This window comes from Felis catus, chromosome B2 (genome assembly GCF_018350175.1).
Source record: "Felis catus isolate Fca126 chromosome B2, F.catus_Fca126_mat1.0, whole genome shotgun sequence".
In the NCBI taxonomy this organism is placed as follows: Eukaryota; Metazoa; Chordata; class Mammalia; order Carnivora; family Felidae; genus Felis; species Felis catus.
This window is the reverse complement of record NC_058372.1, coordinates 132,628,167-132,700,255: the sequence shown is the minus strand read 5'-3', so window position 1 is coordinate 132,700,255 and position 72,089 is coordinate 132,628,167. Positions and strand designations below refer to the sequence as shown.

General features: G+C 43.6%; 1 protein-coding gene across 5 annotated transcripts; it reads right to left on the bottom strand.

Annotated features, from left to right (window-relative positions):
• Window positions 1-13,463: 13,463 nt before the first annotated feature.
• On the bottom strand, window positions 13,464-71,269 carry SAMD5 (sterile alpha motif domain containing 5). 5 transcript variants are annotated; one of them, XM_023254488.2, is made up of 3 exons: window positions 70,041-71,269; window positions 20,793-20,911; window positions 13,464-18,269 (listed from the first exon to the last, which is right to left on the bottom strand). In XM_023254488.2, exons 1-2 carry the CDS (start codon window positions 70,494-70,496, stop codon window positions 20,813-20,815), a joined length of 555 nt encoding a protein of 184 aa, XP_023110256.1. In that variant the 5' UTR covers window positions 70,497-71,269; the 3' UTR covers window positions 13,464-18,269; window positions 20,793-20,812. The 5 variants fall into 5 exon arrangements, with proteins under 5 accessions (XP_023110256.1, XP_023110255.1, XP_023110254.1 ...); XM_023254487.2 differs by having other exon boundaries at window positions 20,797-20,911; XM_023254486.2 differs by having other exon boundaries at window positions 20,801-20,911.
• Between the last annotated feature and the right edge of the window lie 820 nt (window positions 71,270-72,089).

Below are 72,089 nucleotides of genomic sequence, written 5' to 3'. Positions count from 1 at the left end.
CCACACCAACTTCTCAAGCACAGCTGATCTGGATTGGGACTCTTCTTATGAGCATATTTGGATTGGCTGTATTAGCTCTATAAAGGTCACTGTAGGAAAATACAGAACTTGAGACGTAAAACCAGTTTTGGCAAAACCAGCCCCAAGGACCTGTCTCAAACCGTCTGCTGAGCCCGTGAACTTACCTGCGGGCACACTAGTCCTTTCCACCTTAAACTGAAAGTTGTCCCTCCCTCTGACTCGGGTTGATGTCTCCCCTCCACCTGTTCTTGGACCCCAATCGCCCCTTCTCAGGAGCCCCATCTCTGGAGGATCTGCTCACTCTCTTTCTTGCATCAGATCTTCAACCACGCTCCGTGGACTCCTCAGCTGGATCCAAATCTAACCCGGGGTGCCTGGTGGCTCAGTCGATTAAGCATCCGACTCTCGATTTTGGCCCAGGTCATGATCTCACAGGTCATGGGTTCGAGCCCCATCTCAGACTCCACACCCCTCCTCTGCTTGCACTCTCTCTCTCAAAAATAAATAAAGAAGTTTTTAAGACAAAGTCTCACCTACTTTCAAAATAAAATCCACAAACCTCTCCACTCGTCTCTCACCTTGTCTAGCTCTAGCCACTCCCGCTTGCTCCCCTCCAGAGCCATCATTTTCCAAGAGGTTGGCTACACTTGCTGTCTCTTATCCTCACCTCCCACCCAGCCCTCAAAGCCATGTCACTTCTTCTTCCCAGAGTCTGTGCTTTCCACGTCATGAGGCTTAATCTAATGGATCCTCTTCATTCTTACCTTGGCCCTTCTGCCGTGTGTGACACTGTCGAATATTCTTTTTCATAGAATTTTCCCTTCTTTTGGTTTTCGTGAATGTTTTCTCTTGGATTTTTCCTCTTACCTGGTTCCAAGCTCCTGTTCCTCACTCATCGCACAAATGTTGATGCAACGGCTATGTTCTGTCACTCAACCTTTCCTCTTTTCCCTCTGCACACTATCCCTGGACCATCTTATCCATCCCTGTGGCTTTAGTTAGTACATGACAATTAACCCCAACTATTTATCTCCAGAACAGATCATTCGCCAAAGGTGCAGACTTATGGCCCACTTCCAACCACCCAGCTCACCATAATGACCTCAGACTCAATGCGTCCAAAATGGAGTTCATCCCCTTTCTGGCCCTGCAAACAGATTCCATCTCTGGTGTCCCGTTCGTGAATGAATGCACCATTTGTAGAAGTGTCTGCAAAGTCATACATGGTCCCTCCCTCTCCTTCACCCCCACATCCGTTAATGAGGAGTCCGTGACAGGGACCCATATTATTTTTCAGGGTACGCTTTTTGTCTAAACAGAGCTATTTCTTGTCTCTTGCAATTCTTATCCTCGGGCAGCCTGTTTGGAGAGTGGGAAAAGAACCTGGTCTTTTCCTTGACTAGAGAATGGCACGAGGTAGATGAAAAGAAAGAGCCACAGTGGAGCTTCACCCCTGAGGTGGCATCTCTTTCTTGCCTGTCCTATGACTGCAAAGCCATATGCAGACCAGGCATGACCAGTATGCCATTTTCCTGCTCCTAGATCTAGGTGAGTATTAAAAAAAGAAAAAAAAAATCATAGGTTTGCTGCAAAAAAATAATTCCAGGTACTTTAAAATGTAGAGAAAATGCAAGAATTTGCCCAATATATGATTGTCAAAGAAAAAGAATACAAAATTAGATATTTTTATGAACATCCAGACCTGTACTAATATATTACCACTAGCTACAACAATCTATTTAAATCAAAATTAATTTAATTAAATGTGATTTATTCATTTCTTGGGGTGCCTGGGGGACTCGGTTGGTTAAGCATACAACTTCGGCTCAGGTCACGATCTCATGCTTCGTGGGTTTGAGCCCCATGTCAGGTTCTGTTCTGACAGAGCCTGGAGTCTGCTTTGAATTCTGTCTCCCTCGCTCTCTGCCCTTCCCTCACTCACACTCTGTCTGTCTGTGTCTCTCTAAAAAATAAACATTAAAAATTTTTTTTTAATAAATTAAAATTGCATCCCTCAGTTGCATGAGCCATATCTCAAATGCTCAACAGTCACATATGTAATGGCTACTATATTGGACAGTGCAGAATAAAACATTTCCACCACTGCAGACAGTGCTACGTGATGGTACTGGTCTAGACTAATATAATTAGAGAAATAAGAATGCTACATAGGGGCGCCTGGGTGGCTCAGTCGGTTAAGCGTCCGGCTTCAGCTCAGGTCACCATCTCACAGTCCATGAGTTCGAGCCCCGTGTCGGGCTCTGTGCTGCTATCAGTCCAGAGACTGGAGCTGCTTCTGATTCTGGGTCTCCCCCTCTCTCCGCCCCTCCCCCATTCACGCTCTGTCTCTGTCTCTCAAAAAATGAATCAACATTAAAAAAAAATTGAAAAAAATAAAGAATGCTACCTAAAGTAAAGGGGGGTAGGATATAATGAGAAGAGAAGGCCAGCGGTGGATTCGCAGTGAAAACAGCTGCACCCTTGGCCTTTATGGTCTCAGGAGAGGCGCTCACCACAAGGAGGAGGTCTTGGGGGATGCCCAGGGAAGGACTGCCCATGGATGCACAGAATGACAGCGTTCAGAAAAGCTTGAATGAGACTAGTCCAGATATTACCACCCACTGGTTCGTCCTCAGACAATTTCACTGCCCTCCCCCAAGGCCCAAGCAATGGGTGTCACTGCTGGGGTCAGGCACTCAGAAGAATGGCTGCTGGTTCTGAGGTACCAAGACTCTGCTAACAAGTCCACCTGAAGGGGCGGTTTGTGCGTGATTGGCGATTGTGTGCATTCGGCTCTTCCGTCATAACCAGAATGTCGTGTATTTGCATTTTGACGTGCCTCATTGAGTGAACAAGAAAGCAGTAGCCACCACCAAATAGCTACACCTATATTTCATTACAAATGCAGTCTCCACGATGGCAGGATTTAGGCCTAGTTCCTCCTAGCACTCAGAACAGTGCCTGGCACACGGAAGGAGTCAGTACACATTTGTCACATGGAAAATACTTCGGGCATGCAAATACCATCAGTCATATACCTCAATAAAAAAAAAAAAAATTAACAATACCCAGCCTATAAAATAAAGTAAATCCTCTTAGTAAATTTGAGAATCGGAGACCTGCTCCCAAGCTCTGAGAGATGTATCTTCCCTCTTACTCACCTACTCATCCTGGACTCCAGAGCCACTGGCCAACGTCCATTCTTCCACAAAACAACCATGCAATTCTATCCCTTTAGGTGTTTGCTCATGCGGCTCCCCCATCTGGAAATCCCTCCCTCCTTCAATAGTCACAGTCCGGTCCACCTTTGAAGGAAGGTGACGACTCACCTACATGATACACATCTTCTCTTTACTTCTGCCGTTGGCTACTAGGAGTTTATCTGGCACCGTCATCGCGTTTTCATGGAGCTTGCGTTGAGTTCTCCGCACATCGTCTCCTCCTCCACAAGGTAAATCCTTTGTTCATTCCTCCTTGGGTGCCCTCGGAGCCCAGCACGGTACCTGCCGGGCACACCGCCCAACAATTTCTTCTCTAACGGGAGCATTTAGGAATTGGTTGGGCCTCCGTCCATCACACAGTCTTAATAGCGTATTGGTCAAACGTGAAAATGAATTATGACGACAAACGCAACCAATTATTGGTCACTTACTGTATGCAAAGCACGGCACAAATAGTTCATATAGTCCCCACAGAGGCTAGGTAACTTGCCCAAGGCCACGTGATTTAGGTGGCAGAAAGCAACTCAAATCCCTGTCCCACCCCTTCTTTTCCACACCTGCTTGATCATCTGTAGTAAGTATGGCCTCATTTACTTGTTTTCACTTTGTTAACATTATTCTGGATGCTATTATACATAGCATGTATAGATATGAGTGATTATTACCCACAAATAACTTTCAATCTCTGCCATATGCTTTCCTATGATTATTAACTCCCAAATTTTTAGAAACATTTTTACTACAAAATGTGAGCTCCAACCTGTTAATATTTTCTCATTTGCCAACCAACATTACCATCAAGGGAAACATCGGATTAATTTTTTTTCTACAACTAGGTAATTCCTCAGAATCATTTTTGAATCATGCAAAGAATAAACTCACCCGTTATTGTACAGATATATTTATTCTCATATAAATTTTTAGAACTGATATGATTTCAAAGCTTCCTCAGGATCTCCAATGGCCCAGAGCAAGTTACCCTCCTAACTTAAAGAGCATTCTTTGGGAAACAAGGTGGAAATGGACACACTACATTTGTTGCTCAGTATTATTTCCCATTTACGAAGCCACATAAATTATAAATAGACACGGAATAGTCTACTAAAAACACAACTAAATAGCATAGTATCAAAATAATTAAACCTAATAATTGAACCTAACTATTAATTCGAGTCAAAAGATCCAAAGGAAAGATTAAAAAAACTTGGGGCTCCTGGCTGACTCAATCAGTAGAGCATGAGACCCTCGATCTTGGGGTTTTAAGTTCGAGCTCCATGTTGGGTGTAAGATTACTTAAAAATAAAACACTTGGGGGGGGCGCCTGGGTGGCTCGGTCGGCTAAGTGTCCGACTTCAGCTCAGGTCATGATCTCACCATTTGTGGGTTCGAGCCTGCATCGGACTCTGAGCCTGGAGCCTGGTTCGGATTCTGTGTCTCAGTCTCTCTTCTCCCCTCCCCTGCTTGCGCTCGCTCTCTCAAAAATAGATAAATAAAATAAAATAAAATAAAATAAAATAAAATAAAATAAAATAAATAAATTTTTAACGTTTATTTATTTTTGAGAGAGAAAGAGAGAGAGAGGGAGAGCAAGAAGCATGAGGGGGCGTGGGGTAGAGAGACAGAGACAGAGGATCTGAAGCAGGCTCTGCACTGATAGCACAGAGCTCGACGCGGGGCTCGAACTCACACACCGTGATCTCATGACCTGAGCTGAAGACAGATGCTGGGCCACTCAGGCGCCACAAAAAATCTTCTTAAAAAATTATAAAACAGTGGGGTTATAAACATCTGACAGGCACTAAACTAAATGTGTGGTACTTTCTTGGCCTTTCTTACTCTCTCAGTTGTATATGAATTCACTCCACGAAGCAGGCTTTGTACAAGTGTTTCAACTTCTCCCGGTGGTAAGACACAGTCAGAGGCTCTGCCTCCTTCCTGATACTGCATTCAACAGACCTATTATCTTTGTAGATTGGACCTTTGTAACAGGGCACTCGATGCCAGAATACATCCCTCATTGGCTTATTTTTTTCTAATTATCAGTTGAAATTACACTAGAGTTTATGATACAAAAACACTACACACGAGATTTACATACACACATATATATTCAGTCGTTACATGCTTGTTTTGTTAACTCATTCATCAAAATTACATACAGCCTGGCTATTTTCTTTACTGAAAATGGCTACTTTGGTTTATATCAATGTTGTCTCTGGGGATTTTAAGCGTAAGTACAGATTTAATTTTTCATTCAAAAATCACTTTTGTGCCAATTCTTTCCTCACACCTCCCAAATGTAGGAAACTGCCAAGATTTTCAGAAAATATATTTACTCATTCTTGGAATGTACTTGGAAGGAGATTAAAGTATGGAAAAATAAAAGCAGATAAATAGGATTTGTGGGCTAAAAGAGATATATTTAGTTCATTTTGTTGTCAAGTTCAAGAAAGAGAGGAAAAATAGGAAGGACGGAGGGAGGGAGGGAGGGAGGGAGGGAGGGAGGGAGGGACGGTCGTAGGGAAGTAGGGATGGAAGGAAGAAAGGAGGGAAGGAAGAGAGGGAGGGAGGGAGGAAGAAAGGAAGAAAGAAAAGAAGGAGGGAGGGAAGGAAAGAGGGGGGAAGGAAGGAAGGAAGGAAGGAAGGAAGGAAGGAAGGAAGGAAGGAAGAAAGAGTTCCATAATTTGAGGCAGCAATTCTAATGTTTCTCAATACTATACCCTAATCAATTACATCCATCAAATTATTACAGAAACTTGTCTTAACATGTATATAAATATTACCCTATTTTGTATTCGGTGGAGGCAATGAAATAATTTTCCAACGGGAGTATTTCTCATGCAGACACTGGAATTTTATTCAGATAAGACTATTGGAAGTTATGGTTTGTTATGTATCCAACTGGATAGTTATGATTCTTTAAAATACAGAAGATATTATGTAGTCTCACCCAGAGGCCCACTAAAAAAAATATCTGGCCACTAAATTCCTTCAGTTTAGTCATCATGGAGAATATTTCCAGGGAGTAGAAAGTACCAAGCATTGGTATAAAGCTGCCTACTCATTTTTCTAATTAAAAACAAGCCAAAAAAAAAAAAAAACCCACCACCAACAACAACAAACAACCCAACAACTTTTAAACACTGTCACTTAAGACAAAACAGGGAGAATCAATCTGTGTAACCGAAATGGATTGGAGGTCGGGGCAGGGGGGACCTTTAAAAATTCCAAAATGCTCATTTTCCTCTCAGAATCCATAAGGCGATTTCAAATGGCAATTTCACACTCTAGGGAATGGGAGAAGAAAAGGCAATTTAAATCAGTGTGATAAAAATTAGTTTCCATTTCAAGCACCTGATAATATGCAATATGTTGTATCCATAATATGACTGGTGCCCACTGGAAGTCTTCCTCTCACAAATTCTAAGGACATCTAGGATAGTAGAGGTGAAGTGAACTTCCTAAGTTATTTAGCTCTGAGCCTTAGTTCCTGACCTGTAGAATGGAACAGGAACAGTAACTACTTTATTGGGTTATTATGAGGCTTCAACGGAATTTGTATAGAACTTGATCTGCCTTGTGAGTGTACTTGTGGGGTTTTTTTTTGTTTGTTTGTCGGTGTTTGGTTTTTGTTGTTTTCATAAGGTCACCTAGTAGGGAGTTTAGAGTTTCTTTCCTCCTGGTCTCAAGGCCCCGCCCTCTTTCCACTATACCGCACATACGCTGAGCACAAAGAACGGGAGCCCAAACTCCCGGACACATTTAGAAACTCCAAACACTTTCACAGGATTCCAATATTTAAAGGCCAAATAATAAAGTTTTAGCTGTCACGTGGAATTCTAATTACAAGAGAGAGTTTCTCTTACCCTAAAGCATGAGTGAGAACAAACCCCTACTTCCAACAGTAGGCACGTATACTGGTGCTCTATCATCAGCCATCATTATTAAAAATTGAAAGACCCAACACACACACACACAACACACACACACACACACGGAATATTACACAGCCAGAAAAAAGGAGATCTTGCCATTTGCCACAATAGGGATAGACCTAGAGGGTGTTATCCTAAAGGAAATAAGTCATACCGAGAAAGACAAATACCATATGATTTCACTCATAGGTAGCATCTAAACAAACAAAACAAATGAATAGCAGATAAAAGGCAGACTCGGGCCTATAAATACAGAGAACAAACCGGTGATTGCCAGAGGGAAGGGGGTACAGGGATGGGCAAAATGGCTGGAGGAGAGTGGGAGATACAGGCTCCCAATGATGGAACAAATAAGTCACAGGAATAAAGGCACAGCGTGAAGAATAGAGTCAATGATACCATAATACCATTGTATGGCGACAGATAGTAGCCACACCCGGTGGCCAGTACGGCACACATAAGAGAAACTGAATCACTACGTTGAATCCCCTGAAACTATAGTAACATCATGTGTCAACTATACTCAAAGATTACACTTTTTTTTTTAATTAAAACACCCAAATAAATTATTATCATTCCCTGGGGGCAAGGTGCTAAATTCTATTAAATAATTGTTAAACCATTGTTTAAAGACTTCCCACAAGCCAGCGATGTCCATGTAACACAGACTTCAGTAAGCCAAGTATTACCAATATGTAATATGTGTCTGTGGGATAAATCACGTCAGAGACGCGCTGGAGAACAACGCTAGCACGGGCTCAACTACAAAAAGAAACAGAAGACGTTCTTATTCTGGGTCCAAGTCATTCGAATTTGGTTTGAGACAAAATTACTGCTACGTAATTATCAACAAAGTAGGAGGGCAGAAGGTAAAATGAGATGGGCAGGCAAAATCCCCTTGTAACTTGAGAGACCAGCGTATTTCATGGACTTGAATGCACACGTTTTCCCAAACGCGTATGAAACCAGGGTGGACAACGATACGTGGAGAACTACAGTCGATTTTGACCAGCAGCGAGTGAGGTCGTGGCCACGTATGCACGTGTGCAAATGTGGCTGCCATTCCTGGGGACGTGACTGCCAAGCCACAAGCCCACACCGTTTCGGCTGACCAACCATTTCATGACCATTTGAGGAAAGAATCGGTTCCTGTCTGAAAACCTGCAGAAAACCTCCGGTAAGATCAACAAAAGTGCCCGCATCCGAACTCATAGACTGATTTGGATGAGATCCAGAAGTGACAAGGCGCTCGGGGCGGCTACATCGACAGGGCTCCTGCTGGCCAGATGGTGACACCATGGGGACAACAGGAGCAGGGACTGGAGGGACCTGAGTCGAAAGTGATTCAGAAGACTGTCTAAAAAAAACCTCATAGGATTACCTCACATTTACTTAGTGATCTTTTATGTTTATGTATGCCTGAGTGATAAATCATAAACATCTGTGTGTAAATATATCTAAGCTAGCTCTTTCGAGAAGTTGAAAACAAAAATCCTGATTGAGGGGCGTCTGGGTGGCTCAGTCGGTTGTGCGTCCGACTCTTGACTTCAGCTCAGGTCATGACCTCACGATTCTTGGAATGGAGCCTGAGTCAGGCTGTGCGCTGACAGCCTGCATCCTGCTTGGGATGCTCTCCCTTTCTCTCTACCCCTCCCCTGCTCGCGATCTCTCTCTCTCTCTCTCTGTCTGCCTCTCAAAATAAATAAATAAACATTTTTTTAAAACAAAGAAGAACAAAATCCTAATTGAAAACCATGCCGTGTAAGAGTTGGGCTGGAGGACTTCCTCTTGCTCAAGGGCACACGCTGGTGGTCTTGCCCTCTTGGGTCTCTCAGACTTGACGAAATGCAACGTATTTCCTACCTTCTTCACCTAGTCTGCTGACCTCCCAAACACCCTCTTGTAGGACAAACCCTGCCCTTGTCAATCTGCCCTCTCCTACTTCTTAATTTCTGATCCTCACGTTTCGTCTCATGTTAAATTTGGCCCCATAAAACATAAATACAGGTTAAGAGGACAGGCTTAAGCTTACACTGTTGAGATTCAAATTCCAGTGTTCCCAATTAATGGCTGTGTGGCCATTAATTCACAAAATCCGTCTTTACCTCAGCTCCCTCATCTGTAGAATGGGAATAATGATGGTATCTACCTCACAGGGTGACTGTAAAGGTTAAAGGAGAAAATACATGTAAAGTGCCTTGAACTGTCCTGGGCACACGTTAAATGTCCTTTTTTTTTTTTTTTTAATTTTTTTTCAATGTTTTTATTTATTTTTGGGACAGAGAGAGACAGAGCATGAACAGGGGAGGGGCAGAGAGAGAGGGAGACACAGAATCGGAAACAGGCTCCAGGCTCCAAGCCATCAGCCCAGAGCCTGACGCGGGGCTCGAACTCACGGACTGCGAGATCGTGACCTGGCTGAAGTCGGACGCTTAACCGACTGCGCCACCCAGGCGCCCCTAAATGTCCTTTTAAGTGTTGGCAGTTCTACTTTTTTTGAGAGAGAGAGAGAAAGAGAGTGCACGCGTATTCAAGTGGGAAAGGGGCAGAGAATTCGCAGGGGGCTCCGTGCTGACAGCAGAGACCCCCAGGCAGGGCTCAAACTCGAGAACCACGAGCCTGTGACCTGAGCCGAAGCTGGACGCTTAACCCACTGAGGTGTCCCCGCCATTGTATTGTTTAATGTGGTTGTTTTGTCATCAATTCTGGAATGCGAGCTCTTTTTCTGACTTCTCTTGAAAACAATTCAAGCTCACGAGTCGGAAACCTCTCCCCTCTGGCCCAGGCCTCCCCTTCCCACCTGCCAAAGACACTGCCTCGCTGACTGTGGGGAGGACTCCTACTTCTCCAACACCAGACCCTCTGTGGGTTCTCTTCCTCGTTAGCGTGTTCACCTTCCACAGGACCTCTTTGAGGGGGTGTTATCAACCTCACTTTTCTGGTGGTGCAACGGACTGGCAAGGACTCAGTAACCTAAGGTCACTGAGCCACGTGCCAGGGGTTGCGATTTGCAGCCCGGGTCTTGTGAGTCCAGAACATTCATGCTCTTGCCTGCTACCTGATGCATGCACATCCACGGGGCCAAAGAAAGACAAGGCATGTTACCACTGTATACTTGCCGGTTTCTGCTTACATGGTAAGCAGTCATGACAATACTCAGCAGCTCTGTGGGATTCAAACCCAGATCCGAACATCCTGGACCAACACTTCTTAATTTCTTCACCTTTTTTTTTTTTTTTTTTTTTTTTTTTAGCCTTCGTATGGGTTAGAAAGGAGAAGTAACCTTTAAGAAGAAATAACTATTTCCAGGGACAGAATCATGCGTTCACATATTTACGTTAAATATAGCTAGAAGGGGAGCGTGTCCAAAATGCAATCTAAGAGAGAAGTTAATGTTTATGTAGGGAACGTATCAGGATATGTTCGCATTTTGTCTAGCAGCATACCATACGCTCGCGTGGATGCCATGAATACATTAAACATAGTTTGATTATTTTTAATTGCAGGAATTGATTGCTATTTTATTAGCTTCAATTGCAGGAATAGATGATACCCCTCTCACAATTCAGATTAAAACAAAAATAGGGCCAAAAGAAAATTGTAATTCAAATAAGCGTGTCATTTTAGTATTTTCATGTGCCTTCACAAATTGCCATATTTAATACCTGCTGGCACAAGAAAACCTAAATGAATCTGTAAAATTTTATTTTTAATGTTTTATTTTATATTAGAGAGAGAGAGACAGAACACGAGCAGGGGAGGGGCAGAGAGAGATGGAGACAGAATCTGAAGCAGGCTCCAGGCTCCGAGCTGTCAGCACAAAGCCCGATGCGGGGCTCGAACCCACAAGCAGTGAGATCATGACCTGAGCCGAAGTCGGACACGCAACCGACTGAGCCACCCAGGTGCCCTTGTAAAATTTTATTTTATAAATTATTTGCATTTATAGTTTTATCCAAAAGACAACAGGGAAGTCAGAGGCCCTGAAGAACAACAAAATCCCACCCCAAGGTGAACTTCTGATAAAGAGAAGCTTGGTTTCCAGGGTTTTGAGGTGAAAGGCAAGCTCTCCTCTAAACACAAAGGCCACAGGTTTCCTCCCTGTTCTCAGAAACCAGGAAACGCCCTGCTAGAACCAACTGGCACAACTTCAGGGTTCGGTCTCCTTAGGCTTTAGTCCTTCACTCATATGTCAATGTCACTGAGCACCTGCAGTGTCCCCCAAAATACACAGGAACTACGGAAGTATGGGGCACACTAGTGGGGACAAATCAAATGAGCGCAGAGCCTCGTGCAAGCCACGGGAAAAACCAGACCGTGTCACTCCATGACTTTTCTGCTGAAGAACGTGAAGTTGTGCAGATACTGTCGCCTAAGCCCTCCGTGGCTGTGTCTACGTGATGCTGGGCCCTGGACACATTTACAGACCAGAGAGCAGCGAAGGTATAAAAAGTACGGGACTAGACAGCTACTCACCAGGAAAACCAAAGCTGCATTGAGGGCTTCCGATGTATAGGTCAGGATTTAGAAAAAATGAAACGTATCTTCTTCACCCGAAATGGCTATTTTTGTAGATGTGGTTACGTAGACTAATTTCCAAAATGAAGCGGACGTTAAATTGATTGAGCTCAACGGATGTAAAAGAATGCATGCTGAAGATCTACAGTTCACCATCGGTGCTCATTATTCAACCAAGAAACAGATGAGATTCCACAGACATCCTGTTACTGGTACATGGAGAGATTTGAAAGTGGAGGAAGTTGGCCAAAAAAGTGTCCATAATTACACGAATACACTCTGTCCTCGGGGTAACTCTAGGAGGGGAAAAAAGGTAAATTTTTCATTTAAAATTGTTCAAGGGTACTCTGTTAAATTAAAAAATCCTCAGTGGAGCAGCATATGGCCTGGAATGAGACTAGAAGGTATTCATTTTCCAGTTTCAGATGAAAGACGTTAAAAGCTGCCTTATGTGAAGCGATTTTATTAATGATATAAACCATCCCATGTTTTTTTTACCAAACACTCCTTACTTGGGATTTCTATTTCATGCATGCAACTCCCCATTAAAAAAAATACATTCTAGTGCTGGCTGCCAATATCATGGACTTTTCTAAATATGCTTGATAGACCAAGGAAGACTCGAAGCCTAAGATTTTAGAGCTGAAAGATGAGGCTTTCACAATGTGATGCTGGCCCCTGCAGAGCCCTGGGGCTGCTTGGACTTTTAGGATATGAGTAAAAGTGTTCTGAGGCTATGTCTCAAAAACTACGGAGCTAAGTTGAAATTAAGGCCAGTCTAGAGAGATGGGTCTGTTTTGAAGATGCCACGGATCCCTTTAGATAGACTTTCCAGACTCTGAGACAAAAAGCCAGGATTTAGAGGGTCTGGGAGAACAAACGTCAGGCCACAAACTCCGGGCTCGCCAGTGTCTGAACCAGATTATGTTATCCTAGGATGCTTTGCACTTCTAACATTCTAATTGTTACATATTTCTTCCTAATAGTTACCCTGCGTCTTGCTTGCTTTAAATTTATATTCTGCTCACCTTGAATTCAGTGGGAATAAAAACAGTCCTTCATCATCACCAAACATACCACACGTGGTGCCATTTATAAAGAACCCACAATGCTACTACTGACTTATATATATATGTGTGTGTGTGTGTGTGTGTGTGTGTGTGTGTGTGTGTGTGTGTAATTGATGTTTTGGGCCTGCTTATCATGTGCTAATTATCGTGCTAAGGTCTATATTTATTTATTCCATTTGCTCAAGATCCTGAAGCCAGAAGGCAGTGAGGCCAGGATCTGAGTCTGGTAGACTCTAGATCTAATGATCCCTGAGATGCCGCTTGTCTGTGGATGCATCACAACCTGTGGGTGATGGATATTCAAGGCTGTGGGAGCCTGCCACCTAATAGATCCCGCCACCCCACCTCCTACTCTGGTGAAGCACAATTACTGGCACAAAATCGCATGCTATCACCCTCGGGAGTACTTTTTTAGTTGGAAGTGGGGAGGAGGGGGAGGAGAAAGGCACGACATACGCGTCTATAACAATCACACAAATGCATCCAAGCACACATCGTAACGATTTATTTGCATTTTGCATGGTGTGTGGGGAGCCTGGCTTTCTCCTGTCTTTCAAGTTGGAACTCTGATTTCCCATGCTACCCATAATGCTACATTACTGTAAACATTTATATATCGTCAATTTAAACAACACACATACTCTACGCCATTCACCGAAATGTAAACGATTACAAAAGAGGCCAAGGCGGAACCGCTGTGAAAGCCATAACATTTATTGAAGAGCGGACATATGTTTGCAAATCACAGCGCTGCACGGGCACACAATCCACGGTTCATGATGCTGTTCCAATTAAGCTTTTAATAGAGCCTTCTCATATAATCCGTTTTAAAGACAATTAATGAAAGGGGAAAAAAGGTGTCAGTTGCAATTACATTTGCAAAAACCAAACTGCAGCTTTTATTTAGAATGAATCTGTGCTCAGCTATGTAGATGTACACATGTGGATTATTTGGACCTATGCACGCATTTCTGGATGGGCAGAACTTCTCAATGAGTAATGGCTGTAGTAACCCAAAAAGTATCTCAGAATATTGTCAGTCTTAGAGACTAGGGCAACAACTGCAATAGAATTTCTACCATTTGCCCCAATTAACACACCACTTTGCCCTGAAGATGTTCAAGTCAGCATTTTATTGTTGGAATAATAAAGAGAAATTCATCTGACAAAGGGCATGATACAGAATACATCTATAGAAGACACTTCTCATCTTAATGTTGACAAGTGGATGTCCTTCCTTTTGTATCAGTGAAAGAAATTTTGGTCAAATTGTCAAAAAAAAAAAAAACCCCAAAAAAACAAAAAAACCCACCAGCTCCTAATGTGGAATTTAACCTCCCATTTTCGTCTAAAAGTTATCTTTTAACAACAACGACAATTAAAAAATAAAACTTCATTTCCAGGAATTTAAAAAATTGAAAGAAAAACATCAAAGTTGATAATTAAAAATAAAAATTTATATTATTCATTTTTCTGACTACTACCGTTTTGTTTTGTTTTTTATGTGTACCTTTCATGGAAATATCTGTCACAGTGATCACGGAATAGAAATTTGATTTTATATCCTAGAGGTTAATAATATGATGTTAACGACAATTTTCTAATCAAAGAATCTGATAGTGTAAAACATCTGATGTAGGAATATCTAACTGATGACCACTGAGATTGCGAAGAATCTAGAAACTTCAGAAAGAGAAAACCTTCCTGATTTGATTGGCTCTGTGCTGTACTACTTACTTTGTTTAATACAGCATCTGTTATTAAAGATGCTTTGGTCAAAGCACAAGTTGTCAACTGACTTCTAAGCATTGCCTATTACTTGGCCCCTGGTCTGAACAGAGAACTGGCAATTCAAGGTCAGGCTCATTTCCTGTCTATGTCTCTGGATATAATATTCTATTGTTTATTCCCTATTTTACTTTGAAATTCAGAAACCTTCTACCTGCCTGACCCTGATGTTTTGATACCTAATTTAATATTACATGTAAGAATTTATATAAACCAAATATTTTGTCTAAAAATGTAATTTTCTTTAACCTCTCTTTTTGTTATTCTTCAATGCCCAGGCAAGGAACCTGTTTACAGCAGTCAGACTCTTTCCAGAGAATAATCCAGATAGGCTCAGCTCAGTTTTCTGGCGGGTGCTTCCTAGTCACTGGTATATCTGGTTTCTCCTCACATAGAAAAGTTTGTTGATCTGCCATCATCTGCCAGGTACCTTGCTGGATTTATCCCAGAAGAATCTACGGGGAAATGCCCATTTGCACTCCTAATTTGTAAATCACAGTCACAAAATCAGATACACTACTCACTAACCTATACACCAAATTTATAAATCTAAAGCTGTAAAAAAAGAAGAAAGTTGAAGAAATACCTTCCTATGTGTCTATGGGACTATTTCCTCAGCCTTGAAAAGTGCTGGCCTTACACATTTGCTCGCTGTTTTTAAAAAATCACATTCTTTTCATTCAATCAATAAACATTTACTGAATTCCTACTGTGAGTGGCCACTGTAACTTTTCTATCCTTTCTAAAAGAAAGCAAAGGGGCCTTGTTCAGTGGGTCTAAGGCAGTAATAAGGACATGTCAATTTAGGCTGGAGATTTCTAGTCAGTTTGAAGGTAATTTCTTTCATATAAGAGGAAATCACAGAGTAAAAAATGGAAGAGAGGAAGGCACTCAGTACCTATTTGTCAAGCACTGGGCCAGGAACTCTGTGGATGTTTGGTGCAGAATGCTAATAAGCCTCTTAGGAATTATGGAAGGTATTTATTTTTCCTATTTTATGGACAAGGATAAAAAGCTGTTGATTAGTTCAATAATCGTTCAAGACCATTCCTCGTGCTACACTATAGTTTATGTTCTAAATTGATTCACCACCTGAGAAGGCAATCAGCATGATTCCAAAATTTGAACTAAGAGCCAAGGAGCTCCAAAGTAAAAACTCAAGGCTTACTGTTTTTGTTGTTGATTTCACAACACAAGATGCTGTAAACTTCTCTGGACTAAGAAACTGCTTGAGTACAGCTGTTCTAATTTGCTTAAATTCCTGTAGTGGGAGGGAGCCCTTCACATTATGCATTACCTAAATCAAGAAAAGGCTGATTCCTCACCCCACAAAATTTTGTTGTAAGATGAACTGAACAGGAATTTTGCTATAATCCTCCAAATTCATAATATCCTCAATATTATGAAAGAAAAGTCTCTAACTAATATCTTTTGATGTTCTAGGAAATACAAATCAAGGTACTCCTGTAGTTCTGTTAACATATCTGTCCCTTACTTACCTAATCTTAAAATATTAAAGATATCATAAATGTTAGATAAAAGAGAAAATGCTACGAAATAATTATTCATCCTAAGAGTAATTATCTCCAGGTATAATTCATGGTAAGACTCCTTCCTTTCTCTTATATTTTAACGCTTACCTGATCTTCATTTAATGCAAAAGAATTAATGAGCTGCCTTTAATATTTCCCTACTTAAAGTTTTCTTCCTCTGGCTTTAGGTGAGAAGTCTTACAAGTCCATTGGCTAGTTAACCATTCTAGATTGTGACTCTTAATTTAGGTAGAGAATCATTATTTTCAGATTCCAACAGCAGACACAAAGAGATTTAAATGTAGCAAGATAACTGAAGTTAGACATAACACAAATAGAAAATAAAACTTTAAAGGACCAGAGTCCCCCCCCCCTTTTTTTTTTCCGGTTGCCATAGATTGTATCATAATGCCCATGGTGAGCAGAGTTTTCAGAAATTGGGTCCTTTCTAGCAACAGGTCAAAGAATGCATGTAAATGTACATCTGTGAAATAAATCTACCACCGATGCTGCACCTGGAAATGAGGTCGTGAAGAGGAAGCCATTTGTTATCACAATAAATTATATCTGTAATCTATACAGACCTCCCACGCCTTAAAAAAAACAAAACAAAACAAAATCTAGCTTGGAAATTTTAAAGACTCTGGTTCCCTTAGAAAAAATGACGAAAAGGTTGACTGGAGTATGGTCCTTACTTATCTGCAAGCAACATAGAGTTTAAAGGACAATTTATACATGCTTTTGAGCTTAATCTCCTTGCGTTGCATTTGAGACTGATTTTACAGTGTCTAAATTAATCTCTAGAAGTAGATAAACTATGTAAACCTTAGATTTTTAAAGCAGTACTGTGATAAAAATGCCCTTGGAGACCTTAACTGCTCACCTAGGGACCAGTATGCACCAGGAAGAAAATGAATGTTAATTGCTTTTCCTTTGAGAGTCTCCTACTCTTAAGAATCACAATGCTACGTAAACTTACATATTGTGTCTATTTCCAAGTAGTGTGGGAAAGATTCTGTAATGCAGGACTGCTCAGGGGCTCTCAGAAGCTGCCTGCCCTGGGAGCCTGCGGTGTATCTGTGTCTTCTTTGATAACTTCCTTTCAATTATTTTTGATCCCATCAACATGGCTGTGTTTTCTAAGCAGGAAATAAAACTACTGACATCCAAAGGCAAGAAGAGTAAGAATCAGGAATATTCCAGATTTGTCTTCATTTCCTTCCCCTACTTCCTTCTACTCTCCTTTCTGGCTGTGGTTATGCGGCCAGTGGTTAGGTCTACCTCCCTGCCCCCCACAGGCCTGACATCAGCAACTTGGGGAGTGAGGTGGGATTGGACACAACACTGGCCTTGGCAGCCCCCAGGGAGTGAGGGAAACTAGCTATCAAGTTACAGAGCTGGCTCTAGCCGGGCTTCTGGGAGGGCAAGACACTGTTACTGGTCTAAACTTTAGCCAGGTTAAATTTAAAACTAGAAGTTAGAAAAATTGATCTTCCCTGGGTGATGTTCCTTAATTCATCAGCTTTATGATTCTACCTATATATGAAATGACTATACAAAGCACCTTAAAATAAGAATTCCATCACCAAACTATTCTATATTGAATTCTATAAAAAAAAAAATCTCAACCCACGAAAACATGGTCCTATATGAAGCGAGAAGAAGATGTATGTTAAAATATAAAATGAAAGCTCCTAATTCTCAAGTTAAAGGCTAATGTGGAAACGACGTAATGGCGAGCTAATGCCAGAAACCTGCTCTGTGTCTTATATTACACTTACAATCAGTTATCACCCAAATGCCTCAGCCAACCTCATTTATTTCCCCCCAAGAATTCGGCGAATCGACAGGAGAGTTCCCAAAGTATGCACAAGACCTTATCTCAAAACTGAACTCAGTTCTTCTTTATGTGATGTTTCACTGCCTCATTTCTAGCTGTTGTAAGTTAGTTACCCAGTATACTAAGTTGATTATTCCAGAATTTTTCCAAGCAAAAAGTTAAGCTGATGAGTATTTCCAGGGTCATCATCCATGTCCCTTTTTTGAAAGAAGGTTCTAAATATGCCCTTTTCCAGTCTTCAGGCACCTCATCAGTCCTCCACGAGTTCTCAAAAATGATATCTAGCGGTTCTGTGATGACTTCGGCCAATTCATTAAGTACTCTAGGATGCCGGCCATGGGGACCTGTGGATTTGAACATATCGGGGTTATTTAGGTTCTCCTTTACCCATTCTTCCCCTAGTCCATCATGGATTTCTGCTCCTAGTTTTAAGTAAACTCCACACCCAGTGTGGGACTCGAACTCACGACCCTCAGCTCAAGAGTCACATGCTGTACCGACTGCTGCTCCTATGTTTAAGTCACAATTGTCCTTTCTGGTTATCAAATGGACTTTTAAAACAATAGTTTTTTTTTTTTTTTTTTAATGTTTACTTTTTGAGAGAGAGAGAGAGAGAGAGAGAGAGAGAGAGAGAGAGAGAGAAAGTAAGTGGGGGAGGGGCAGACAGAGGGAGACACAGAATCTGAAGCTGACTCCAGGCTCTGAGCTGTCAGCACAAAGCCCGACGCAGGGCTCGAACTCACGAACCATGAGATCATGACCTGAGCTGAAGTTGGACGCTTAACTTACTGAGCCCCCCAGGTGCCCATGAAAAAACAGCTTTAAGTCTCTGGTTTTTTTTTAACCTATCAATTTTCTCCTTGAAGCTACTAAATGAAAAATGTAATTTTTTTCAGGCCCAAGTCTTATTTGTCTTGTTTAAAAACGTTGTTCTTTTTTTTCCCCCCTTTTATGTTTCTTGTAAGAACAGGCAAGTAAAGCAAAAAAAAAATAAATGAAAGTATATCTTGCAACAGTTTGTCTCCTGACCTCACCTCGCTCCCTACTACGCGGGAGCGTCCTTAGTAGCAGAAGTAACAGCAACACTTGGAGACATTCTAAAGGCCACCAATCTCGGGCTCAGAGGGCGCATACCTATTCAACTTGTACCTGCAACTGCTAACTCAAAATGCACCTTCTGAAATAGAAAAAAGATTCACAGTCATCCTTAGAATCGTTTGTAGGCACACACAGTCACTTTTTCACGTAGGCATTTCAAAAGCGTAGTCGTACACGAGCTGGAAAGAGATGGAGAAGCATTTCTTAGGAAGCAGCCCCCTCTCGTAGAAATTGCCTGCTGTCGTGCGGTCATCTGTGCGGACGTTCTGGGATTGCTGTTACACTAATTATCACCGAGCTGTGATAGGCGTTGACAGTTTTAACCCCTTCTTTGTCACCGAGAGTCCTCAGAAACCGAAAGCCAGCGACAGATTATGGCTTCCTGCCCATATGTCGCCGCATGCCCCAAATCCCCTGATGGATCTGGAATACATGCAGGGGAGGAAGAAAGAGAGTGCAGAGGGGAAGGATGAGGACACGTGAGTCTTCCAACGCGATGTCTGATGTGACAGGCAGACCGTGCCGCTTGGATTCGACTGCTAACTTGTTTCATTTTGTTTTCTAACTGGAACAGCTTTTGAAAAAGGTTGAATCAGTTGTGCGGTCTTTTGTTTTGCCTTTCTAGTCTCCACCTCTCCAGCCTCACCCCTCGTTTTAGCTCTTAAAAGAGCTGTGTTAAGTGCCAAAAAAAAAAAAAAAAAAACGTATTCTAGACATCGCTAAAAGACTCTTTTAAAGAATAATTCTGCACATTTCTCTAGGGTACAACAATTTGTTTTAGCATGTGCCATTTTCACCCCTGCTCAAATAGCCACCTGCTGATGGCAATATGTTAACTAATATGTCATTATTAATTAGTGTGGGTAATATCATCCACCAACTGCATCTAAATGGAGAGAAAGTCTTACTATCCGTGCTCAGAAAGTTTCTTTCTCTGGGGAATCAAGCTCTTTCCAGGCCCTTTTTTTTTCTATATTACTAAGTAATAATATCATACTACTAATTTACATATTCAAACAGTCACTCCAATAAATTCACATCTAAGCCAACGCCTCTATCAAGATCACTTCCTGCTAGGAACTGTGGAAAAATCATGTTCAATCTATCTTGACAAACTATTTTTGCAGGGCGGTGGGGGGGGGGGGGGGACAAGGGGAAGTTCCGTAGAGGAGGGTAGTCACCCTAATATAAAGACGGCAAGACTGTTTGGTGTAACGTTGTCATAGGTGAATGAATGGAAAGGCATTCCACCAAAAACTGTCTTGCCTATGCAGTGCAAGAGACTGCATTTCAAACAGAAAAGGCAGAAGAAAGAGCTTCAGGTTACAGCGTTAGGCGTCAGACATTTCTCAGATGGCAGGAAGACCCCAGCTAGGATCGGGGCAGAGTCACAAAGGGAGGGATAAGGCAACACCCATGGTGAGGACATTCTTCCTACAAGGAAAGAGTCTCTGATGTCTGCCCAAGCTAGATATAGTTCCGTCTGAAGTCAGAAAGATGGCCTCACCTACCTTGAAAGGTCATTTTTATTCTAGGAACCTACGAAAGTAAGGAAAATGCCTTTGGACAGGTTATCACCAGCAAATGCAGACACCTTCCATATTATTAAACGCCTTAAAGACGTGGGGCGTGAAATCATTCACAAACCCAGCACCGAGCTGACAGCCTCTGAAACCTCGTGTGTGCCTTTGCTTCAACAAAAACAAATCACGTTCATTAAACACGCCCCGCCTTGCAATTTGCTTTGTTTTATTTATTTATTTACTTACTTACTTACTTGCTGGCTTGTTTATTTATTGTTCTTTGGGGGAGAAAGCAGGAGGCAGACAAACAGGATTTCCGCAGTTGGGTCAATGGAGAGTTTCAAGATGTGAGCAGTCGCAGAGAGCTGTAATGAGCCCAGCACATGTTGGTTCACGATTGCAAGGAAACGTCACTAATTTCTCTGTTACAAACGCGGCTTCACGCTCTGGCAGCTGACATGCACCGTGACGTCCCTGATCCGGCTCCTGATAGAGCCCACTCTTCGTGTGGAATAGGAGCGAACAGATTTTGAAAATTCTGCCCGGCTTGCAGGGGATACCTGCTGGAAAGGAGTCTTCTGGGCACCGCCAGTCCAGCCTTATTTCGCACGGCTGCTCTCCCCGCCACACGTTTTTCATATTTCCTTTCCCCCCTAAATTATCTGGCAGATGCCTACCAAGAAAGAAGCTCTTTCTTCACTCCGAGAGAAATAATAATCTGTTTATATGTATTTATAGGCTTCTTTGGATATTAGGTTGACAAAAAAAATCATGCATGGCATCGCTTCAAATCTGGTCCTTTCTCAAAAACCATGAAAAGCCAAGCCTTGGAACAATAAATAGCAGGCTGTATTTTTGGTGCTATCAATGCTCCTGAAGTGTTGCTATTTTTAAAGGTGGAGTTTATGAAAAATGAATGCAGCAGTTTGTAATGTGCCAGATTATATCTATTTCTAGGGAAACACTGCTAGAAAAGAAAAGAAGAGAAAACAAGAGAAGAGAAGAGAAGAGAAGAGAAGAGAAGAGAAGAGAAGAGAAGAGAAGAGAAAGAAAAGAAAAGAAAAGAAAAGAAAAGAAAAGAAAAGAAAAGAAAAGAAAAGAAAAGAAAAGAAAAAAGAAAAGAAAAGAAAAGAAAAGAAAAAAGGGTTCTTCCCCAGCTGGCCTAATTCTCCCCTAACCTGCCTTTGAAATCACTCTCAATAATAGTTATGGCCACACAAACCTAATTCTTGGGCTGAACGGTGACTTTTCAGTTTTATATGTTCTAGGCTATTATGGGGAGTGGGAGGGGCGGAGGGAAAGTCTTTCACTTCACAGATATTTGGCAATTCTCCTAATCGACGTTAGAGTTCCAATCCGAGAAACAGGGAGGGGCGGCGAAAGTTATTTAATGAATAAAGAAACTATTGTGCTGTAGTTAAAAATTAGATTTATGAGACTACATTTTTTTCTCGGTTGATTATTCTGATTTTTAAGTGATTTCAAGTCTGTTACTCTTTTTAGCTTGTGATTTACCCCCCTAATTAAAGGCAATCAGAGTTACACGGAGGGTGCCCGATTTAGAAGTTATTTCTCTGTTGTGTTATTATTCTAGAGGCTATAACTCCACTGCAGATACAGAGCCAACAGGCAGAAAATATCCACATTTGGGTGCTGGGATAAAGACATAAAACTGGAGAGTGAATATTAATAGCCCATGCAGTTTCCTTACAATGGGGGTGGGGAAAACACTCTCAGGAAAAAGTTAAGATTGATGGTACAAATGCCACGTTCTCTCCTTCTGGACGACACAAGGGGCACAGAGCTGAATGTGGTCTGGTGGTCCGGTGACAAGATAAAAGCTTTTTTTACCTCATGACTTTCTCAAGCTAAGTTTACCAACATTCAGTCACATCACAATGCCTATCGTATGGAACGAAGGATGGTTGGAATTTGCTTAGAGAGACGGGGCTTAAATACAGCTTGTTTTTGTTTTTTTTATTTTTATTTTTTTATGTTTATTTAGTTTTGAGAGAGAGAGAGAGGGAATATGAGCGGGGAGGGGCAGAGAGAGAGGGAGACACAGAATCCAAAGCAGACTCTGGGCTCCGAGCTGTCAGCAGAGATCCCGATGTGGGGCTCGAACTCATGAACCATGAGATCAAGACCTGAACCGAAGTCAGACGCTTAACCGACGGAGCCACCCAGGAGCCCCTTCAGCTTCGTTTCAACTGTAAACTTCTCCAAGGGCAGAAACCACATTTCATTCTCTTTATGTCTCCAGTGGAAGCATACATATAACGTCACACACACAACTATCACTGACCGATGGGACCCCCACAGTGTAACGTTTACGTATCATTCCTCAGTAAGCTAAGTTCCTACTGGAAAATATTAGTCAGGCAGTCAACTGAGAGTATCTATTTCCAACAGAGAAAACATTTTCAGTATATGTCCACTCCACCAGTATGCATCGTGATGGTCACCTTTCCGTTCCTCGAAAGGCCTGGGTCCCCTCGGCTGCTGCACTAGGAAAGGCCAAGGCTGCCTCCCAGACCCCAGGAAGCTGGAGGATGCATACTTAACGTCACATAATTAGCTGGCATACATGTCCTTTCACTGCTAGATTTCCCAGGGGATTCTACAGATTAAAAAAAATAATAATAACTGACTTCAGAGTGACCTACGTATATTTTCTTTTTTTGACTTTAAACACAAACACCCAATGGGGCTCCTGGGTGGCTCAGTTGGTTGGGCGTCCGACTTCGGCTCAGGTCATGATCTCACAATCCGTGGGTTCGAGCCCCGCATTGGGCTCTGTGCTGACAGCTCGGGGCCTGGAGCCTCCTTCGGATTCTGTGTCTCCCTCTCTCTCTCTGCCCCTCCCCTGCTCATACTCCGTCTCTGTCTCAAAAATAAATAAAAACATTAAAAAATTAAAATAAATAAATAAATAAACACAAACACCCAAATGCTCTGCAAACTGTTCTGCGCCACTGTCCCACCTGTCTTCACCTGTGGTGCTTCTGAAAGGGCGGGCCTAAGCCAGCCGACTCCATCTTGTTCTGTGTCCTTCACCTTGACCACACCTCCTCCCCTTGAGTAAACCCTCCCTCACCTGCCTAACAGGACTCGGACCCTTCCCCAGGACCCTTCCCCAGCCAATCGGCTGAGGCCATAGCCATTACCTCACCAACTGCCCCCAGGCCCCAATAAAACCTTTGTCCTTTTGAAACTCGCTCTCTTTCCCTGGTATCTCACCGCTGCGTCGGTGCAGGTAGGGGATTGAGCTCGAGCTAGCTCGAATAAAGGCTCTTTGCTTTTGCATCGGACTTGGCTCCCTAGTGGTCTTTGGGGATCACGAATTCTGGGCATAACACCTTCCTCGCTAAGTACTCCTTTGCCATCTATTCCCAGGAAAAACTCAAGTTGGATGTAAGAAACCGCGCTGCCTCTCACTACCTCCTCTTGACTCCCACGGGTTCTAAACTTCACGCAGGACTTATCCGCCGGTTTTTCGGCAAATGGAAAACATACTGGAGAGGCTGGAAATGTTCTTACCCGCTCATTATTCAGAAAACTCTCAGGAACAAATGCAGAGGTTAAAGGACAAAAGTGTCTTTGTTTACACTACCCTCAGGGCATCTACCGATTTGACCATTTTTTTCCAACAGAACAGCTACATAAATTCCCGATTTCTTAAAAGCACTTTGTTACACTCCTCACCGAATATTCTGGATGTGCTAAACACCCACACATAGAGAACCCATAGAGTTGTGGTCTGAAAGCTCCGGGAGACCAGGTTCCAAGGCCCCAACCTCCTCACTGCCCGGGGTCAGAGCCACATCTTACCTGTACCAGGAAGATGTTATCAGGATTAGCTACTGGGAATTCCGTATTGTTCTTTCAATAATTTTATAATAATTAATAGCTATCACAACATGAAGCTGGGGCTAGGTCAGCGCACTGTGAAGAAGTTGGATAGTCGAGCTGAGGAAAATGGTAGCTGGAGGGGACAGTGGTTTTAAGAACCAAGATGGATGGGGCGCCTGGGTGGCGCAGTCGGTTAAGCGTCCGACTTCAGCCAGGTCACGATCTCGCGGTCCGTGAGTTCGAGCCCCGCGTCGGGCTCTGGGCTGATGGCTCAGAGCCTGGAGCCTGTTTCCGATTCTGTGTCTCCCTCTCTCTCTGCCCCTCCCCCGTTCATGCTCTGTCTCTCTCTGTCCCAAAAATAAATAAACGTTGAAAAAAAAATTAAAAAAAAAAAAGAACCAAGATGGAGCTTGGACATATTTACAGACTGAATGGAAGGATTCCATGGAGGGAGACCAAACGCCAGAAAACAAAGGGATAATTATGGATCGTAATTATTACTTGGGACAGGAGTAGATATCCAGGGGAGGGATTCGTTTTAGAGGGGAGAGGGCTAATTCCTCATCAGAAATAGAGGAAAAGAACAAATGGGCAAGAATAAGAATATTCTTAATTCTTATTGGAATAAGATACGGATACTGTGCCCACGAAGGACAGAAATGGATGGAGCTCACGTGCATCGGGGTGCTAGCTCTCGGTGAGGACCAAGCCAAGGCTATCTGCAGGGGAGAAGGGAGGTGCGAGGGGCAAGGGCAGGGTTTTAAGGAGGGGGGAGGAATCTGAAACAGCTACCGAGGGAACAGTGGCAGGAGCTCAGCATGACAGCGGCAGTAGGGTGGACTCAGCTGGACTGGACTGATGGGATTATAGAAAAATGGGCTTCAAGGTCTCCAAATACCACCCAAAGCCATGATCAAGGCACAGGCCTAGAAATGAGCGATACAAACCCTGAACAAAAATAATGATACATGCTGGAGCGCTAAATACCAGTGTTCTGTCCCCCAGGGCAGCTCTTAAAACATACCTGGTGGGTCCTGTTGATGACGGTCTTAGTCCATTCGGGCTGATACAACAGAATACCAGAGACTGGGTGGTTTATAAACAACAAAGGCTGGGAAGGCCAACCTCAAGGGGCCTACAGATTCGGTGGTGAAGGCTCTCTTCTTGGTTCACAGACACCATCTTCTCGCTGAAGGGGTGAGGGAGCTTTCTGGGGGACCTTTTATAAAGGCGCCGACCCCGTCACCGATGCCTCATCCTCAGGACCCAATCACCTCCCAAAGGCCCCACCTCCAAATAGCATTCTAGGCATTAGGTTTCAACCTACGAATCTTGGAGAACACAGACTCAGTCTGCAGGAATGTTTGTCTCTAACCAGACTCAAGGCTGCCCACTGAAGGGTTCTCCTCTCTCTCTCTCTCTCTCTCTCTCTCTCATCTACCTAGCCACTGTAAAATCATCCATTATTATGTACCAATGGTCTCTGAAGACACCATTAGCACTAATCTGCTAACTCTTACTATGATTATCATCGATATGATTGCCCTTAATGGTATGTTTACAGTGAATACTGTAATTATTATTACCTGCCTATCCTAGCAACAGTAAACAACTGCTAATATTTATTAAGTGACCTTCCTCTGTGCCAGGCACTGTGCTGAGAACATCGTGTATTTACGCGAAATCTCCATCACTTGTCACCAGAAGCCAATGTGATGCCTATCACAGACCCAGTTTTATAGATGAGGAATCTGAGGCTTTGAAGTGTAGGTAACCTGGCTGGGTTAAAGGGCTAATCAGTGGCAGAGGGGGTCTGTCCAACAGCAGAGCCTCCTCTTACAAAAGGACGTCTGCACCCTATCATTTTTTTTTTAACATTTTTATTCATTTTTTGTGAGACAGAGAGAGACAGGGTGTGAGCAGGGGACAGGCAGAGACAGAGGGTGACATAGAATCCAGAGCAAGCTCCAGGCTCTGAGCTGTCAGCACAGAGCCCGACCGAGGGCTCGAAGCCATGAACCATAGAATCATGACCTGAGCCAAAGTCGGATGCTCAACTGACTGAGCCACCCAGGTGCCCTAAGGAGGTCTGCACCCCATCGTTTGTGATTGGGAATGTATAATAAATGGTGTTCCCCAAAGTGCCTATCACTTAGAATGTGAACTTAGAGATACGGCCTTTGCAGAAGGTTCAGGATCTCAAGATAAAATCATCCTGGATTTAGGGCCCACCCTAACCCTAAATCCAGTCACTGGTGTGCTTGTAAGAGGAGAACAGTACACAGAGAGACATAGACAGAGGAGAAGCCCATGTGAAGACAGAGGCAGAGAACAGAGAGAGAGGCAGCCATAAGCCAAGTGATGCCAGGAGTCGCCTGACGCCGGAAGGAGTGAGGAAGGATTCTCTCCTGGAGGCTTTGGGGGGAGCACGCCCTCTCCCCCAAGACCTGATGTTGGACTTCTGGATTCCAGAACCACGAGAGAATAAATTTCCGTTGGTTTAAGCCACTCAGCTTTTGGCACTTTGTCATAGAAGGCCTCGGAAACTAATTCAGAGCCGTCTCACAGAAAGATATAATTTCTCAAATGCTCTTAGGAATATTTTTAATCACTTCATTGTTTTAGGCAGTGCATGCAAATGTGATTTTAGGCAAACGGTATTTTTATTCAGAATATTACATGCTGAGCATGATGCTTACTTAGATATTATATGCAATGTCATTCATAATATATAAGGGAAATTTTGCTTCTTCACATTAAATAAATGATGCAAACTATTTAAATTAATTATATAAGAAAAATACGACTTATGAAAAATACATTAAAGACGATACACTGTGTTTATACATGAACTCCGTGTATATTAAAAAGCCGACTGAGATTTAACCACTTGCTACAGCATCAAAAATAGAAAATAATCAGAATTTGAAATGACTGCTTTTCTTTTGCTTAATGTCCACTGGTTTATTATTTGTTTGAATATTTATGATTTGCTTTAAATTGCAGGACAAGAGAAGGGTTCAGTGGCTATTTGCAAGCATTTTTCTACAGATAACAAACCATGTATGTGGATACTTGGATTTCCAATGAGTTAAAATTGCACATAATTGCCCACATTTTTCTGTTTTAATATCAGTTATTGATGAATGAGAATTTAATGTGCAAGGTAAGCATATGTGAGCTCTATGAGGTTTTCATTTTAAAGAGGACAATATTTAAATAATTTTCAATATTTTCATTACAAAATACATTTAAAGGTCTATAATGAAACAGTCACTATTCCCAACCTGGAAAACTTTTTTTTTTTTTCAACGTTTTTTATTTATTTTTGGGACAGAGCGAGACAGAGCATGAACGGGGGAGGGGCAGAGAGAGAGGGAGACACAGAATCGGAAACAGGCTCCAGGCTCCGAGTCATCAGCCCAGAGCCCGACGCGGGGCTCGAACCCACGGACCGTGAGATCGTGACCTGGCTGAAGTCGGACGCTTAACCGACTGCGCCACCCAGGCGCCCCTGGAAAACTTTTTTTTGATTTCTCTGACAGCTCAGAACGCTCCAGCCGGAAAACACTGCAATTCTCTATTAGCAGTCACCAAACATTTGGTTCCAGGATCCATTTGTATTTAAAAAAAAAAAAAAATTGAGGATTCCAAAGAGCTTTTGTTTATGTGGGTTATAACTATTGATATTTACACTATTTGAAATCACAACTGAGCAATGTTTGAAATATTTAATTCATTTAAAAATAAAAATAGTAAATGCATTACATGTTAACCTAAGTAAGATTTTTATGAAAAAAAAACATTTTCCCCCCAAATTAAGAAGCATGGCGTTAATTTTCATTTTTGGATATTTATTTAATGGCTGGTTCGACAGACTACTGGATTCTCACCTCATCCACATTTGATCTGTGACAATATGTTCTTTTAGGTGAAGTATCTAAACAAAATCTAGCCTCACACAGATATGTCATTAGAAAAAGACTAAAAAAAAAAAAAACAAATAAAAAGGAAAATTATTTTCATAGTTTTATTTTTTATTTTCAAAAAATTTAATGTTTATTTACTTTTGAGAGAGAGAGACAGAGTACGAGCAGGGGAGAGGCAGAGAGAGAGGGAGACACAATCTGAAGTAGGCGCCAGGCTCTGAGCCATCAGCACAGAGCCTGAAGCGGGGCTCGAACCCACAGGCTGTGAGATCATGACCTGAGCTGACGTAGGACGCTTAACCGACTGAGCCACCCAGACACCCCTGGTCTGTTTTCTACTAATGGACCTCTTTCCATATATGACTTGGTAACATCATGCATTGGTCATTTGGAAACTGGGGGATTCATGGGTTATGCAGCTCTTCCAAACAATACACATCATTATTCGATATCAAAAAAGTAATGTATTTGTTAATGTCACTGCCCATTTCATCAAAAAAGCCTTCGACATGGGAAAATTGTCAATCTCACTGTGACAGATGTAAGTTTTCCAAAATGTAATTTTATTTGAATATTCAGATTTTAGCATTAACCATAAATATCCTTCACTCACGTTCAAAAAGTTATCTGCTAAAAAAAAAAAACCAAAAACCAAAAACCAAAAAAAACCCAAAAAGTTATCTGCTAAACACCCAAGTCTAAATAACCACAGTTTGTTTCTCAGTCACTCTTTCAACTGAAAGTGATGTTCCACGAATAAAGCAGCCAATTCAGCAGGTAACTCAAACAAGAAGAGACTTGGTTTGCAGAGTCAAGGTTCACACACACTTCCATTTGCAAAGGAAGTCTTTATGGGTATGTAGGAAAAAGAAAATAAATTTCTCCCTACCCTCTAGGTTCTTGGCTGAACTCACCCCCCTCCCATAATAAAAGAGAGACTAAAAAGAGAAAAACAAATTTAATACCGTACAGAAGCCAATTTGACAATACGTTATATTAAAAAATAAATAAAGATAATATTGTGTGCATGAAGGCCCCAAAGATATGAGACCCAAAGAAGTGACAAAAACAGTCAGGTCTTATACCTTTTCGGCAAAGAAACGATAAATGTGTAAAGAATTGACAAGGCAAAGAAGTTGAGGCTTAGGGTAGTAACTTAGTAAAGAAATATCAAGGTTTGTTTACAAAGGCTCTTGGCCTTGAACTCCCTAGCTCTGATGGTAAGGATGACTCCTTTCCTCCTGGATCAGGGGCCACCATTCACATGGAGATTTATTTTCTGCTCTCAGAGAGACAAAGGACAGTCAGAGCATCCTTCCTGCATCAGCTGTTTCTCATGGAACTTTAATTCAAAGTAATCAATATGCCAAAGTGGCATTATTTGGGGGAACCCGGCCCCTAACCCCCATGAAACAGTTTTCTCTTGGTCAGATTGAGTGTTTTTTTTTTTTTTTTTTTTGAAATGTACGCAGAGATTGTGATTTAATAAACATACGTATCGCCACTACTCACCAAAGACATTTTAAGGCAGATGACTTTCTGGGGCATGTAAAGGTGAGGAATAAAATAAACCCTAATACAGCTGGTGTCACTGCCTTGATCGACACCAACATGCCTGCATTTTTACTCCCTGTTGCTTTTGTGCAACTGGTGCAAATGTCCACGGGGTGAAAATTCACGGGGTGAATAATGTCACAGTGTTGCTATAAAGTAACCATTACCTTGCAGAACCTAGAAGGGTCTCAGAGACCCCCTAAGGTCTGTGGCTCACACTTTGAGAACCACCGCTCTATACCACTTCTAGACGCAAGGGTCAGGTTGATATCGCAAAATCAGCACCAATCTCTGACCAACTCCTCAGTCTGGAATAGCATACTGCCCTTTGAAATAAAAGCTCCTTGCTAATAATTGCTCTGCGTTTACCCTCCTGGCTCCCTATTTGCCTCAGCCCCAAGAAACTAGAAAGTCTGGAGCCTTCCTGCCATGAAAGCTAGTTGACTTTCTTCTCCTGTCTGGTGAGAGAGATTGCAGCGATAGCTGGTCTGAGGGGGTCGGGGGCGTCTCGAAGGCACTGTGCCTGCCAGCTTTCACAACAGGAGCTTTTGAAGTCACTTGGGCAATTCTGAACACAGCCAGCCTGCCGCATCAAAATAACCGTGGTCTCTTGGCATCCCATCCCGGCTTCCCGAACACTGAAGCGTGGCCTCCACGGGGCCTTGACCTCACCGGCCAAATTGGAATGGGCAGGGAAGCAAGGCAACTGTCATAATCCTCTTTAGCAATTCCTTGCAAAGCATATTTGCATGTTTGCATGCAGCCAGAATGAAGGACTGTCCAGGGCATCTGTGCGGTTTGCTATCTCTCTACCTCTTCTCTGGTGTTGGCAGGGGAAAAGAGGGACGATTTCAAGTGTCTCACAAAGGCCACACTCTCTGATGCCGTCCCTCAGAGTCTCAGAGGCCATTGGCTCATTGTCTTAAAGGAAGAGTATTTATAAAGGCATCCGAAGAATCCTCAAGATGCTGGCCTTGGCCAAATGAACTCCGAAGACACGTGAATGGGTCACCGGAAGCCGCAAAATATGTAACTAGGACTGAGTTGCATCACACACCGGATGCCTTTACCACACATACTTGCTGCTAGGAAGTGATAGTTCCAGAAGGTTTGGGAACAGAGCCCAGATCAAAGGACTCCACAGTTATAGTACAAGGTAGCTTAATGTCATTGTTTCCAGAGTAAGCCCAGGTGACTGTGTGTGTGTGTGTGTGTGTGTGCGCGCGCGTGTGTGCGTGTGTGTGGTGTTGAGGGTTAGGGATAGGGAATGGAGAACACACAGGGGTACACTACCTGAAATCAAACCAGCCTACCCTCCAGGTAGTCCTCAAGAGCCATCTATCCCTTTCTGCCAGGAAAGAAGTGAAATCCTCTGTGGGTTGGGGGGGGGGGGCGTCAGAAAGCAGTGCAGGACCAGAGATCCAGGCTCAGAATCTGAAATGAAACCCTAGGTTTACTGCTTCCTGATGGGTGGCCATGGGCAATCACTTAATCTAACCATTCTGTGCCTCAGTTTCTCATCTATAAAATGGGAACAACAGTAGTACCTACATCTCAGAGTGTTATTAGGAGCATTAAACAAGCTGGCTAATATTTCTAGACTATTTAGAACAGTATCGGGCACAATGGAAGCCCATATAAGTGTCTGGGTGTTTTTTTCCTAACACTTACCCCATAAAAGTCACGGAACTCTATTTCTTCGTTCAGTCACTGAGTGATATAAACCCCCCCCCCCAAAGGAGGCACAGATACTTAGGCACATCTTCAGGAAAAAAACAGAATGGATGTGCAGCAGCATTAAGTTAGTCATCCACAAATGTTATTAGAATAAATCATGAGTAATGTGTATGCTTTAAGCACTATCTAGCCATTAACTTTTAAATATTTCATTTAGCTTTGTGAAGCATGCCCTATAGAACATAACTACCATAGGAGTATAGTTCTCAGCTTGTTCAAGCACAAAGACCCCTTTAATTATTTTAAAAACATAGTACGGCATAGTACCCCTGCACCCCCCCACACACACACACACAGGGCATGTGAATAAAAAAGTAATTTTACTGTTATATATACTTTTTTTTACTTTCCTCCTGCCCTTTGATTGAGAAAAAAAAAATACTGTTTTAAAAGTGACCAAGAACCCCTTCAAATAAATGTATGCAAAGCAGGTTATTTACGTGGATATCCAACTGAGAATGTTTGGTACCCACACAGGTTCTAGGACTCTTATTCCCCAAGGGTCCTGTCTTCTCTGGATTAGGAGCAACTTTGCCAGAGGGACAGAATCCTCAGAAGCTAAAATCACATTCTTGGGAACATTCAAATGTATTAAAATGAAGATGGGTTAACCAAATGAAAGTCAAACCCCAGAATCCCAACCTCAGTGTCACTCTTGTGGCCCCTACATTCTTGCATTGGTTAGCATTTGCCAGGCAAGACTTTTTAGAGCAGTATTTCAAGAAGCCAAAGGCCAACATTTTTTATGTCTTAACTCAGAATAGCCTGCTTTACTCTTCACACAATCTTCCACAGTTGGGCCTTACAATTTTTCATTGTTTACTCCTTCAGGAATCCAAACCACTGTAGCAAAGACGTTAAACAGAGAAACAGATAATCCCACGTAGTTTCTGCAGGAACCATGCCTGTTTCCAGAGATAATAGAATGGATCCAAATTTCATGGAACTAATACAGATCCAGGGAAACCTCCCCAAGTAAAAAACACAGAAGCTCAATGGATTGGATATTTTCCAGAAAATTCAAAACCAGGATAACAAGGGATTTTAGAACTCCCCCACCCCTTCTGTTGATAGGAATTTCTCTCCTATGTGACCTGGAACACGATTCCAAGAACTGACTTTTGTCCACCCGGTAAAATAGTATTTAAAATAGATATGTTCATCGGCTGAAATCATGTTTAAGAATGACTTCTTGTCTGTTTCTCATTCCCTTTGAAACCAAATGTAAAATAACCTTTCGCATGGCTGTATTTTACTACCACTTTAAAGGAGTTGTTTTTATTTTAGGATATAATGTGCAAAATCATGCTACTTAACACTACATTATATTCACAGATCATGAAAGTTAAATACAGACACCTTGCTGATTTCCTAATATAGATTCAGCTAAGATTAGTTATGCATCCACCACCTTAACATTCAGATTGGGGGGAGGAAAAGCCTTAGTTAAAAATCACACTTGCATTGTAAGTGCTTAGATTTTCATGGTTCATTTAAGAGCTTCACAATCAAGAATTTAATTATGTCAAAAAAAAAAAAAAAAAAAGAATGGTATCTTCTTAACAGGCAGGATTGCATCCCCCTCAACTTCTCCCCAACCCCCCCAAATGGATCATTATCTTTAACCTCTGTGGACTTGTTTTCTGACCTATGAAATAAGGCATTTGGTTAGGTGATTTTAAGATACCCTCTGGTTCTATCATGCTGCGATTTTAAGATTTCTAAGAAACAGACTAATGAGGAGGCGAAGAGGAAACAGAGCCAAGATGCTATGGGAACCTGGCCAATTCAATTCCTAAACAAGGTGATGTTTCCCATGATGCCAGACAAATGTCCCACACCTCACTGTCGGGGGACTGGCAACCGGGCTGATGGGTAACAAGGCACCATAGAACAACGGAGACCCCAAAACCTCAATTTTGCTTTAATATTTGAACATTTGCCTCACAATATGCTATTCAACAAATCACTGACTCTCAAAAATCATGGCCCTGGGTGTTAAGGCACCAGGACGGAAGGAGAACTAATAATAAGAGACTAATCGGGGCAGGGGGGTGGGGTGTGGGGGTGGGGAAGGTCTTGTTTTTGGATCAGCAAATCTAACAATAACTTCCAGGCTGAGTAACAAAGTGTTTATGCTTTGCAAGTTTGTATCAATGCACAGTATAATCCTTTACTTAAATTACTTAAATAATTCACCCTGGTGGTAGCCAGTGTTCTGACTGGTTCGACTAAATGAAGGTCTGACTGGTGAGGAGTCTTGCTCCCCCACCAAACAAAGCCTAAGACACAGGCTTGCGTGTGTGCAGTTCATTTGGGAACGCGATCCCCGAGAGTAGAAGTAAGGGCCAGGGAAAGTGAAATAAAGGAAGGAAAGCCAAAAGGAGGATGCACGATGGAGTTGGCCACTTGGTGAAGTGTTCGTTCAATCCTGCAGGACCTTCTGAGGAGCCTTGGGAAATGCATCTCAGAACCGTGCATGTAAGAGAAGAAAGAGGGAGACATTTATCCCTCCAAGTTTCTTGCCCATATGTCAAGGTTTTGCCTCGTGGGTGTTCATTTCCCTGCACTTCCTGTTCATACATGTGAGTTCTTAGCTCCCACAGGAATGCATGACAAAGCCAGAGGAGCCCCTGGACATGAAGCAAGCAGCACGGGCTTATGCCAACAAGCTGTCAGCCTGCACCTATGTGCTGCTAGCTAAGGCCTGTGTACAAGCGCTTGTTTAGCAGCACCTGGAATATGAACCAAGGCCAAGATGATTTGAACTGGCATACACAAGCATCCAGGCATGTGCAGCAGTCAGGATGGGCCAGTTATGCTGCAGGAACAAATGCCCCCACAGCGGCAATGGCTTACAACAACAAAGGTTTGTTTTTCAGTCATGCTATAAGTCCAATGTGGGGCTGCTATGGTTCTCTGCCATTTTCTTCACCCCAGGACCAAAGGGGACAAAACGGTCTCCATCAAGAACATTGCCAGTCAATATGACTTGAGAGAAGAGGTTACATTTATGAACCATGCATAGTTTTGTCAAGCTTTTGCCTACAAGAAATTCACCTTCTACTCACCTTTCGTTGACCAAAACAGGCCATACACCTATTCTCGGTTCAGGGCTGGAATGTAGGATACTCTGGCGGGGGAGGGGGGCGATGGGCGGGATGGGGGCGGGCAACGCAGGAAGGATGATGTGGAGCAGAGTAATTAATACAATCTAGAGCACTATGCCTTACTTTCATGGAAGAAAAGCCAAGGGTAGGAGGAACAAATCACTTCAGGGAATCCTGTGGAAATTCTTTAATAGCACCAACTTTTCCGTGGGCACATGGCCAGCCAGTATTTAGAAATATGAAGTCCCAGGGCACTTGGGTGGCGCAGTCGGTTAAGCGTCCGACTTCAGCTCAGGTCACGATCTCACAGTTCGTGAGTTCGAGCCCCACGTCGGGCTCTGGGCTGATGGCTCAGAGCCTGGAGTCTGCTTCCGATTCTGTGTCTCCCTCTCTCTCTGCCCCTCCCCTGTTCATGCTCTGTCTCTCTCTGTCCCCCAAAAAATAAATAAAAACGTCGAAAAAAAAATAAAAAAAAATAAATAAAAATAAAAGCAAAAAAAAACCCAAGAAGTATTGAGACTCATTCAAAGAAAGCAGATCTTTTACCAATGAGAGAGGGGAAAATAAAAAAAAAAAACACAGTGGTGGGTGATTCCTCAGGGGGAAGCATTAGAAATTATCTACTTCTTATGCCATAAATTTCTTCATTTTATAGATGTTGAGATGGGTCAGTTCTCAGAAATCACAAATGAAGTGACTCGTGCACAAGTTCGTGACAGAGCTGGGACCAGGCGTCAATCAATTCTCCGTATTCCCATTCCAGGGCAAAGTTGAAGGAAACATTGCGGTTATAACCTTATATTCAAGTTACCTGAAAGGTATCTATATTTTACAGAAAATATATTCTTTTCAGATTTAACAACCTCGCGTAACAATAAAACAATTTTAAATAGCTAGGTTAGCCCTACACTGACAAGATAAAGTCCAACCTAATTTATCAGTAAGTATTCCTGTGAGTGAGCATTTTACGGTCAAGGCACTTATCTACCAGCCTCGTGACCAGAGACATCAAGTGCTTTGTATAAACAGTTAAGAAGCATCAGAATTCTGTCAGACGAAGGGACCAAGAGGGAAAAGGCCAGACGGGCCTCCCTCTAGAGGAAAGCAAACGTAACCTCCAGGCCCTTCCTTCACTTCATCTGCTTCACAGACCAACGGGGAAAGGGTGGCAAACCATTTCATTCGGTTATTGATTCAATCAATATTCACTGAGCACCTACCACGTGCACAGGGCAGTTCGAGCCACAGGGCTCACAGTGAAAATCTGAGGCAGCCGAGGTCCCCGCCATCGTGGGGTGCACGCTTTATTTGGGGAAGGGGTACAGAATGCAGAAGAGAAACAATTAGACGTGCAGACAACCAAGATCATTTCAAATTACAACCTGTCTGTAAATCTAGCAAAAACAGTGACATGGAAGTGAGAGGTGGGGTGCCAAGCCGTAGGTGATGTTCTCCCTGAACAGGCAATAGGTAAAAAAAATTACAAAACCGCTTCGGTAAAATCACAACATGGTTTTCAGCAGCATGATCCCATAAGGGCTATTGTTCCTCTATTAAAGATCTTCGGATGAGTTTTACCTTCTGTGCTCTCTACCTCCCATTCCCCACTAAATCTCTCCCTTAATTGGCCATTACTATAGTTCTTCTGGCTGTATGCATTAAATGCAGTTTTGTGATTATGGTTCTTAATTTAAAAATCAAGCAAGGAGGCTTTTTATATGCCCCTTACCTAAATTCAGTTGCTTTTTAAGTATTTTCCGTATATCACAAAGCCTTTGAAAGAAAATTCATCCTTTCTCCTCACAAACCCTAGCCACCCTACCGGCCTCTAATTCTTGTTGTAGAAAGATCTGTCACCTTTCAAAACCACAGTTTGGGGCAAAAATGAAAACTTCCTTTCTAAACTATCTGGGGCAACACCCATGCCTTTGTCCAACGCCCTCCCTTCCAAGTATGGGTGGACCTGTGAATGCGTGAGAGGTTCCTCTGATTAGGTTACATTATCAGACAAAAGGCAGATTCTTGCAGTGTCTTCCAGTGCCTAATCTAACCCTCGTGTTTTAAAAGTATGGCGTTTTTCTGACTAGAAGACAGGAAGCCAGAGAGATTGACCCAACCCGCCACCACTGGCTTGAAGATGGAGAGGATACTTGAGAAGAAATGCAGTTAGCATCTCAATGCAGAGTGGCCCGGTCTAACAGCAAAAACCTGGGGACCCTGGACGTACAGCTGCAAGGAACTGGATTCTCTCAATAACTTAATTAAGCTGAGATACAGATTCTCCCCCAAATCCTCCAGATAAGAGCTCAGGCTGGCTGCTCCCTTGACTGGCCTTGTAAGACCCTGACCCGGTCCAGCTTGCCCAGAATGTTGACCTACGGAACTCTGAGATACTAACTGGGTTATCTTTAGCCATTAAGCTTGAGATAATTTGTCATGCAGCAATAGAAAACTAATAGATGTAACCAGATTTACCAACGGAAGTGTTCTGTTAAACAGCTGAATGACTCTTCCCCGCCTTCAAAATGTGCACCATTAATTCTAATGAAAGGAAGGGAATTCTCTGGGGGGGGGGGGAAGGGGAGGATGGTCAGTGATAGAAAACCAGGACCCAAGGTGGGACAGACCAATGGGAAACACGGTATCATTTACTTGCCCAGTTGCAATGTTACACTTGGGCTGGACCACCAACTCCTCTCAAGGAAGGAAAGGGATAGATAAACTGAAATGCTCCAAGCCACAAGTGATGGGGATTTGGAGACAACCAACTGATTTTCTTTCCTATTCTTACTACATGGGGTGGGAGTGAGAAGGATGTTGTCGTGTCATGTTGATCATGCCATCCTTGTCACGCCTTTATGGCATTTCTCCAATTATAAATTCACATGCTTGCATGCAAAGAGTCCAAAAGCATTTACAGAATGCAGCAGAGACACTGCTTATTCACCTGACACCCCCCTCTCCCCCCTTTTTCTTGGCACAAAGGAAGGCTACAGTTCTCAGGCTCCTCTACAAATAGGTGGGAGACATCTGATGACATTCTGGCCAACGGGATGGAAGCAGAAATAACCGAAGTCATTCCCAGGCCATACTTTTTAAAAAATATCATGAGTCAATATCCAGTTCTCTTGTCCCTGAAGAGGCCATGTGTTGAGATGATAGGTCACTGGATGGAGGGAGCCTGGGTCTCTGAGTCACCAGATGGAAGAAAGTCTCCACCAACACACTGGACTTTGCAGGAGCCAGAAACAAGTATTTGTTACATTAAGGTTTTGAGAGTTGGGGGGAGGGGTATTTTCTTATTACAGCATAGCTTCCTAATGCAGGAGTCCCTCCATCTGTGATACGAATGTGGGCTCCCTCTCTCTTGCCACCTTATTCCACCGAGCTCCCCCTTCTTCTTGTGATGATGTGAGATGATAAATTGCCTATGTGACGAGATGAAGCCAGGTGAGAGACGTAGGCACTGTGACCTAGCACGAGGTTGCTACTGACCTTGTGAAGCTACGTCAGAAAGAGGATCACCTGCTTCCAGACCCTGATTAACCGTGGGTGACGCAAACTGCAGACGGCAAAACCACAGATAAGGGGAAGACCACTGTCTTAACCCACCCTGAGTAAATCACACACGTTTTCTCATTGGATTCGATTTAACAGGTTTAGACAGAGTCTCTTCGTCTTCGACTTTTTCTTGATTTGGTACAACAACCAAGCATTTACACAAGAACATTAGCACAGGCATTTGAATATCAAATTTAATTACTGTAACAAGAAATTCATATTCTGACACATCTGATATTTACGCTGGGTGATTTCTGTCTTACATAAAACCACAATGAGGAGCATATAAATCCTGATCTTTTGTATACATGTGTAAATATACTATATGTATACACACACGTAAATTCACACATATACAATGGTTATTAATAACAGGAATGATGGAATAACAGTGGAAACCATGACAAACTCCTTGCGATGCCAAATGAAAGTGTGCTCAGCCAGGGGCACCTGGGTGGCTCAGTCGGTTAAGCGACGACTTTGGCTCAGGTCATGATCTCACAGTTTGTGAGTTTGAGCCCTGTGTCAGGATCTGTGCTGACAGCTCACAGCCTGGAGCCTGCTTTGGATTCTGTGTCTCCCTCTCTCTCTCTCTGCCCCTCCCCAACACACACACTCTCTCTCTCTCAAAAGTAAATAAACATTAAAAAAAAATTTAAAAAGAAAGTGCGCTCATCCTTAACTACTGCTCAGTCTCCCACAACCCCACCCCCAAATCAAGAGAAGGGTCTACCTCTCTGATCCTTTCCAGACCAATCTAAGCAATGTCAACCTAGAACAAGAATAAGTTTAAAACAAAAAAACTAGCATTTGTTTAACAGGGAGAAGGACCGGCAATGAGAAGTCAAAATCACTTTCCCAAACACTCAGAAAAGGTGTTAACCGTTTATAAACCAGGAAGCAGAAGTGAAGGCACCCGTCTCTTCCAACCCCATCACCCATTACCCCACTTACTTGAAATGAATTTCAAAGGGCCTAGGAAGTGACAAAGGGCTAATACATATTCTTTAATGTACAAGATTATAATTAACCTAACGTCTGTTTCAAATTTACTATTATCTATTAAAGAATAAATAATTTTACAGCCCTCTAATATAGGTCTTAAGCTTTAAATCACTGACCATAACTAATAAGCAACTTAATAGCAAGAATGCCCTAAATAGAACCACAGACTGCAATTTCACTGAGCATAAATCATCGTCATTTTTAATGCAAAGGCAACAGCAAATCTCGGTAATTACTGGGTGCATTTTGAATCACTTTTATTATTACTGCACTGGCCCCATTAAAAATCCAAAACACTGAACTGCATGGAATATAAAACTGGAATTATGATACCCTACAAACTCTAATTGAAATCCATAAATTTCCTACTAGTATTCAGAATTATTTTGTTGCCAAAGAATTTCAGCTATTCAGAATTAATTTTGAAAGCGTTTGCTTTGTCTGGAGCCATAAGTAAGAAGATTTTATACCGCCAAATTTGGAGAGTCAGATCTAAAGCAAAACTATGTGGATGGTTTCTTATTCATTCAGGACTTCACCTTTCTCAAGCAAACCAGAATTTGCAAAAAAAAAAAAAAAAAAAAAAAAAAAAAAGAAGAACAGAAAAATAAAATAGAATATACCATCCACAAAAAGAGTATTAATTGGTGCATCCCTTCCAGAATCACTGCCATGCCTAAGGAAGCCCTCACCCATTGTACAACAGGGGTGAGCCTCCACAGCATCAGCATTAATCTCCTTACTAAAAATGAGAGGCGCCTGGGTGGCTCAGTCAGTTACGCATGCGACTCTCGGTTTCAGCTCAGGTCACGATCGTACAGTTCGTGAGTTCGAGCCCCGTGCCAGGCTTCACGCTGCCCGTGCAGAGCCTGCTTGGGACTCTGTCTCCCTCTCTCTGTGTCCCTCCCTTGGTCACTTTCTATCTCTCTCTCTCTCAAACATAAATAAACATTAAAAAAATAAACAGCAAAAAACCTCCTTACTAAAAATGATAAAGACATGTCACTAAATTCATGAAAGGGTAATAATGGCAACATTATTTGTGTGCGTAAGAAGAAGTGATCAAGGATGGACCACGAGCTGTTGGGGGGGGGGGGGCAGCGGTGAAAATACTATGCACATAACTTCCTGTGTAAATTTAATGGCCAATGATTTAATAACGGCCTCATACATATTCCATAAATACTGGCCTTCATATGAATGTATGTATGTAAACAGAATGTTTACTATTTTACATCATGTGGCTGAGCACGTAGTGCGATCATCCTATTAAAATCAAATTCTCTATCCGTTGACTCTTACTAATTTGCCTGATGTCCACAAAAGGAGGGTACCGCCCTGGAAAACCAACAATTTTCTTATAATCAGGTTGTGCCACCATAGGGAGCCTTTTCATAAATTATATGTCTCCTAATTTTCTATTCACAGTACGCTGGCATCTTAAGGGCCGTAATCTCCCTGAAGGATCTGTATTTTAAACATCCCTTTTCTACCTTTAAAAAGAGAGGACTTCGTTCCTTTGAACACCCCAATCCCACTCGGCACCACCCAGCTATCTTACGCTCTGCAGAACTGCCTTGGCTGCTCCTTCCTCCCCACATCTGCATCCGACTCAAGTCCCATCCCTTCTGTTGGAAATACCCAGAGCACCCCATCCAAAAGAATTCATCCTCCTCATTCTAAAGATTATTCGTAAGGGAGCTCAAACTCGCGAGCCCGAGATCAAGAGTCACATGCTCTACCAACTGAGCCAGCCAGGTGCGCCCATTCTCCTTATTCTAAATTCTGTCTTCGTTTGACAACCATCCTGATTTCCTATCGTTGCTGCCTTAAGCTCTCTTTGAACTTACGCATTTAATAGTCCACAAATTTGTTTTTCTCATCAACTCGAAGTTCATCAACAGAGACCCTATCTTAGTGCTGAAGCATCCAAAAAAACTGTTCATGATTTTTTTTTAATGTTTATTTTTGAGAGAGAGAGAGAGAGAGAGAGAGAGAGAGAGAGAGAGAGAGAGAGAGAGAGAGAGAGAACGGGCAAGGAGCAGAGAGAAAGGGAGACACAGAATCCAAAGCAGGCTGCAGGCTCCGAGCCGTCAGCACAGAGGCCAATGCCGGGGCCTGAACTCACAAACAAGAGTAAGCTACACCTTTCGGTGGAGAGAAAGGATTTTGCAGACAGAGGGAATGTAACCTCAAATCTGCTCTTGTCCTTCTGTGATCTTGGGATGCTGGTTCATTGGTTTAAAAAACCGGGATTAGAGAGTACGGTGAGAATGGCAGCGATCAGTGATTCTGGTCCCGGCTGCGGCGGGGAGGCTGGGTCCTGTTCCTCGTCCTGCCCGGTCATTCAAACTCCTTCTAGCTCTGTTTTCAAGTTTGAGACTCCTTGAGAGATTCTGCCTCAAAAAAAGTTTCTACAGGAAACAAAAGACAGAAACCTCCAGTCTTTTCGCCTCTGACATGCATGTCTCTGCAGACACCCCCATTTCATAGAGCAGAAAACTCAGGCTGGAAAGGTAAAAGGGCTCCTCTCCCTCAGGACCGAACATGAAAGCAGCCAGTGGCCGAGCGGGGGTCTGCCTGCCACGTTCCACCTGTGGTTCTGCTCCTCCATTCTGGGTGCAGAAGGCCATCTCCACAGTGTGGGCGGAGGCGAGCTGCCCTCCTCGCCCTCTGTCGCGGTCTAAGCCACAACGGAAGCTGCACTGAGGCTTGTGATGAGCAATTCTATGTGCCAACCTGCCTCGACTATGGTGCCCAAGTCTTTGGTCAAACACAATCTAGAGGTGGCGTGCCTGGGTGGCTCAGTCGGTTAAGCATCCGACTTCGGCTCAGGTTCGTGAGTTCGAGCCCCACGTCAGGCTCTGTGCTGACAGCTCATTCTGGAGCCTGTTTTGGATTCTGGGTCTCCCTCTTTCTCTCTGCCCTTACCCCACTCACTCTCTCTCTCTCTCTCTCTCTCTCTCAAACATAAACAAACAAAAAAACAATCTTGAGGATGCTGTGAAGATATTTTTTAGACATTTAAATTAGTACATTGTGAATAAAACAGATTATCCTGCATAATATGGGTGGGCCTTATCCAATCAGTTGCAGAGCTAAAGAGCAAAGAAGGAAGAAGGAAGGAATTGTCCCTCTGGGCACCAGTCCCAGTCAAACCTACAATATCACCTCTTCCCTGGGCCTCCAGCCTGCTGGCCTGCTCTGCAGATTTCAGACTTGCCAGCCCCACAGCTGTGGGAGCCAATTTCTTAAAATCACTCAATCCCTCTTCCTTCCTTCCTTCCTTCCTTCCTTCCTTCCTTCCTTCCTTCCTTCCTTCCTTCCTCCCTCCCTCCCTCCCTCTCTTTTTCTTTCTTTCTTTCTTTCTTTCTTTCTTTCTTTCTTTCTTTCCTTTCTTTCTTTCTTTCTTTCTTTCTTTCTTTCTTTCTTTCTTTCTTTCTTTCTTTCTTTCTTTCTTTCTTTCTTTCTCCATGTATCCCACCCCCACCTGGTTGCTTCTGTTTCTGTAATACAGGGCTCTTCCTTCTGCTGGATTCACAGTGACTCCCTCACGGGCTGTTGCCACCACTGATGTTCTTGAGAATCCTGCTATCTTCCCATCTCAATCTGAGAGCTTGCCTGATCTCTTAAATGCTTTGTTTGCTTGAGCAAAGGCAGGAAGCCTCAGGGCTTCTTACTGGGGCTTTTCCCAGGACTTTTACCTAACTGCATATGCCCTCAATTTTCTAAGCTTCACCTCCATACGACCCAGCTCCAGTGGACTGATCTGGGCTCCTACATTGGAGTCTGAACTATGAATGTCACAACCTTCTGGAAGCACTGCTAGACTCCTCCTCTGCCCAAGGCCTGACCATTCCAGGGTGGGGAGGGCAGACTCTCACTGTAGGTACATTGAGCATGGAGAATAAAATAAGACTGCGCCTTCAAATCTCAGTTCAGGAGTTAATAATTAACTGAAGTTAACCTTTACTATCCCAAGTCTTAGATGTAACTATAATAAGGCCTCCTCAGTGGGGCACTGCTAAATATTTGGAAACTGGCTTTCTGGAAGACCGGGGGCGGGGGCGGGGGGGATATATGCACATACACATGTTCATACATTTATTATTTTACTGATATAAAGGATGTATATTGCACAATAAAGTTTATAATACCCCTTATTGTGAATTCTATATCTCCACCTGATTCCCACAGAATACTTTTGATGGTTTGGGCTGAACTCATAATTTTTTCTTAATGGTTTTTTTTTGTTTGTTTGTTTTTTCTTTTTTGAGAGAGAGAGAGAGAGAGAGACCCTGCACGTATGAGCGTGAATGGGGCAGGAGCAGAGAGAGAGAGGGAGACACAGAATCCGAAGCAGGCTCCAGGCTCTGAGCCGTCGACACAGAGCCCGACGTGGGACTGGAACGCTTGAGCTGAGCCATGAGATCAGACCTAAGCCAAAGTCAGATGCTTAACCGACTGAGCCACCCAGGTGCCCCTGGGCTGAACTCTTACTTTAGGAGCCAACATATATGATAATAATGAGTATATCTGTGACGTGAATGCTGGTTGATATGTTTGCTCACGCTAACGAGCAAGATGAAAATGAAGGCAAGTGCCCTGTTAGTACACATTCCATTCAGTGTGACACTCACTGGGAGCCTGCCAGGCACCAGGCATGGTATCCTCTGGCCTTGGGGCTAAACGGATGAGTGAGACGTGGGCCCGCCTTTGCGTCTTAAGGAAGTAACGAGACTTAAAACAGCAATTATCTTGCCAATAATCTAAAATTACAACCACCTACTGCAATTTCAGGCAAAATATTTTATTTAAATTTTTTTTTAATGTTTATTTATTTTTGAGACAGAGAGAGACAGAGCATGAACAGGGGAGGGTCAGAGAGAGGGAGACACAGAATCTGAAACAGGCTCCAGGCTCTGAGCTGTCAGCACAGAGCCTGACGTGGGGCTCAAACTCACGGACAGCGAGATCAAGACCTGAGCCGAAGTCGGCCGCTTAACCGACAGAGCCACCCAGGCGCCCCCAGGCAAAATATTTTAAATGCTTGGCCAAATTCACATCTACAATTTACGTAAGCGTAACCGACTATTATGACTTTGGTGTAGCTTTCGCATGTGGACTCAACTTTATTCACATAAACAAGATTAAAGTATTTGTCTAAGACAATGGAGCAAAATGAATTGAGCATTTTAGACTCTGAAGAATCTCTTTGATCTCTAAAATTGAAAAGAGAGAGAGAGAGAGAAAGAGAAAAGGAGGGAAAGAAACAAAGAAAGTAAACTATTATTTTTAAATCCCTGAAAGTTTAAATGTCTGGGATAATTGAACTATATATTCTGGTTTTCTTGTATAGACTTCTCAAGCCAAAAAGGATCTACAGTAGGAAAAGAAAAAGGCCTATGTTTTATAAACAGAGCACTATTTAACGTGCTGTAGTCAAGACAGTTTACAATTTTAAATAAAACTAACTCCAAATGAAAGTAGGCCAAGTTCGGAGGTTAACTTGGATTAACTTGGATCTGTGCACCATGACTTTGTAGTTCTCAGAATAACAGATTAAGACATCAAACAGCAGAAATTGCAAAGAAGGCTGATTAGGCAAAACGCCCAGGGCTCAGAACCCAGAACGCGACGCTGCTCCCAGAGTTTGGGCACCACTGACCTGGCCTGAGTCTCCCTACGACCTCACCTCCACCCAAACACTTTGCACGCCTACTCTCTCCCTCCCACTTGGTCATCCTCTGCACTTACAGCAAGTCCTTTGTCTGCACGGTTTGCATCTCACTGGTTGTTCTGCTTTATTAAGTTAATTACACAATCCTCAATAACCACCAGAAAGATTTAAAAACAAAACCACAAGCCAGTGGTGGCTGAGGAGGCAGGGGCCGGAGCTATATGGCAGGTAAGATGTCAGCTAAGGAAGGAGTCGGTTGGCCCCAGAGGGCACCGTGGGTGGCTTCGCTTTGTACTTCTCTGCAGAAAGGAACTGAGCCTTGACATGCCCTATGACTTACAGAAAGCTGTCTGCACCTGCCTCCCGCACACTGCGTGTAGGCTCTGCTCCCAGGGAAAGGCCAACAAGTCAATTGTGCGTGTGCGTGTGCGTGTGCATGCGAGCGTGCGTGTGCATGTGCACACAGCAGGGGAGGAAGTCACTGTGTTGTCAAAAAACATGCCTCCGCTAATATCAATGTGGTTCCTATCCATATCACCGCTACGTAGAATTAAAACTCTATGGTTCTTACTAAAGAGAACTCTCAAACACAAACAACAAATGTTTCCCTTCCTGCAGCAAAACTTACATTTGACAGTTCTGTTTGCAGTTTTTTTTTTTAACAGAACCTCAATATCAGAAAAAATATCTTCCCTGTATATGTAAAGACCAATCCACTTTAAAGAAAAAGAGAAAAACCACAAGAAGAAAAAATACTGAAATATCCCAACTGTATATATGTTTTAATGCCCTCTCAACCCATCTCTAATAAAATTTTCTTACTAACTTGATTCTTTTATTTTTTTTAAGTTTATTTATTTATTTTGAGAGACAGAGAGAGAGAGAGAGAGAGAGAGAGTGCATACATGCACAAGCATGCGTGGGGGAGGGGCAGAGACAGAGAGAGGGAGAGAAAATCCTGCTCGGGTTCTGTGCTGTCAGCATAGAGCCTGACGGGGGGAGCTCCATCTCATGAACTGCGAGATCATGACCTGAACGGAAATCAATAGTCAGACACCTAACCTTGACTGAGCCACACAGGTGCCCCTAACTTGATTATTTTAAACACCCAGTTTAAAGCTGTATTGGAGATACGGTCTCTAAATAGATACTTAGGGTAAAACGAGGTCATAAGAGTGGGTCTTAATACACTACGTCCAGAATCCTCATAAGAAGAAATGAGATTAGAACACAGACTAAGGGGCCACCACGTGAGCACACGGCGAGAAAATGCTCGTCCATAACTGAGGAGGGAAATGTCAAGAAACCAAGTCTGCTGACACGTTGATCTCAGATTTCCTGCCTCCAGAACTGTGAGAAAATAAATTTCTATTGCTTCAGCCACCCAGGCTATGGTATTTTGTTATGGCAGCCCTAGCAAATTAATACGGTCAGCAATTAAATCCACCTCCAACCCTTGCAGGGAGTCCCTGTTCCTGAGTTACATGCTTTTGACCAATACAAGCAGGAAATTCAACTGCCATTGGAGCCACCTATACCAAAGATTTTTAAGCCAAAGCCAGAAGATGGAGGGTAGGGTGGACACAATAAATGGGGTGTCTGTGAAAAAGAGATTGAGAACTCCTGAGGAGAGAATGGGGAAGAAATCAAGGAATGTTTAAGTCAAAAGGAGATTTGTAAAATAAATAGGTCTAAGTAGCTCTCCAGGTCAAATATATCCGACGGGTTCCAGTCAGTGGAATAAATCCTAATCCCCTGGCATGACAGAAGAGTGTCTCAACAACTCAGCCCAACCCTATGCTTCATGTGGCACCATATAACCGGCCCCCAACCTACCAGCACCGACGATGGACCACTCACCAATCCATATCATATACTTTCTCTACTCTGAGACTTTGCTTACGCCATCTCCTGTGTTCATTCAACAAATACTTGCAACAGGTGCTGAATATACCAAAGTTTATAAAGATAGGTAAGATCCTTGTAGAACAATCTTGTTCCCTCCACTTCCAGTTCCTAGTCTACCTCTTGGCTCTGCCTTGTGAAATCCTACCTATCCTTCGCACCCCGGCTGTTCTCCAAAGTTCCTCCAAACCCCCAACCACTAGGAACAGTTCTCACTTTGGTGCTCCTAGAGAATTCTATTTATATTTCACTCTGGCATTCACATTATATTGAAATGTTATATATACGTGCTTAATTATATATTTATCATGTATGGATTTGTGAATATGTGTGTGCGTGTGTGTGCACGTGTGTGTGCATGTGACTAGAACAGATACTGACACTGACACAGATCTCCCTCCAGATTATAAATTCCACGAGGACATAATTATACTTGAGTTATCTCTGAATTCCCCACATGACACCTACCCTCTGTGCTCAATAAATATTTGCTGAAGGTAATTAATAATAGTAATGAAGAATAGTCAGTAATATGCTAAGGCACAGAACCAAACAAAAATATGAAACTCACCAAATCCAAGCCGAAACATTTCTAGGTTTCCAATGCTTTCTCTGCAAAACACTGGTCCTCATTCCCTCTACAACTGTTCATGCTTTTCAGATGAATTGCAACAAGTCTGTATCATCACGCTTGAACTCTGCCCCAGGAATTCATTTCTAGCAGGTCATTTGAAGAGTGTGGTGTCGAGGTGACATGAATGAAAATGTCAAAAAGCGGCCAGGTGCGGTCTCTGTGGTATATCCAAGGATAACAGCCAGAAGGTTGGACCTGTATCTGCTTGTTGGGAACTTATACTGGTTTAGAGACTGATGTCTTATCGTCATCATGAAACCATCTAGCTTTCCAGAAGGCACCCTGGCTTTCTCGGTTGTGTTTTTCTACCTGTAGACAAGCATATCAACAGACGGATTCCACCAAGCAGCAGAATTTGTGTAGCACATTCAGGGACATTGACGGTTCCCAGTGCTTCCCTAGAACCTAGGCTGGCAGATGTTTCTCTCTTCCTCAGACTGTGACACAGACAGGCATTGGCTGATTCTGCCTTATAAGAACCAACCACCATGGTTCACACCTCAATTAAAATCTTAACGGCTGTCTTTAGGAGGTTGATGGCCGTGTTTTAAGTTTGACCTTTCCACTGTGACTAACGACAATGCTAAATCACAAGTGAGAAAAAGTTGGAATCCTATTCCTTGGAACCTCTAGCTACCTGTACTTTGTGTATCAGTTGATTGAAAGATCAAATACTATTTACACAGATTTAGAGGGCCTTTTTTGTTTTGTTTTAGTGTTCCAGGGACTTTAAAAAATGTACTCCCACTCCCAAATAGGCCAAACTGATGGCCAATTTGCCTCCAACACATACTCCTTAGGGTTCAGCCATATCATCACCTCCCCCATAAAATCTTTCTCCCCTCCAGATTAGATACCTATTCCACAGACTCCCATAACAGGCTCCCACGCCTACTCATGCTACTTACCACAGTCAATGCACTGTAATCCCCCACTGGTTGGTCTGTTTTCACAGTAAGTTCCTGGAGGGCACAGACCAAGCCTTACTCTTGGAGATAATTCTACCACTCAACCCAATGTCTGACCTACAGAAAGTACTCAACAAAACAAAACAAAACAAAATTCTGAAGGAACACAAAAATGATCCCACACAATGGTAAAACAGTAACATTCATCTAAGTTCTTAGATCAGGCTGTCAACAACAGGTGGAGCTCCAACCACTTTCACATATAGAAGCTAAAGCTGCCTCTGGGAACGCACGCTGGTGCAGCTACTCTGGAAAACAGTATGTAGGTTCCTCAAAAAAACTCAAAATAGAACTACCCTGTGGCCCAGCAATTGCACTACTAGGCATTTATCCACGGGATATAGGTGTGCTGTTTCGAAGGGACACATGCACCCGCATGTTTATAGCAGCACTATCAGCAACAGCCAAAGTATGGGAAGAGCCCAAATGTCCATCGATGGATGAATGGAAAAAGAAGATGTGGTGTGTACACACACACACACACACACACACACACACACACACTGGAGTATTACCCAGAAATAAAAAGAATGAAATGTTGCCATTTGCAACCACGTGGATGGAACCGGAGGGTATTATGCTAAGTGAAATTAGTCAGAGAAAGACAAAAATCATATGGCTTCACTCATATGAAGACTTTAAGAGACAAAACAGATGAACATAATGGAAGGCAGACAAAAATAATATAAAAACCGGGAGGGGGACAAAACAGAAGAGACTCATAAATATGGAGAACAAACGGAGGGTTGCTGGAGGGGTGGTGGGAGGGGGGATGGGCTAAATGGGTAAGGGGCACTAAGGAATCTACTCCTGAAATCATTGTTGCACTATATGCTAATTTGGATATAAATTTTTTTAAATAAAAAATAAAAATAAAATAAAATTTGAAAATTGAAATGAATAAATAAATAAAAAGAAGCTAAAGCAGCCTCAACATCCTCACGGAGAGCATTATTTGAGGACTTACTATGTTCTGGGAATTTTTCTAAGCCCTTTATGTGTACTATTTAATGAATGCTCACACACAAAAAAAAAATCAACCAAGATCTGTAGGACTGGTACCTCATTTCATAGACAAGAAAAATTAGGCATTAAGAAGGTACTTACTCAAGGCCACTCAGAGAGCACATCATTATCAGACATTGCCCACATTTTTAAAATCCCATTTTAAGTCATTTTCTGAGAACCTACTACATGGGCTTCTGGAATTTCACAGCATTTTTTTTTGGATGGGTTTGTTGATATAATTTGAACACAATTTGCCGTTTTTATCTATTCAGCTCAATGAGTTCTTGCAAATGTATAGTCACATAACCATAACCACAATCAAGATTGTATAGGCAGTCTGTAGTCAGTCCCCTCTCTAGCCTAATCCATAGCAATCACTGATCGTCTATGATGGTCATCATAGTTTTGTCCTTCCTAGAATATCACATAAATGGAGTCTATGTATTCTCCAATGTATTCTCTTGTGTCTGGCTTCTTTCCTTTTGCATAATGCTTTTGAGGTTTATCCACATTAGGTAAGTATCAGTGATTGGTTCCTTTTTTGTTCAATAGTATTTCATAGGATGGATATTTGACTATCTTTTTCCATTCACAAGTAAAGAGGTTTGAGTAGTTTCCAGTTTGGGGCTGTTTTAAGTAAAGCTGCTACATATCTACACAGCAAGTCTTTGTTATATATTTGGTTTTAATAGGCTTTTTAATTCTAATATCCATTCTAATGATGTCTTATTGTGGTTTTAATTTACTTTTCTCTAATGACTAATGATGTTGATTGTCATATGCACAATTAAAATCCATAGATCTTCTTTGATGAAGGTCCAAATGTCCATTTTCCTGGTGAATTGGCTTTCTTCTTATTAGTAAATTGTAAGAGTTCTTTATAGATTTTAGTTTGCAGTTCTTTACCAGTTTTGTGCTTTGCAAATTCTTTCTCCCAGTCATTGTCTTGACCTTTTCTTTCCTTAACAATACATTTTAAATGTATCCCTTGACAGTGTAATTTTTAATAAACTTTATTTTCCAAAAACAGTTTTGGATTTAGCTGAAAAGACAGTACAGAGGATTCCCTGATAATCCTTCCCTCAATTTCCCTAATTATTGACATCTTACATTAGTATGATAGATTTTTAATAATTCAGAGCCATTGTTTAAGTTTTTACCTGGCAGTTTCAACATCCGAGCCATTTCTGGGTCTAGTTCTATTGACTGCTTTTTCTTTTGGTAGGTCAATTTTTTTTTTCCTTTTTCATTTGCAGGTCTTGTATTTTTTATTTTTTTATTAAATGCATAACATTGTATGTAAATGAACAGCCAAGACTGAAGGAAACTGAGTTTACTTCTAGAATGGGCATATCTCTTCTGCTGTGAAGCTATTTCCGGAAGTGGGTAAGTCAAAATAAGAGTAGTTGAGGTAGCTTTGTATTTGGTGGTTGCTATAGTACTCTTCAGTTCAGCAAAGGCCGTGAATTCCTCTAGTAGTGCGTTCCAGCCACCTTGCATTTCATGTGAAGCCTGGAGTGACAGAGGATTTTTCTTAGCGTTCCTCCTCCACACTTACATCACAGAGGGGGCCTCTCTGTGCCCACGTCCTTCCCCAGCTTTAGACTTGCTATTCCACGGAAGTCTCATAGTGGAGTCAAAGGAGTTTTCTTTAATCTCCTGCTGCAGCCTCTGTCTTTGATAGACCTTGTGTACCTAAGCTTTAGCTGTATGGCTTTCTCAGCATTCCTACTTCTTTCAAGCATGAATAACAGTCAAACTCAACCTGGTACTGTTGGTGGCTGTTGGGTCTACCCAGTTATGGTAGACCATTGTGTAGTATCAGTTCTGGCACAAGGGATTTCCCACCCCTCCCCTGGCACAGATGACATTTATCTAGTGTCAGTGCAGTGTCTAGCTCTCGAAGAGGGCAAGAGCATATTTTCTATTCCTATCCCAACAACTGTCCATCTTTGCCCAGATCCAGGTGTTTGGGCAGGTTTCCGGCCCTCCCTCTATGACAGCCTCTATGTCCTCTGATAGAAGTCCTGGGACACTAGTGGATTCTGTGCCTACCTCGCAAAGGTAGCTGATCATTCTCCACCAGCCTGTTCCACTGAGGGGCTCTCTCTGGCTTCCTGCTCCAGTTCTAATGTTTCTAATGTTTCTCATGAACATCTAATGGAGGCCTGTGGGCAAAGAGCCGACAAGTGGATACAGATCTTCTGTGCATCTAAGGTCCCTGAATATTTGAAATTATCATGCCAGCCCATACTTGGCCTTTAAAAATTCACAAAAATTTTAGTTGTTTTCCTCATATTTTCTTTAATGGTTGCCAACCCTCCCTCACTTGGGCTCTGCCAAAGACAGAAGGCTCTGTCCCTTCTCTCCTTTAGATCACGTGGTTGTCTTTAGACCTCAGGTCTCCGATGGAGTGAAAAAGGGCATAATGTAGGTTATTCATCCTTTTCTCAAAGTTAAAGAGCAATGTCTTCTTATGGCTTTCTACACCCTTTGTGAAAGGAGATTTATAGAGTTCCATATCATGTAAAACGATAATCCTACAGGAAATGTTGGTTCCATAGAAAATTATAGTATAACCAAACACTTTCTTGTTATTTTGAAACTCCCCTTCCCTCTCTTCCTACGCAATGAGTCACTAATCAGGATGTGACTCTTTTGTTCACACTCAGATGATCTGAAAATATCCTAGACATATTTCCATTAAACACACATGATGTTCATAGATATAGCATGGGTCTCAGTCTTATTGAACTGTACAATATGGCAACTAATTCTTCAGAGCAGGTTCACTCCCCCTTTCCCAACTAAGGTCTAGGAGAGAGCCTGTTTCCTCAGATTTATATTTGCTAGTCACTGAATTTCTAATATTTATTCTTAATTTTGATAGTAAAATAGGACCATTTAAAGGGGATACTTATTACAAAGGGGTAAGTAGATCTTTCAAGCAAACAAATCAAAACTTGAATGCTAAAAAAGTATCTTTAAAAGCGCTTTTCGTTGGGGGGCGCCTGGGTGGCTCAGTGGGTTAAGCGTCCAACTTTGGCTCAGGTCATGATCTCACAGTTCGTGGGTTCGAGCCCATGTCAGGCTCTGCGCTAACAGCCCAGAGCCTGGAGCCTGTTTCGGATTCTGTGTCTCCATCTCTCTATCCCTCCCCACCCACACTCTCTCAAAAATAAATAAACATTAAAAAAATTTTTTTAAAGAGTAATTTTTGTTGGGAGACTATTACTATTATTATTATTATTATTATTACAACAGCAGAACCACATACATGATCAAGATATTAATGAACCATTTCCCCTTGGAAGTGTCCATTTCTAAGAAAACTAGCCTTATCGCTTTGTAATCACATTTTTCTTTTCTTTTTTTATTTGATTGGGATGTGGTACTAAAAATAGGACTACATACTACCTAACTCATTTACCAAAATGACTTTCAACTGTTAAAATCTTACCTCAAACACCGAAAATGCCATTACAGTTTAAAAGCTGCTGGAGGCTACAAAAGCAACTCCAATTAACTTCTAGAAGGATTCTAAGAAAGAATCATTTGCTTAAATGTCTGGTTCCCAGGGGTGTCTGGGTGGCTCAGTTGGTTAAGCATCTAACTCTTGATTTCAGCTCAGGTCATGATCTCAACAGTTCGTGAGTTTGAGCCCCACGTCGGGCTCTGCACTGACAGTGTGGAGCCTTCTTGAGGTTCTCTCTCTCTCCCTCTCTCTGCCCCTCTTCCACTCACGCTCCTTCTCCCTCTCTCCCTCTCTCTAAAAATAAATTAAGAACATTTTTAAAAAAGTCTTTAAATATTTAAAAATAAAATAAAGTACAATAAAATAAACGCCCAGTTCCCACATTATTCTCCCCTCTATCTAAAAGAAGGAATGCCTCTGATCTTAAGAAGATACCATAAACTAAATTGCAAGGTATGGATCTAGCAAAGACATTATCATGGTGAAAGTTCCTGAAGGGCTAAACCAAAGAGAACCAATATTTGTTTGCACTTTGGGACACAGTTGGATTCAAACACAGTTAATGTTTGCTAATCACTTTGTCAGACGATAGAATATGGGTCAAGACATTAGATCCTCAAGTTGAACAGGAGCTGGGTTTTTTTTTCACCAAATTGGTGCAATTTAATTTACGTATGACTTTCTTTCTTGTCTCCTTCTGTTGATGAGTATTTGTAATATGTGTTGAAAGAACGAAGGAATTCTCTTTGACTTAAGTCAAATACAAATTATGGACTCATTGTACCATTAACATCTTTGAAATCTACACTAATTAGCATGCTATTATATTTAAAAAAAAATTTTAAATTTTTTTTCTTTTAAGTTCATTTATTTTTGAGACAGAGACAGAGCATGAATGGGGGAGGGTCAGAGAGAGAGGGAGACACAGAATCGGAAGCAGACTCCAGGCTCTGAGCCATCAGCCCAGAGCCCGACGCGGGGCTCGAACTCACAGACCGCGAGATCGTGACCTGAGCTGAAGTCGGACACTTAACCCGACTGAGCCACCCAGGCGCCCTATATTTTTTTAAGTAAACATGAAAATCTCAAGACATTCCCAGTCCCTACCTCACACCTGTTTTTCACCAACGGAAAGGCAGCTGCCAAATCCCAAAAGCAGAGTTTGAGGCAGAACTTCACAGCAAAGATGATCATGGGCTCTGGGGTGAGTACACCTGGTTTCCAAAGAAGATTTGCTAACTGGGTGACTTTGGACAAGTTATGTAAACCCTTTGAGCCTCATTTCCTTCATCTATAAAACAGAGATGACAAAAACATTACCACAGAGGCTTGTTATGAGGATTGAATGAAACAATATGGGAAAGCACTCAACCAATAATATATATGGACCGTTATCAGATATTATTATTATTCTGCATACGTCAAAACTGGTTCCTTATGTTCTATCTGAAAAAGTTACCAAGAGCAAGAAGCTTATCCTAATTTGTGCGAGTCTGACTGAAACAGTAACTCTAGGTAGGATGGAAAATGATATTTTAGCTTTCTAAACTCCACGGGGAGAAAAAGGGAGGAGGTTCAAGTAAGAAGAAAAGTCCTCTCCAGATGTGAAGAGTAAAGTCAAAATATCCGTAACTAATGGCCATATGGTTGGATTAAGAATAAATCGAATTTTCACAATTAATGAAATCAAAGCACAGGGGAAAGGTTTTTAGAATATGGGTTGAGTTCATTACCCTAGGGGCTCTTGCTTTTTCAATTTGCCTGCTTTCAGAAGAACAACATCACTCTCCGTCTTTCCCCACAAATCGCATTTAATATAATTGAGCACGTTCATCCCCAAATAGCAATATTGGGGGTGACACAGGATGTCATACTTCCTGTCAGAGAGCGAGATTGATATGGCTCAACAGTTGAAGCATATTACTGTCCCACTGCTTTAATAAGCAATCAGAAAACGATCAGAGGATTTAGTTCACCACCATTTTCAAGGTAAGTATATCCATATAAGGGGTCATGTTAACAGAGATAAATACACTGGCCCAAATTGCTGTGCCAAGACGTGGCAGGAAGAACTCTGATTTTAAAAAAATGACACCGCAATAAAACTCAAAGTTAACGCCACCAACCTAACTCCAACTCCCCACCACCTCTGGGTAGTGAAGTACATCTCAAAGGAGTAAAATTACTTCGCATACCCTCTGGCACAACTCTAATCTCTAATGGATGCGATGTGCCTATCTTGAATTTTCTCCTACTGTAGAAACCGAATGAAGCCAGAGACACGGTGGATCTGGGTGATCCCAGATAGCAACTAATGTACCACCTTTTCTTCAGATGACTTATGAATGACCGTGACTAGAGCACCAACGTTGGATGCAATTAACAACTTACCAAATTACCAGTTTTTTTTCTTTCACAGTTAGGTAGAGCTCCTTTTCACCTTAACGGGATCTACGGTAGGAAGCACGTCTTCTGATTGGGTGGCGGTTCCTTATGTAAAATATTTTCTCTTCATAAAGATTATCTAGAGCTTTATTACTTTCTGGCCATGAAAATATTGCCCCTGCTTCATGCAGCACCACTTTTGTCAATCAAGAATTTCCCAGAGGAGCATTTCATAACACAGCAGTGTTCCATTCTGTGTTGATACATGGCTACTTGAAAGTGGTTATATCTTTATTGCCTGATTGATGGCTAGCTTGGGAAGAGCTGGGTGCGTCCTACTCTGCAAACCCAGCTGATTTCTGCAAACCCCGCCGAATTCAGCATCTGATAGAGGTATTTTCCCCAGAAACATAACATTCGTGGACTCCGCTGTTAATTCTTGCCTCAACGACCTTTTAAGGAAGTCATTCTATTTGAGCAGTCAAGAAATGTTGAGATGTAAATCAAGGACTCGGTACAATATTTCTTACTGCGTCTTCCAATTGTATCTTTGTTACACATTGGGCTGTTGTTTCTATGCAAAATCAAAGACCCAAATTAAAATGAATGCCACATCAATTTCCTTTATAAGGGTTTCCAATTTAACACGGCATCTGGCAAGCAGCCCCTTGTATTTTCCACCAAAAGGCCTGGGGGGCGGGCGGGAAGAGAGCAGGTGCCCTGTGAGGGTTGGGGGTGCAGTGGGTGGACAAGAGGGAGAATTCTCGGAAAAGAGTAAAACCAACAGGGATTCAAGTTCAACCCGACTCCCTACCCTCCTCAGAGTTTCTGCTCTGTGGTTCAAACACAAAATGTCTGCACAAACCAGAAAAATAAGTAGTTACCCACAACTATGCAGCTGTTGCCTTCTGAGCCACAGGCTGCGGGCCTAGCCCCATGTCTCACCGCTGTGACTTCCACAAAGCCATTGGCACAAAGTCAACTGTAATAATGTCATGACGATGACTGTCGAAGGGGTTACAAACTGAAGGTAAATGTCAAGCATTATTCATGAGAGAAAAGATATGCAATGTAAGAAAAAATGTCATCACAAACTGGGAGTAAGAACATAATTCCTCCTCCCAAACTCACGTTGCTTCAGAAGACATTGCTTCATTATTGACTTCACCTCAATGATGTAAGGATGGTTTAATATTGAAAAAAATCTATTAACGTAATACTGCATCACAACATTAAGCCCAGTAAGAAAAGCACTGTCGATTATTTTTAAATTGTTGAAAATATTTTTAATAGAATCAAATATCCATTGCCAATACAAATTCCCACAAATTAGAAAAATGAAAATAATTTTTAACATTATGAGGAGAATCTTACAATGAGAACCAGTGGCAGAATAATTGCAAAATGTCTGTAGCATTTCCATTAAAATTTGGAACAAGACAAGAACACAGGAATGAAAGCTAGAATTCCTATAAGGTGCACGATAAAATTGTCATGTATGTAGGATTACATATAACATCAGAGCTTTACCTTATCATATTTATACTTTATATCATGCACCAAAATAAACTTCAGATGGATGAGAGAGTGAAATGTAGAAATTAAATGAACAAACAAAAGGAATAATGGGAGATGTAAGTTAATATGAACTTATTTTGGACTTGAGAAGGGGTTTATAAGGGTAAATGTGATCACAAAGATAGAGATTAACTATATATATATTCTCTACTTAAAAAAAAAAAAAAGGAAAACCTAAAAAGCAAATGATCAATTCAGCAAAATATTCTCAATGGTTATAGCAGGCAAAAATATTATACATGTTGCTATGATTTAAAGAGCTTTTTGAAATTATGAAAAGAATACTTAGTTTCAATAGAATGGTAAGGATGTGAACTATTTAAGGTCTTCATACAGAGAACAGCTTCATAATCATAAGGTTAAGAAGTAGATAATATTATACCTATTTTATAGATGAGACAACTCAGATTTAGAAAGATTAAATGACTTGTCCAAGTAAATGGTAAAAAAAAATAATTCAAATTCAATTATATCTGAGTTTGTACCTTCTATATTCCACCAGTCTGAAAAAAAATACTAAAATTATTGGCAAATTAGAATACATAAGAGTTTTAATTTTGAGGGCATACGGAAAAAAAAAAACATAAAATTCTAAGGTAAACCACCATTCTGGGAAATAGCTCTATAAACCACTATGCAATAATGATGGTTTTCCTTTATATATAAAAAGTTCTTGCAAAGCATCTGGGAGTAGTCTGAGACCACAGGGGAAGAAAAAAACAGGCAAGCACCATGAACAGGCAATACATAATTATAAATATTAAAAGCCATAAATATGAAATTATGTAAACTGGTAATCTAAGAAATCTAATTCAAAGAACAATGAAATACTCTTTCTCAAACATGCCATCTTCAAATGACAAAAAGTTGTAACAATCAATAATAATATGGGTAAGGTTTCAACCCAATAAGAAATGATTATAAATTATGGTATTAAACTCAGACTACTTAGTATAAAAATCATTTTTCAAATGATATCTGAGATACAGGGACAGCCTGACCCTTATCCATTAACAGTGTAACACGAAATTTGTGCACATGTACAAAACAAATATTCTTACATATAAATGACTTTTAAAGAGATACACTGTATCATTAGAAATTGCAATGTAGACTGTTTTAAATTTCATCCTGATCTGCTTCAGTGTTCTCCAAATTTTCTCGGTTCAGGATGATTAATTTTCAATCAGAAATGCTTTCAAAATGTTATGATAAACATAATGACTTATCCACTATCAATAAGCACACCTTAAGTCTGTAAAGTCCTCCTAGAACTTAAAAAACAACTTCATAAATATTATCCCATTTCATTCACACTATAACCCGGTGAGAGGTGCCAGCACCACTTTACAGAAGAAACAGCTTCTCTTAAACTAAAATGATCACATTGTTTAATGTCTCCCAGGCAGGGCAGAGGAAAGGGTTCACCTCAGTTGTAGGCAATAAAAAGGTACCTAAAAACAAAATAAACCTTTTAATTATAAACATGCCCTACAGACAATTCTAAACAATGTTAGTGGTCTAACACTTCTCCCTGAAAAAGTCTTTGGTCTAAATTACTTACTGTAGCTGCTGCAATTACTTACTGTTCAGTTTTAATGGTATGTGTATTCACTTCCAATTAGCATCTTTTTATGACCTGTCCTTTAAATGAGCACCGTGTTCTACATGACAGTTAACTCCGAGAACTCCCGGTGATACAGCTGGCACCAACCCACAGACTTGGTTCACAAGAGTCCTTTTCTAGAATAAGTACAAGTCTGTGGGTTGGTGACACGTGTCTCTTGTGCTACTATTATATATTCCTAAATTAAACAGGATATTTGAAATAAACAGTGATAGGAACCATGATTTATAAAAACAAAATAAAAAAAAAAAAAAAAAAAACAACTTGAATCGTTTCAATTCTATTTGTCTTATGTGACCACTTAGAGTTTTTGTGTTGAAAATTCAAAACAGGGGCGCCTGGGTGGCTCAGTCGGTTGGGCAACCGACTTTGGCTTAAGTCACGATCTCACGGCTTGTGAGTTCGAGCCCCACATCGGACTCCGTGCTGACAGCTCAGAGCCTGGAGCCTGTTTCGGATTCTGTGTCTCCCTCTCTCTCTCTGCCCCTCCCCCACTCATGTTCTGTCTCCGCCTCAGAAATAAACCAACATTAAAAAAAATTTTTTTTTTAAAAAGAAAATTCAAAACAGTGAGACAGCACAAATTGCAAAGCATAATACTTCAGTCTGGTTAAGTGCAAGTTTTATTTCATAGATAAAATGTTTGTTAAGTTTGAACACTTTGTTTTTTTTTTTTTTTAAGTTTATTTAAACTCACGAAACATGAGATCAATACCTGAGTCAAAATCAAGAGTTGGATGCTATACCGACTGAGCCACCTGGGCACCCCAAGTTTGAATATCTTAAAATTAAAATGTATTCCTTATTTTAATTGTTAATTGCTTTAAAACTAAAGAAGAAATCAAGAAAATCATTACTATATACTATCCCATGACTATTACTTAAGATAATTTTGTCAAACAGAAGTGGGGTGTTAAAAAATTATACACCCTGGGGGTTAAATACAGTAGACATACCTCTAGTCTTATTATAAAAGTTATGACAGATTCTAGGGAAAACACCTTAAAATTTGGAACAGCTGTTCCTTCTGATTTGGGTAAACAAAAAATACATACCAATTCTTTTCCTTATGTTTTGAACGTGTTCCAAATAAAGTAGGTCTTATTCTGTTTGTATTTATAACCTTATGGAAACCTAAGAGTAAGGTTTTTAGAGCTCATCAGACCATTTATTTCGATTAGAAGCAGTAATGAAATCTCTTTAAACTATTAGATGTCACTTAATCTCTATGTAAGACAGATTGTATCCTTAATGTCTCTTGGCACGATCCGCAGTTATTTACCCTTAATAGTTTTTATATTGACTGAAAACGAGAATTCCCTTCCGATCCCTCCCAGGCCTCTCAAGTCCGAATCAGCAGTTGATCTGAAATAACATTTTTTCATAAAACTTAGAATATAGCTGTTAAAAGCCTATCAACTCAAGCTTGGGTGGCAGCGAGAATAAGCCAAGGACTCCACGCCACCTAGCTCTGCACAGGCTGTGACGTTGAGAGGCCATGACCATCTTGGTTCCTGGTGAACTTTCCCTCGCTATGGGCACTGTTTCTCCAAATATCTCAGGGCACCCTTGTATGTTTCGAGGACCAGCCCTGGTCAAGCCCGTGGCATCTGACCCACCTTCCTTTAAGAACATTCACTTCAGAACACACTTCCAGTGAGCTGAGATCAGAGCAATGACATAATCTAAAAATAAGTGCATTTATATCAAAACCTGTTGTCTCTTTCTTATCTGTCACCGTAAACCTCAGACAACTACCTAAGAGCACACCAGGTTCACAAAGGCATTCTTAACACTGGCGTGCCTGCCCTTAGCATCTGCTCTGCACTCAACAGTGAGAGGGAAAAATGAGAACTCTGACTTCCGTAACCCTGGTGAAAGCAGCCAGAGAGCAGAGCTTTCTAAGAGCAGCAGGATGGGCAAAGGAAAAGCCACACACACCCCCAGGAGACTACCCACACCCCGGTTAGCCCATCGAGTGCTGCAGCTTACTAATATCTATGGAGTTACCAAACTCCTCCCCTTTAGGGCCACAAGCACTGGGCACTAATTATCTCCTCGCGGAGCCCATGACTAGTGCCTTACTCTTCGCAGATACGCAGGGAATGGACATTGGTATTTTACACAGCTTTGTTGAAGAGTTTCCATCCTTAGGACGTGGGTACACCATAAAAGCATATTTTTAAGGATGCAAAAGTAGGAAAAGGATTATATCATAAAATGTAAAACTACTTTACAAGTCATACCAAGAAAAAAAAAAATACTCCATCTGTTGTCAGATGCCGTCTTCCATTTCCTATTTGTATCGAATGTCATTACTCATAATTGTCAGATTTGATTCCAAATCACTCTAGGTATTTACCCCAAACCGGATCCACCTTAGAAGAATGAAGGCTTGTCACCACTAAAGATGTTCTAGAGTGTTCTGCAGACGCCAGACCTTCAGAAATGTTTTGAGTAATGGAAACTCTGTGATGGATCAAGTGACTGTGTTAAAGATTACAATCTAATTTTGAATGTCTAAATTCTGAAATGTTTACATTTTTATTTTTTTAATGTGTATTTACTGGGGGGGGGAGGGTGCTCCAAGAGAGGCAGAGAGAATCCCAGGCAGGCTCCGCACTGTCAGCACAGAGCTCGACGTGGGGCTCAACCTTACGAACTATGCGATCATGACCTGAGCCGAAATCAAGAGTGGGACACTTAACCAACTGAGCCACCCCTGAAATGTTGATATTTTTAAAAATCATTTTCATTATTGTATCTTCAGGCAAGAAATGAACGGACATTGGTTGTAGTAATAATCTGCCACTCATTAATTACCAAACACCCCGATAATCAGGAAGGGGACCTGAGCCAATGCGATTTTCTGTACAAAGCTGACAGAAGGCCACTATGACGGAGCTGCAGCATCTGAGCAAGATGAGGTATGTGTGGCGGAACAGGGACTGAAACAGGGGGGCACTTAACCTGAACAAAGGTTCCTCATCTGGCAAACACAATTTTCTCAATGCCCAGAAAATCCACCAGGCAAGGCCAGCAGCAGACCTTCAGTGACCTACCCCCCAGGGGCCATAGCAACTCTCCAGCGCCTCTGTCGTCATTTAGTTCACGGGGTTCTCGATCACACGTCCCTCCCGCCAATGATGCCGTGCCGCCTGGACCTAGCGGACAAGGAGTCGCAACTCCCCTAGACTTCGTGGTACGAAATTTGCACGTCAGAAGGTGAGAAATCTGACACGCACTGAGGGGCCTTCCCGTGAAGTGTTCAGGGGCCTGGAGTGCGGGGCATCTTGAGACATCCTTTCATAAGGGAGGAGAAGTTATGCCATCGGGCCCCTCCTAAAACCAGAAGGGAGGCGCGGTGCCTAAATGGGCCCCTTGGGGCTTCAGAGGCAACCTCTCCCTCACTGGGAAATGCCACCCCAGCCCTTTCACCAAGCTGCTCGTTCTGAGTTCAGCCCAGAGCAAGAGAAGGTTCTGCATGGGCGGCGCTGCCACCCGGGCCACGCCCTCCAGCAGACCCAACGGCGCCCGACGTGACAGGTGGCACATACAGGGATGCGCTCCGGAGACTTGGGCGGCCCCTGTAGGTAAACCACAGTGCAGACCCTTAGGATTTTGGAGCAAGACCCCACGGACACATTAAACTGGGACCTGCAGCCCCCAGAACCATGAGAGAATAAATGTCTGTTGTTTTATGGACCCCGTCTGTGGTACTTTACGACGGCAGCCCCAGGAAACGGATACAAATTATAGCCCCCTAAGTTCTTAGCGCATCTCACCTCCGTAAGAACCTTGTGACCTAGTCACACCTCCGTAAGAACCTTGTGACCTAGTCACTGGTGTTGTCCACTTTTCGCAGGGGAGCCGAGATGACCCCGCACGGAGCACAGCTGGGGCCTGGACTGGACGGTCTGGTTCTGAGCCGGTGGTCTCACCCACCGCAGCCCGGTGTGAGCGGCGAGGACCGACGAGGATGCGCAGAGCTCTCTCCCATCTGGATGAGCTCCACCAGCTGCCATCATGCACAGAACGCAGGCCAGTCCAGGGTAGGTGCTCGGGACAGGTTTGAAGCGTGGGAAGAGCAAGTGACGGCTTTGCAGGTGACTGGAGGGCGGCCGACATGCCCATCGATACCTGATCTTCCATGACGACTGACTTCCCCCGTTAATGGCGGCCAGCCCGCTGGCAGGGTCTAGACTGCACATCCCCAAGGATGAGCACCTTCTTAAATTTTGTACCCTGGTCCTGACCCTGCTTTGCAGGTCTGCTTTTTATAAATTCTTCTTACTTTTTTTGGAATGTTTACTTATTTTTGAGAGAGAGAGAAAGAGAGAGAGAGAGAGAGAGAGAGAGAGAGAGAGAGACAAAGCACAAGCAGGGGAAGGGCAGAGAGAAAGAGAGGGAGACACAGAATCCAAAGCAGCTCCAGGCTCCGAGCCATCAGTGCAGAGCCCGACACGGGGCTCGAACGCACGAGCTGTGAGATCATGACCTGAGCCAACGTCAGTGCTCAACTGACTGAGCCACCCAGGCACCCCAGAGGTCTGTTTTTTAAATGACCTGTCCAACCAGCCATTTTAATTCCCAGCTCTTCTTTGATGATACTTAACGAATAAGCATACTTGGATTTTAAATTTCTTCACTGATAATCTGCATTCAAGTTTTGACCAAAGTTGATCTTTTTTTTTTTTTTTAACATTTGAAACCAACCTAAGTGCAGAATTCACCAACTCTTGGCATTTGTGGAGACAACGTTGAACTGTTTTGTTTGTTTGGAAAGGCAGATTGCCCCATGCACAGAGACTCACTGGGATATGTCTGGAGTCTTGGAAGCCTGACTGACCGATGTTCCACAAATGGACCTTGAGAGCTTGTTTGGAGGTTCTAGGAGGGCAGTGCAGCTATTCATAGACCCTTGACCCAGGAGCAGCCCTCCCCTATCTGGGAAGGTCATCCTCTTAGACTCAGTGTCGCCTTGAGGAGGAAAGCACATGGAGCCGTGAGGGAGGAAGGGGACACCTGCCTAGCCAGCCAGATCAGCCCCATCAACCCTGGCGATCAACAGGGTGACAGATGTCACAGCCAGAGAGCCTTCGCATCCTACATTCAACTTTTACAAGGTGTCATTTTTGCACGTCAGACACTGGGCGAGGCCCTCCAACATACACATCCATCAATCGTAAGCAGGAGCCACATCTTTCCGGTTCACTGCGAGAATCCTAGGGCCTGGCCGCTGGATGGCGGTCATCGAGAGAAGGTGACCACCAGTGGACCCGAGAGCTGGACCCCAGCAAGCGGAGGCTCCTCAGACTCACCCCTGTTTTTGGAATGAATACCCATTGGTACGTTCCCATACCAGGAACCACTTCAAGAACACAGCCTTTAGACAGTAATGTGCTCTTGAGAGCATCTGGATGATATGTATGACCATGCCCCATTACGACCTCTGTACAAACTTTTAAGATTCTGGCAGGCGGGTGCAGAGAGCTACTCACCACACAGCACCCAAGACAAGCCTCACTTGTCCCTTGCTTATATCAGACCTGCCACCTACCAACCTGGACTGGTCTGCCTCTCTCTCTGGTCTCTCTCTGCGCTCCGTGGACGGGGGCCAGTTTCAAATTTCACCTGAGGAACTCTGGAGGGGATGTTTGCTAAGTAGATGGACGGACAGACAGACGGCTAGACGGCTGGCTGGCCGGCTAGGAGTCCATGTACGTGGAAACTCTCCGGAAAGTAAACTATAAAGAGCATGAGGAAAGTCGTCTCACTCCCAGCCCCTTCTTTCTAGATGGATCTTCATTCGCCAAGGCTGTAGATACTTGAGGACATTGACTTGAGCTGGGAAAACTGAACTTTGCCAGCTTCCGATCTGTCCCTGATAACTTCACGAAGGTGGAAGAATTCTTCGGGAGGAATATTTATGGTCAGTTCAGCTCTGCCAGGACCCAGGGCCGAACTCTAAAGTTATTTTCACCAACTTCTGTCTTTCCTTTCTGACTATTTCTTCCGCATCCTCTCCCTGGCGCAGACACAGAAGCCCTCATCCCGCCTGTCCTTCATCCCAGGCCATCTCTCCCAAACATCCATTAACAGGCCTATTACCACAGGCGTCTTGTTACATAATTAAATTCACGCTGAGGTATGAAAGAAACCTAACACTCTGACAGCATTATTAAATAAGGTTATAGTAACTCACAGGTTTTTCTTAAAGTTTATTTATTTTGAGAGAGAGAGAGAGAGAGCGCACACAACCGGGGGAGGGGCAGAGAGAGAATCCCAAGCAGGCTCTACACTGTCAGTGCACAGCCCCATGCGGGGCTTGAACCCACAAACTGTGAGATCACGACCTGAGCCGAAACTACGAGTCAGACGCTTAACCACCCAGGTGCCCCTAACTCACAGCTTTAACTGGAAAGGAGATGTTTTTCAAATGAAAAAGTCAAGAAGCCTACCCCATCTGCTATCTATCCTGTGGCCTGCTTTCTGCTTTTCCAAGTCTGCTAGGAAACAGGATACCTTTATAGCCCCATAGCATTCCCCTCCACCACACCCCAGTCTAGAGCACTGCCAAACTCCACAGGACTCGATAAAACTTACGCACAGCCTGCAACTTGCACCACACACATATGCACGACGAGGGTGCCTTCTATACGTGTGTGGTTACGCACATCCTATGAATACTGTGTCATGTTCAGGCATAGCCGTAGCACCAGATCATAACACCCAATACTTGTATATGACCACAGCCTTCTCCCCTAAACCTCTAATCCCTCCACTTCCCCCTCACTGGCATCAGGCGGTCAGAGAAATGAGGACTTCTCAATGTCACCCCCACAATGTTCCCAGTCTCCTTGCCCATCCTTCCTGTGCTCCCTCCCACTACGGAGGAGGAACTCCTCTCCTACTAGAAGCAAATCCACCTTTTCCTTCCAACGCTTTGGGCACGATTCCCTCCCACCTCCTCCAAGACTTTGACCTCCTGGGTGTCTCCCTTTCTCTGGCTCCCTACCACCAACACTTCGACACGTTTGAGTTCTCATCCTTAAAAATAATTAAACAAACAAACAAAAACGCAACCCCGCAAAACCCTTCCCATGACGGAGTCTACCTTCTTCCCTAGCAGTAGCCTTGGTTCTGTCTTCCCTGCCAAACTTCACCATGTCGGTGGTACATCTGTTCAACGGAATATGGTTCAGCGCTAAAGAGAAATGAGCTGTCAGGCCGTGAGGAGACATGGAGGGGCCTTAAACACACATTACGAAGTGAAAAAAGCTAATCTGAAAGAACTACATACTGTGTGCTTTCAACCATGGAATGTTCTAGAAAAGACAACACTATGGAAAGAGTAAAAAGATCAGGGGTTGCCAGGGTTTTAGGGAGGAGGAAGAGTTGGAACTCAAGAGGATTTTTAGGGTAGTGAAGACACTGGAGACACTCTGTATGTTTATACCTGAAGGCAGCCTCTTCCTTCCCAAACTTGCTCTTCTGTCAGGTCCTCTACCTCGTCAGGGAACAGCATCAGGATCCGAATCCTGAAATCCGCAGGTCCTCCCAACCTCTCCCCTCTCATCCCTGTCAGCCAAACGGTCACCGTGTTCCGTCCATTCCACCTCACAATTCCCTCCACTGCTCCTCCCCCACTGTCACTACCCAGTCCAGGCCACCAGCAAATCTCTCCTGACCCTACGACAACCTAAACTGTTTAGCCTCCCTCTGGGCAGGATCCATCGAGAGCTCCCCTCTTAAGATACTCTGAACTCCTAAAGATGAGTTCAAGGCCATCCAGGACCAGCCACTGTCTGTCTCTCGTATCTTGCCGTTTCCTCCAAGCATTCTGGCCTCCGTCCAGACTGAATTCCCTTAAGTTCCTGTTGCCAGGTTGCATACCTCAACCTCCTCCCTTTCTGGCCTTTGCACATACTGTTCTCCCTCTCTAGAACACTCTTCCCTTAGGATCCTTGCTCATAGCAAACCTTCAAGCCAAACCCTTCCCAACCTTCAGCTCTCTGACCCAATGTCAGTTCTGGAAAGCCTGCCCAGACCCACCTCCCTGCAAATGAAGTTGGACGCACCTGTCCATGGCATCATGTGCTACCCACCAAAGCAATCGTTACTGTTCATTCCATTTGATGTCTTCCCTGCTAGACCAAGCTCCTCGAGGGCAGGCTTCTGCATCCTGCCAAGCACAGGGACCGGGAGCCTAGAGGCTTGGCACAGGGCTCAGAGCTTGGTAAGTATGGAGAAAATATGTGTAAAGCTTGACCTAATATTTACCCTGTGAAAACATAACCCCATTCCACTGAGGCAGGAATCACAGCAGTCACAGAAGCCAAGTACAGGACAGAAAAGGGACCCATCCAATGCTTTTTTATTTCAAGCAGCGCCCGTTCTTTGCAAGCTCCTGGTTTTCCAAAGCTGCAGACTTGCTTTGGGAACCAAAGGGGAACTTGCTTTGAACTTACATTTTAATTACTTTCTTTGGAAAACCAAAGGGAAACTTACTTTGAACTTGTATTTTAATTACAGCCTTTGGAAAACAAAGAGGAACTTAACTTTTTTACTTACATTTTAACTCACCGAAGAGGGGAAAGTGTCGACAGTTGGTAAGATGCACAGCACCCCCAACATTAACCCCAACATTAACTGTTTCCTGAGGCAAATCCTACAATCCTAACGTCCTCTCAAGTGATTCTTGGGAAAACTCCTCAATTTACTTTCCTCTCTAAAGATTTGCTATCCCTGCCTTGATCATTCATGGTATGACCCACTTTCAAGCCACCTAATATTCTTACCAAAATGCAAAAAAATAATCACAGGGATCAACGATGCAAATGACTATAAAGGAAATGTAAGGCCTGCTTGAATAAGCAGAATCCCAAATGCACATAATGAACCACCTACACGTTCTGACCATGACCGAGCCAAGGAACTTGGAGCTATTATAATGTGGATCACATTCTGAAGGAAAAGTCCTAGCACTATCTGCCCACACACAAGCTGTGCCAGAAAACAATTCTTAAATCATGTAAAACCCAAAACTTTACAGGCAATGCACACATAAGTGACACATTCAGAACAAGCAACATGATTTGGCACTGTGGCTCACTTGTATGTTCAATGCAATGTTAATTACACCTTAGTTCCTATTATGTGTTTTTCTTACAACAGAACTTTTTTTATAATTCAATTTGTCATCTCTATGTTTTTGGTCCCCAGTCGGAGCATCCGTGGAGGTCCAAAAACACTTCTGCCCCCATTTGATTCCTCCATCAGTTTAAGAACCAGAATTAAGTGTATACGGAAAGTGAATAGGGTGTTATCTTTTTTATCAAGGATTGTTATCGGATTTATACGGAAGTTGACTGAAATCATCATTTACACGGAAAGTAAACAGTATTGCAACACGAGGTGAAATCTTCTTCTCTAAATCGCACTTGCTCAAATGAACTACCATATGGACACCATGATCTAGGCAGGAGGATTCAGTCCAAAGTCTGCACCCAGACATTTCACATCCATAGAATTCTCGACCGCTTCTAAATGGAACGAGAATCCTTCTCAGCTTCTAAGTTTGATATCTATGCCTGTATGTTTAAGTCTCAGGACCAAATGTGATACTTCCTGCACATCACTCTCTCCAGCACACGCTCTCCTCTGCCCTCTTGCCCGTACTCAGCTCTGTTCCCGAAGAATAAGCTAGTGGCACAGTGATACATCTTATTCTCTGTATCCCATTCTGGCCAGGCCTTGACCTATGTCCTCACCATGTGCCCACCTGCTCACATATTCTCAGCCCACACCCACTTCACTTCCTGGGATGTAAATCACAAGAGTCTGACACCTTGAACTCCTTTGATCTGCTGTCTCCGGGAACGAGCCTTTAGACTAATGTCCCTGTCCCTCTATCCACACCAGACAGGACTAACTCTGCCTGGGAAAAGCGTGCTTTCCTCTCTATTCCCCAGTTTGGGGCCCACATCGGTTATATCGGTAACACAGGGTGGGTGACTGGGATACAGGTTTAATTTGAGGCAAACTGTCCTCCGCACCTGCCCTCTCTATATTTTTATAAGACGAATGTCTACTCTCAAGCAAGTTATCCAAATTGCCTTTCTTGCAAGATAACATGTGGATAATATCAAACGCTTTATTCCCGTCTACTCTATCCACTTTTTACCAAGTTTTCGCTTGCCCTTCCTGAAAGCTGTACGTTATGACCTTCACTTAAGAACATAACGCAACGCAAGTGACCAAGATGAGCACAGAACATGGAGATAATCCGTGTTCCCCTGTTAGGGTGCTGTGTTTACAGCCATTCCCCCCACCCCCACCCCCCCTCACCCCCCAGCTGCAGCTCCTTTACCACCATTCCCCCCCCTGAGCTTCTCTATAGGATTTCCAGCTGAAGTCCTCCCTTTGCTGGGTAAATCCAAGCAAGTTTGAGGATCACCTGTGCTGTCTACTTCTCCCTTTCAAGGCAAAGACCCTCAACTTGGAAGGCTTCAGGAACCTAAACGGAACAGACTCGGCTGGAGGGAGAGCTCCTGTGTGAAAATAAGACTTCCTGTTCATTATTCAAGGCCCAAACCTGTATTTGAGCCTTCCTCACAGGGCAGTTTCCATAACCTCCCAGTTCCTCCCCCCGCCCCCCCCCCGGAATTCCTCACTGGCCACTGAAAATCTCACTTCCTTGGACTGTGCTCTCCCCTCCCAACCGCGAGTCCGCTCAACACTTTCTAGAACTCAGAGTGGCTTCTCCTTTGTGGCATCTGGATTAACAGTAAACCAAATCGGTGACCCAGCACAGACCCCGGCAGCACACCCTCCGCCGCCCCATTATCTTCAGTGTCTTTAGCACAGATTACCTCCCTGTACTCCAGGTGAGGGAACTCATCCCAAGTGGCCACACATTTGTTTTACCCGCACCCCCCCCCCCCGCCCCCGGTCCGTGTCAGTGGTTCACTTTACAAACGTGCAGCACTGCTGGGATTTGACTTTATGGAATTGGGAATCACAGGGCTTGACTTCCCACCCTTTAAAGAGTTCGTCAATTTCCCTCTGGAAATTTCTCAAAAAGATAAGGCAAAGGATGAGAAAAAAAGATCGACACCAAGGTAGGTATTAGCCACCGTTCCGGTACCTGCCAGACTTAAACACTACCACAGAGGGTGTCTGGAATTGCCCTTCGCTCCTGGAGAAGAGCCGCTCATTCCGGTTCCTGGCAGGTGAGCCCCAGACCTAAGCGGAGACTTGGTCCTCCTTTAGAACTGACACCTGGGTGCGGGATCTTGCCTTACCAACCGCTGGTGACACCGGGAAGGAAGGACCCAAGAGCGAATACGCAAAGAACAGACGAGAGCATCCCAACTACCCAAAGCATCCTTGGCCTCCCCGTCGCCACCTGGCATGCGCTGCCGCCGCTGGGCCGTGTCCCCTCCCGCCGCGCGCCCCGCGCGGTCCGGGCGGCGCCTCCTTACCTTGCGGGAGTACGGGGGCTTGCTCAGGTGGATGCCGTCGCGGACGAGCTTATCCCTGATCATGATCTTCAGCTTCAGCTTGGGGTAGCTCACCAGCTCCCTGCTGCGGGGGGCGGTCGTCTGGCTGCGGGGGTCCCCGCGGGTACCCGAGGCCGGGCCGCCACACGGCTCCCCCCGGCGGCCGGTGGGGACGGTCACCGCGGGCGGCACGGGCGGCGGCTGCGGCTCCAGCGTGAAGTAGAGGCCGGCGGCGGCGGCATCCTGCTCCCGCAGCCGGCGCACGGCCTCCAGGATGCGGCGGCGGTGCGCGGGCGCCAGCACCCCGATGGCGTCCAGGTCCGGGTCCCCGATCTGTTTGCACACCTCCAGGTCATCGTAGCCGTTATCCACGAAGGACTCCGCGTACTGCGGGAGCTGCAGCGCTTTCAGCCACTCGTAAACTATGTTGGTGCACATGGTGGGAGTGGAACCCCCGCCGGCAAGCACCGTCCCAGCGCCTGAGCGGCACGGGCGGCACCAGTTCTTGGAACTTTTAATCCTCTCCTCCAAGGGGAAAGAGAAACCGCCGCGAAGTTCTCCGTGTAAAGGAAAGGAGAGGGCCGGAGCCAGAAAGCCAACAGAAGAATCCCGAAGAGGGAGAAGCGTAAAAGCGGCAAAGTGAATTCCCCAAGCAGCCTGGAGCTCGCAGGCACTGGCGGCTGTGCGAGCCGCTCCGCTCCGCGCCGCCCCTGGATGCGCCGCCGCCGCGGGGAGGGGCGCGCGGCGGGCGCGGGAGGGGGCGGAGGCGGGCGGGGCCGGCACAGCCCTCGGACTCGCGCCGGGTCAGCGGCGCGCGGTGCCGCCCCGGAGTTTGCTCCGCGGGGACCGGCCGGGAGCCGCGCGCCGCATCTCGCCTTCCGGAGACCGGTGGCGGCGTCTGAACGCGCGCCCCACGCTGGGGAGGCGGCTCCTCCGCGCAGCCCCGCGGCCGCCCTGGAGCGCCTCGTCTTCGCGAGTGCGGGTCACCGCCGTCCTCCCGGCGCGCAGCGGGCGGCTTCTAGGCTGCCCGGCTCCCGCGGCTGCCTGGGATCGCTCTGTGCATTTCTTTTTAATCCGATTTCTCTAGCTCGTGGAAATCTCACTTGGTCGCGAGCCGCCCGGACTTCGGCCGGCGCGCCCGCGGGCAGCCCAAGGGCACGTCCCGCTGCCTGACCCGGCCGGGCGAGGCCGTGAGGCCAAGTTGCCCTCCTCCTTGCCCAATCCGAGTTAGCTCCCCTTCCTCGGAGCCGGCGCGCAGGCCGGAGCCAGGCGGTCTGGCTTCTTCCGTGGACGCCCGCCCAGAACCCCGAGCCGCGGCGCTTTAGCCCGGCGGGTGGGCGCGACGAGGGGACCGCCCGAGTCCAGCCGGCGCTGCGTGCCGCCCCTCCTCGCTGCGGCGGGGCGCGCGGGGAGGCGGAAAAAGCTGGCGCTCCTGCCTGGCTCTCCCCTCCGAAGCCCCCGAGTCTGCGAAAGTTTGGGATGGGTCGGACCTTTCCCCTGGGCCGGCGCGTTCCACCCGCCCCCCCCCCCCTACTTTCTGCCAGGTTCTTTCATCCTCGTCTCCAGTGTGCTTTCAGTCCGGTCCGCCCACCATGCATTCCGCCCGAATCTCCCGGGTGGCTCTGTCCCCAGGGAGGCTTCCGGCGACCTGTCCTGGAGCCCAGGGAGCAGAGCTCACACCTCCCGCCCGGGATCGCGAGGACACGGATACACCGCCACCCAGCCGGCTTTGCAGGAGACGCTGGGACACCTTGGCGCGCCGCACTTTCTCTCCAGGGAAGAGAATCAGCCGAGTTTCCCCCTTTTTCCCAAATGCCTGGGCAAACGCCTGGGGGTGGGGACCCGAGCGGCAGGTGGAACAGAGCGAGGGCCTCGACTACATTTCCTGAATTATCTGATATCTTCTTGGGGCTAAGAGAATTTTGGTCGAGGTACTCGATGGGGCAGGTCTCCTCTCTTTTCGCAGAAGGGCGATTCAACTTCGCGCCTGAGATATTTGAGGACCGAAACTGGGCGCTGTTCCCGGAGGAG

What these genes read in the sequence shown, in the direction of transcription:
- SAMD5 (XM_023254488.2), bottom strand. Translation starts at nt 70,496, where the DNA reads ATGTGCACCAACATAGTTTACGAGTGGCTGAAAGCGCTGCAGCTCCCG. An exon ending in AGCCCCCGTACTCCCGCAAG is followed by an intron (nt 20,912 to 70,040) that starts GTAAGGAGGCGC and finishes GGCTCATTACAG; the next exon opens with CTCTCTGCGACTGCTCACAT.